The sequence below is a fragment of the Seriola dumerili genome, unplaced genomic scaffold (genome assembly GCF_002260705.1).
Source record: "Seriola dumerili isolate Sdu_G_001 unplaced genomic scaffold, Sdu_1.0 BDQW01000226.1, whole genome shotgun sequence".
NCBI classification, from domain to species: Eukaryota; Metazoa; Chordata; class Actinopteri; order Carangiformes; family Carangidae; genus Seriola; species Seriola dumerili.
The window spans coordinates 4,455,376-4,527,464 of NW_019174481.1; the positions used below are offsets into that span (position 1 = coordinate 4,455,376).

The window sequence follows — 72,089 nt, forward strand, 5'->3', positions numbered from 1 at the left end:
ATGGACGGTTGATCCACAATTGAAGCTTTGTGTGGAGGGGTCAATAGCAAAGAGATTGATACCGGGGCAGGAGGTCAGTTTCATTTCAACTCCACCGGTTTCAGGAAATGAATTGGGAATGACTTAGTTAATTGGAATATTAATTGAAAAGCAAATGACATTTCTCAACTCCGAGTGGGATTTCTGGTCATCTCCTGGTATTGAACAGAAATATAAGACCCTACATATAGAGGCCCAGGGGAATATGACAGAGGCCCTCATTTGTTGAGGATCAACCTCTCTCCAGTTTCATTTAGGCATTTATATAGGCCTATTTTTTCATAAGTTTTCACAAGCACTATGTGTGTGTGTGTGTGTGTGTGTGTGTGAAGACCACAGAGACAGAAAACTAAAATGAAAGAAAGCATAAAACAATACAAGTCCTGGGGTAAAATAAAAGTGAACTGGCCATACTTTGCTTGCTGGAACAGAGAATAATAATGGTTGATGGTTGATGGACCTCTGATGGGTGCTTGGGCCGGGGGCAAAGCAGAACATCATGCAATCAGTCTGAGAAAGGTCGGTGTATTGATCGGTGTGCATGGCTCCACTCTTACATATCAAAAACATCTCTGCTCTTCCCAACACTTCCCTAGCTCTAAAAATGACCTGAAGTGCACTGCTCTTTACAACAGTCCATCTCAAGACAGCCATTGGGCCTGTCACGCTGAGGCACCAGCGTCTCTCAGACTCAAAGCCAGACACATAGCTCTTTGTTACAGCATACCTGGCCTTTATAGAAGTTTTCTGACTGCTTTTCTTACTGGAGATGAACTTATCAGAATGTGCACACAAACAGAAAGGAGTGAGTTAATCACACTGTCTGATCATTACTAGTCTACGAAAAGAAAAAAGAAGAAGACAGAATCACGTATCTTTATCTTCTGAAATGAATCAATAAGAATTCTCAGTGTTGGATAAAGGATAAAATTAAACCTTGATCTGTCTGGAGCTGATTCTTTATTAAACAGAGACGGCAGACACAGCCAAATATATCCATCTGATGAGACATTCCTTTAATTACTGGTCTCATTTGAGACACGCCACTCACTTTGTGTCTGTGCCTGTGTGTGTGTGTGTGTGTGTGTGTTTGCTTTGAGCTGCCCACCCACCACCGATGTGTTTCATATCAGGAAACACTCTTCTCTGCCGCAGCCTGTCCCAAAAGTCTGTCCCCATTTCTACTGTAATAGAGTAGACAGAGGGCACAGATGTGATGTAGGCTGTGTGAATCATGCATGAGTGGGTGAGTGGGTGTGTGAAAGCATTCAGTGTGGTCAGAAAGTTGTGGTTTGAGGCAGAGGAGTTTGTTTTTCCTTATTCATTTACTCACCGATATGCTCTGGTTGTGAGGTGGGCTTGTGTAAAACCCCGGTCCCATTTACTGCAGCCTCTGTGTTCGATTGTGTGGCCATATGTAAATATGTTCTTAAGGATGCCCTCATGTCCCTGTATAGGGGCTCGACAATGTGCTTCTCATTCCCATTTGTGGTCGATATCGGATGAGGATATGAGAGTCAGTATTGATTGTAATTTCCTGCGACGCTACGTTCCACTCTCTTGCTTTATCAGGAGACTAATTCCTATCAGCTACGCTGTCGGCCAACCAACAGCCCTGGCCGCCGGCCAGCACAACAACTAATGAATAAGAGAGGAGCGAATAATCCAGCGAGGCATTTCTGCTCTGACAAACAGGTTGCCACAGGGATGATAATGATGAGACTGGGATATTGGGTGTGGAGAAATGTGTACGTTTGTGTGTATACGCGTGCCGAGTACATCATTGCAGGCAGGTCATTATGTTGCTTGCATGTGTTCCTCCATGCCTTTGTGGGTTTGTGTATGTTCTCCAGTTTGTGCATTGTGCTTGCTGAAGACAAACACCAGCCAAGTTTTCAATGATTTTAATGACTGGACATTTGGGACGACGGGCATTTGTGTGCTTCGGGATTTGCTGTTGTTGACTGAGGGAGTCAAGGGCATGAAGACAATGTTTGCCTTCCATCCTGACAGCAGGTGGATGGCCAATCAGCTGTTTTTTTTGCTGTCATTGTAGAGCTGGTGTAATGATGTGATGGCTGCGACCTATCAAAGGGCCTAGATACACACTGAAGGTTTCACTTCTCTTCTATCTTTCTCTCTCAATCACACCTGTTGTGTTTCAGTTTTTCTTGTGTTCTTTGTGTTGCTGTTTATCCGTCTGGCTCTTTGCCTGTCCGTTGCCCTCACCTCCTCTATATATCCTTTTCACTCTCTCATTTTCAGTTTCTCATTTAATCCATCCTCTTTCTTTCGTTCTCACTCATTTTAAGCTTTAAATTGAGTCCATTATAATGGCAGTCTGCCTGGCTTTACAGTTGGCTAAATGCTGTGTTAAAACTTGAGGATTAACGTATGCGTCCTTCTGAATACACTATTCACAGCCCCTCTTTCCTAAATGTGTGCCCTTTAACTATTATATAAATGTACTTTTCAATACTATTTCCTCCCTCGTCCACATTACATTTTTTATTCCTTTTCTCCTTGGAAATAGAACTAAGAACTATAGAACTAAAACTGTCTTGTCACCATGAAAAGCCACCATATCTTTAATCAAAGGTCATTCACACACCCACAAGTGTTTTCACTTATTCCGACTGATTAGACCTCTGCTAATGCTGTGTATATGCAGACAAAGGAAAAATATCCCACATTTTGCCCCAGTGTTATTACACCAGATACAGTATATTACCTAGATTTGTTGTGTTACGTATTTGTAGCAGTTTCACCAAGTGAAACCAGATATGAACGGTATATAACTTCTAGAAAAATAAGCTAAATGGATAGTGTTAGTGCTAGTAATGGATTTTATTTTGATGTAACAGTCAGTGGTGGTACATTTGCTGCTATTCTGCCAAAAATTTGTGGACACTTCTGTAGGTCTTTTCACAAAGTGTGAGATATCATCAGTGCCAGAAATTCGCAACGTCGCTGACTCAGAATTATACTCAGAGTTCAAAGTTTAACAACATTGAAAGCATCAAGATGGTGGCCGGAGGGATGCTCAATTAGAGGCCGAGGTCACAGGAGGTCACAATTAGAGGCTAACCAATACTGGATTACTCAGGCTGATACCGATATGATATGATTTCATTGTAGAGATAACTGATGCGAAAATACACAGCAATATTTTGCATTTGAAAAAACTTGTTAGTGTTCTCTGGAGGACAAACTCTGTTACTATGACATTGCTCGTCTCAAGCATATCTTTGTCAGTTTTGCCATTTTGTGATATTTATTTGCTAACTAAGTCAAAGTAAATACACATTAATTGTAGGGGCTTGGTTTGGACTGGACGAAGGCTGTGGGGGTGGGCAGGTGAAAAATGGTGGAGCAGAGGTTCAAGAATGGAGGCTGCTGGGCTGAAGAGGTGGCAGAGAGGCCGACAGGTGATGAGTGACTCAGCTGGATCCGTTGAGGAAGGACAGGTTGTAACAAGACCTAAGGCAGGCAAACTCGATATGAATAATCCTTAAGTACAGGAGAGAATGATGTTAGACTGATGTTCAAAACAAACCACAAGGAAGCTGTTAGGAAAATTATCAAATAAAACTCAGGAACACCATCTGAAAATTATAAGAGATAGGATAGATAGAAAGGATATTTATTCTTGCAGCAAGGGAACAAGTTACACACCAGAGCTCACAGTGCAAATGTTCAACAGATGCAAGATTCCCACAGAATCTTATACACAGAATACGTGAGAGTGACCTGAATTGTTGCTGAAATGAGACAGACATAATAGAGCCTTATCATAGTTAATGTTTTGGTGTAGTGGTCAGGAGGATCAGCAAAAGGTCACTGCGCTCCTCTCAGACAACACTTGTCTTAAAAGTAAACACAATGCACACAATAATGGAAAGTTCTATTCAGGATAATACAGTTTCCCTTTAAGATGGTTATGTTAATCATAAAGTATCACAATTTTTCCAACAGAAGCGAACAAGCATTAACAAAGAGGCCTAGACGTATACCACTAAGGTAGACTGAAAAATCTGGTGAAGAGTGACTGGGAAACCAGGGTTGAAATACTGCTGTTGAGAATCAGGTGTCCTGGCTGTAGCAGTCAGGAGGAGTGGATTGGAGCCAGGGAGGAGCTAAAGGGAATGCCATGCCCCGAGACACACAAGCACACACAAATGGAGTGAGAGAGAGAAACAGACAACACAGGAATCACAGGAAACACATGGAGAAGTGGAATAACAGTGGAGACTCAAGGAGAAAGGGGAACACACCTGGAGCCTAGACCATGGCAAAAATACATTTTGAGAACTACTATGGATAAAGCTGGATAGTGCAACACAGCTAATATGGTAACTTCCTCCATTTTGGACCTGCTGTCAATACTTAGAGGTCTCAAACAAACTGAATTTGCATGTCAACCTTCACCAAAGTTGAGCTCTGCGGAGCAAAGATTTACTTTGCCTCTAAGAATGCTAATTACAGCAATTCCGGTGAAACAAATTTGTTTTGGCTGAAAATGTCACACTACTGATATGAAACAGGAAGAACAAGGCTAACAGTCAAGAAGGTGTCTGTCAAACCGTCTTCACACACACATGCAATCTTGAGAACCAGCCAACAATAATTTCAACCTCCTGTGTGGGCGTGCCATGGATGTACAGTGCTGTTCAACAAAGCGTGACTGAGAACGTAACTGTCATTATTGTGTATGTGGTTGACACCAAAGTGAACATTACTTTGAGTTAAATATGGAACACAGATTTTTGATAAGAATAAATCATTTATGTATAATTTTTAGATAATGGGCTGCAAGAAATTTCCCCTGACCTTATTTAACATTTAATAAAAAAATCAATTCTTCTATTAGCTTCTAATACTGCATACTATCAGGGACTCTAGACAGAACTTGTGGGTTTCAGAGTGAGTGTAGAGGAAACTGACAAGTATTTCTATTTGTATGTTTAGACTTTTCTCGGTGGATTTGTACTTTTGAGTGATGCTACATTTGTATGTGTTGCACTGTGGGTAGGACTGTGGTTGAATGATATATTTCTCATCTCTGACTGATGAAAGGTGAGCTCATTGTTTCCTCTCCCCACTGTGTGGCCACAGTGACTATCCTCCATGGTGACGGGTTTGAAGAGAGGTGTGAGAGAGAGGCGGAAGGGCTTGTATTTTATAAGAGTGGAGATGACAACTTGAATGATCAGAAAGACTACTCAGCCAAGCAACGAGATTATTTTCTGTGAGTGTTTCAGATTGTAAACATTTGTGTTGACAGATTTTCACGCTCAGCCACCAAAGGTCAAAGCCACAGTGTTATTTTGAGGATGAAATTCTTCCTGGCGACTCTTCTCTGCTTCATGATGTGGATGAGCGTGGCCCATGCAGGTGAGTACTGAAAAAAAAAGTACATAATTGTCATTGAGTGTATGGTCTGAATGTTTTGCCAGCATAAATTGAAGGGTACTTAATCTTTCTTTCTCTATGTTTGTCTTGTTTAGCCCATGGACCTGTAATGAGCTGCCTGTGTCCGAGAAGGTCCACCACCAAACCCCGCATTCACCTAATTAAGAATTACACCATTCAGCCTGAAGGCATCTGTCACACAGCTGTAGTGTAAGTGCAACTATCAACTAAGTTTATTCACAAATAAATAACATTACATTTTGGGTGGGTTCAACCAAATTTGGAAAAAAAAAACAAACAAAAAAAAAACATTTCAGCGTTTTACTTGTCCAGGTTTTCAGGTACAGCTAATCAGCTACATCTTTTTCCAGGGATTGTTTTTGTCATTTTGGATAATCCAGAAAGCTGTCATCAGTTTTCAATGGAACTACTTTCTCCTGGGAAACAGTCCCTTTGAAAACAGTTTACAGCGAGAACTGTGCATTATTCAGAGTAACGGGGAGCCGTCTGCAAAGAGATGCTGTTGTTGATTTTTTTTTTTTTTTGAATACCAATTTTCTGTGCATAGAACCTGGATATTTCAAAACCTGAACAAACTATCTATGTGGCTAGGTAACACTAGAGGGAAGTGAGAAAAAACACATTTTTGTTTAAATTCGAATGAACCCTTTTCAGAAATGATTAGCCAGTACTTAATCAAAAACATTAAAACTGCAGTATGATGCCATTAACAGCTCACAATCAATTGCAGGTTTCTGATGCAGGCAGGGAAAAGAATCTGCTCCGACCCTGAGAAAGACTGGGTACAAAAAGCCATGCTGAAGGTGGACCAGGAGACAAAAGCACTGCTAGAGATGGAAGAGACTGAACAGGGATCAACAACTGACATCACACCATCCACTACAGCGTCTACTACGGCGTCCACTACAGCGTCCACTACGGCGTCCACTACGGCGCCCAGTATGGCGTGCAGTGTGGCGCCCAGTACGGCGCCCAGTACGGCGTCCAGTACGGCGCCCAGTACGGCGCCCAGTACGGCGCCCAGTACGGCGCCCAGTACAATGTCCAGTACACTGTCCAGTACAGTGTCTACTACATCAAAAAAAACACCAAGGAAGAGACGCAGGACAACAAGGAAACGGATGAGGAAAGCGACCTGGAGAAGGATGAAGGGGAAGAGAAAACGTGGTTGAGGAACTGCAAGACAAGTCCAACTTACCACTGTCAGCAAACATTACTCTTTCCATTTGGGCTTGTCTTATATACGCTATATCACATTAACAGTAAACAAGCCTGAAGCAAAAATAAACTTTTATAGATCATTATGATGATGATTAAATACACAGTATATATTTAAATGTATGATGTCCATACCATGTTGTATATTTGTGTGTGTATGTCAAAGTATATATCTTGACCTTTCCTACTGTCAGCTGCCAATAAAGTATTCTCTGAGCAAATAATGTGCTGTTGTTATTAAACCAATGGAGCACAATCTGAATCAGAATTGATCCGCGTATGGAATCTGTCTCTCAATGTGCAGGAAGTAAACCAACAAAATACATCTTAACCGAGACAAGAAATGGACAAAGATGAACATCATAGATGAAGCGGTTACTGTATGTACAACGAGTGGGTATAAACATAGAAAATGGTGGGACAAACCAACATACAAGAAAATTGACACAGTTTTGTTCTGGTTAGTAGCTTTACTGTGCAAGGCGTGCTTGAAGATGCAAAGAAGGATGCTCCTTGTCTGTGTACTGACCTGATAGATGCACAAGTCCTACATCTGAGCAGGTCAACGCTGAAACGCTGAAGGTCCATTGAAAGCTGTTTTTGTTGTATTATTTTACTGTGATCATTTTTGTCATTTGCCATTGGAAAATGCAGCATGCTGTTATAATTACTTGTTCTCATTGTGCATTTACTAAATTGCCAGTATGTTATGCCGGCAAATCACATCATCTTTTCATTTACTGTGGTGTGCACAAAATGTCAAAGAAATCTTCCTGAATGTGGCAGAGTGACTGGATGGATAGATAATAATCAAAAGTCAACCTTTATTTCTGTTATCAGTCATTTGCTAAACACATTCTGTTTAAATGCAATAAAGCAGCATATTCACATCATACATTTCCTGTTTTTTTGTCTTTTAGGTTTAATTTTACGATAACACAGACTTTTGAGATTGTAAATCTGAAAGTCTAGCTATTATAGAGTAATGGTCACACTTCAATTCTTCTTATCAGTTGCTGATGTGTTGAAATACGATTTTCAGACCAAATTATCTACGATACATGTGGAGTTTGACAGTGATGTAGAAAATGAGCATGTGATATTTGCGTTATAGTAATGCCTTCCTGTTTCAGGTGCAGAGAGCTAGGTTTTATTTGAGACAGAATGGCTGCCATACCACCATAACCACCACATCCTGAGGGCGCCTAGAGCATCTCTGTGTGCGAGTGTGTTTGTGGTCACCTAATTCGGCAGAAAAGTATTAGAAGAACTGTGTCCGCTTTTCGCAGAAAATTAAACACAGTGTGACACAATATTTCAGCGGTTTTGCGTTAGTGAACATGTGTGACAGAACTGTCAAATACAACTGTAGGTGAAAACCAATAAGGGCATGTCGATTTACAATATAAGATTAAAAGCTGATAATAGATATTTTAAAATGAAGAATAGAAAGAAATGTTATGTGTGATGTGAAAGGTGGCACCGGAATCTGTTATCACTCGACTCTGCAGTTCGGCTCAATGTTTAAAAACCCTGAACTTCAATGTGGTTCACTCTCACTAAAACAGCTGATGGTGATCAGCTGTTTTCAGCACACACACCAAAAAAAAAAAAAGTTCAAACTGCCCAGCATCAAACAGCAAACGCCAGCTGGTGAACAATAGAGCCACGGGAGTTGTTGGTAGAGACCAAAACAGAGTCATAAGAGCATGAATATTGGACTTACATTCATCAAATGGTCAGACACATGGACCCAAATGAATGCTAATCTTGACCCGTTTCTTTTGGATATTTAAAGTATAATGTCTTTGCTAACCTGTTTGGCATGTAGACTTGGAGATAATGAACAAGCATTTCTGCATCTGTTCGTCTGATAAATAAAAGAAAAAGGGGATTAGGAAAATTGTCTGTCAAAAGACCCTTTAAAGGATTTCAAAGGAAGATAGTACAGTGTTGAAATTAATCTGAGGAGACACTGAGATACATTATGAAGGTATTCTGAACAGATAAACCCAGGCCTGAGGCGAGACCTAACCCTAACCCTAACCATAACCCACTTAGACCTGTATGTAGGCTTAGACAGCCTATTAGGAAGTGCCATAAAGGAGTTGGGGTCAATAGGGCACTCAAACACAGATGTATACAATAATATCTATATTGTCTTTTGCATATAAGAATGACTATGACTGATTCATCTGACATTACTTGTGAGTGCATGTACGTGCGTGCGTGCGTGTGTGTGTGTGTGTGTGTGTGTGTGTAATGTAGACAGTGTGTGCTGGAACGACGTTCTGTGGTTAACCCATCAGGAGAAGTCTCACAACGCTTCTCTAGACTCCACAAAACATCATCCTGAACTTGAGTCACTAGGGTATGGGCGCACACACACACACACACACACACACACACGCACACAACCAAGCACACACACGCAACCAAGCACACATCTAACACACACAACAAAAAAAGGTAAATATGCCATTTTCTATCCCACAGCATGAATATGACAAAAAATTCTGGCTGTTGATTGCAGTTATGTAAAGTACTTCCCACAGCCCTTTGCAAAAAGAGAATAGACTGAACAATGAACATAACTTTGTCAGGTTCATAACCTATATAGTGCTCTTTCTACACTATAATGACGCATATGCCAGTGGAAAATATATGCAGAAGCATAGCATTGTAAAGACCAGAACAAAAGTCTGGTCTAGTCTGGTAGTTTTATAACCATATGTTAATTTCACACTTTCACTATGTTCACATTATTTACTCTAAATCACATTTATATTCACACTTTTTCTCACTTTAATTACCTTCGATTCAGTGTAAGCATGTGTGCAACTCAGTCATACAAGTAGCACCAGTGGTGGGCTACTATGCAAGAGGTGGGGAAAACCCATAACACGTGGTTCGAGCAAACGTTGCATCGACCTCAAACACTCTCCTCTCCCAGCCCCTCACACCTCCTCCAGCTGCAACAGACTCAGCTGTACTTTCTCTTTCAGCCCACACATAGTAAACGGCACTTTACTTTTTTGTTTTTTTTAGCAGATACAAATGATGGAAACATGTGAACCGAAAGCCCCTGAAACTTCCACCTGGTCAGCCTGAAACCCACCACGTCACATCATCATAGTGAGGGGTGATGGAACATGGCAGCCATCAGGTTGGGTGAAAATGATTGAATGGTCTCCACCCTGAATGACTCAGAGAGTTTACAGTATACTTTTCTATTAAAGAGAAATCTGTGGTGGGGTTGACATTTTATTTTGTGGTTTAATATATGTTGAATGAGGGCGGCATAAAACGGTTGTGTGTGGTTGACCTCACACCATTTTTTTAAAATACATTTTTAAATGTTTCATCTCACGACATTCCTTAAAAATATAAAACTTGGGGCGTCGTGTGGTGTAGTGGTCTAAGCAGACGCCCCATGTGTAGAGGCTACAGTCCTTGCTGCAGTCGGCCCCGGTTTGAGTCCCGCATCAGACGGCCTTTGCTGCATGTCATTCCCCCTCTCTCTGCCTCCCCATTTCCTGTCTCTCTCTACTGCACTATCAATAAAGGCATAAAAAAGCCCAAAAAAATATACTATATAAAAAATATATAAAACTTTATACAATATATTGCATGTCATCTGTATGTAATGGGGATGGACAAAATCATGTAAACTCCCTGTGGTCAAACCCCATAAACGATACCCTCACATCATAGAGTTGAAAAAAACACTCTGATAGAATCTCATTACAAATTCAAAATTATAAGGGACATTAAGGATTATCTTACTGAAAATAAATACACTGTTACCCATAAAGTTGGAATAATTTTGTTTTCACACACAATCCTCTGTTTATTCCTATTTAAATGCATCAGTAATCACTTTTGACCGGGTGCATTGATTACATTATGTGTCCCAGTTACCCAGGTGAAATGAAATAAATCACATTGTCACAATCATTTCATGGAAAGAGGTAAAAAGTATTTTATTCCAACTTTATGATCAACAGTGTATTTAGGAACAAGAGGAATTTAGGAATAAGAACAACATTCTTATAATCATTATATCGTTATAACCTTATAATTTGTTGCAGGAAAGCTTACTTCCTTCTTTTAAAGCACGACTCTGGATTGTGTTTTGAAATGATCTGGCCAGTATAACTAAGTACCTTTATTCAAGTGTTGTAGTTAAGTACACACATGAGGTACTTGTAGTTTGCTTGAGTGTTGCCATGTCATGCTGGCACTACATGTAGCCTATTTGACAGAGCCATAGTTACAAGTTACCTAAATTGAGACTTTACATATAAAACAAATGATGCACTTTTAAAATACAGTGCATTGTTGTAATGGCATATAAAAATATTTAAAATGAGCTACACATTAAAAAATAGTGTTACACTCATCAATCTGCACTGAGTACTTTTACTTTTGATACTTTAAATACATTTCACCAATAGTACTCACACACTTGTACTTAAATAACCTTTTTAATGTAGGGAATTTTAGGAGTATTTTACAGTGTGGTATCCCCACTTAGCTAAAGCCTCTTAAAACTTCCTCCACCACTGGCTCTGGGCTCTCTGTCTCGTAATCCTACTGGAAACTTGTGGATCCTCTGTTACAAGAATCTCTACCATCTTTCATTCTGCTAAGAGTGACACTGATCTCAGACTCAACTATGTTACCATAGTGAATATCTTTGTTTTGGGATCTTTTTATGGAGATGGAGCACATAAACAGAAGAGCTAAGGAGATGAGCAGAATCAACTTTGAAATGCTGAGATACAAAACTTTTTGTATCTCAGCAGACAGTAAGCTGTTGTGCAACTCACAATCACCAAAACGCAGCCATTATATTGTAACTGTTTTATTAGCTAATGTTGCTCAGTATCATTACAATATGAAAGTAACAAGTTATTTACATATTTACATTCATACAAAAGGTCAGAATTTGAAAATTAAACAAAAAAACAAACAAATACAATAGATATTTAACTTAAATCTGTGGATCTCAAACAGTAGAGAAAAAAATGGGAGCTATGGACTGTTTATTTTAGATTCAAAAGTGTTGTATTTTATGTGTGAAGGTGGCCGTTGTGTCAGTGGTGCTGCTGTTGTGAGGTCGTATGTTGGTGGTGCCAGTTCTTTCCGTCTAGGAAAGCCATGCTTGTCTGGGTCCACAATTTGCTGGGCGCAGAGCAAATTCTCTTGTCTTTCAGCGTGGTGAATCTATTGAAAATAAACAACACAGAAAATACGCAGTCAGTAACATGTTGCAGGATTTCTGAAGAGAAACTGATTGTTTCAAATTTTACGAATTCTGAAATAATAACAATTATTTGGTTAATTCTGAAATAAAATGTATCGGGGTATGGAAATGTTCTACATTTTATTTTGTTAGTATCAGAACACCCAAGACCACGTGAAGACAAACTAACCAAATGAATAGTTTTGTTGACTTACACCACAACATGTAGATTGCATGATGGTTGATGTTGTACATAGTAACTCTTCAACAACTCTCGGTGCACCTGAGTGTTTGAAATGTGGCGACAGCAACTTCCAATCCCACCTTTGAATAAACATACAAGACTAATATTATTATCATCATCATCATCATCAACATCATCATCATTACCATAATCTAACATTAAAGAAAACTTTGCACCTTTTAGGAAATAATAGATAAATAAGCAAAATACACATGCATAAATATGTTCATATTACACTTACCTTGAGCTGTGGCTGTGGACACCAAGGAAGTCACAAGTAAAAGCGAGACAAAGGCGAGACTTGTCATTGCGTGTGTCTGGCTAAAACAGATATGATGGGGAGTCTGCACTGCTATCCTCTTTTAAGGCCACCAACACAGTGCTCACATTCATTTATGCCACTTGCAACTCGAGCGTGTTGCACCCACAGATACGCACACAACTGGAAAGTAGAGTGCATATTTCCTCCCACAGTAGCTCGCCGTGATCTTCGCCCCTCTACTCACTCATATCTGGTGGTCTGGGGTCAACACATTTTCCGCTGCAGGAGAATGTGGTCTTTGCATGTATCATAGTATTTGCAATTCAAATTATTATATGGAAAATGTCTGTAATATGCAGACCTGTAACACCAGCGTATCAAGCACTCGATGTAATCTTTGTGAAGATGATATCACTGCTTCACTACATTTGTTTTAAAGAGCTCAGTGCACATGTATTGACACTTTTTTTTACACAGATCGGTTTTTCAGATAACCGATTTACCTTTCTCATGATTATCATGTTGATGGCAAAGCACCCAGTGAAATTTGGTTTTGATAGTTAGTTAGTATAAACTATTCTGTCCTGTGATCATAATTTGTACACAACTCAGAAGACTCTTAAATGACACTCACACACAAGGAGAAAACTTTCACTTTCTAACACAGAAGCTTTCTACTGTTTTTGATGGTTGGTGTTTCTTTGTGCTACTGACACGTGTGTACTCATCTCTGCAACCACACTGCATAAAGGCAGTGTCCAAGGCATTTGCAGGCACATGTGAGGTTATACACACAAACACAAATACACTATGTACCCTTATACTCTAACAGAATGTTGTTGTATTCTACTGAAACCAACATGGTTTGTTGTAACCTCTGCAGTTTCATGCATAACAGGAAGAGTATGGCAACATTTCACCCTGTTAAACATTTGAGTTGGAGTGCCCTCAGTTCCTTATTCATGGATTGTGAGGAAGAATATACACAGTCTTCAGTGTAGACTTGCTGACACCTAGGAACAACTCTATAACAGCATTGAGTTGGCCCCTTGATCCTTTGATCAAGGAGATACTACTTACCTTATCAACCACCGTCTGTCCCTGTATAATACCCCTTCTTCCCTCTTACATAACCAGCGCTTCATTGTCATAACAACATCTTACCTGTAGATATGTTGATTCAGTCTAGGGGCCCTGCCTGCCCTACCTATGGATATGCTGATCCAGCCTAAGAGCCCCTCCTACCCCCCTGATCACTTGAACCTAGGTGTTACACTGCAAGACCTCTAGAGAACATTACTTTTGTTTCTAATTTCCTTTCCTGTCTGACCAAATGTCTGTAACCCCAGGTATATGCAAATACGGCTGTCCATCCCATTGTCTTCAACTGTATAACTGTCCCCCTCCCTACACTCTGGGTCAGTCTACTGCCTCAGGCCCGCTCTGTGTCAGTTGGCTCACCGTGTCCTGGGATACCAATAAACTTGCATCACTACAGCAAACTTGAAACTAAGGACTTGAGTGAATTTTCTTCAACAATTGCAATGCAATTGTGCCGTTAAGCTACTTGAGAGATGCAGGAACAATTAGATAAGAGTTACATTAACAAGTGCATGCTTGAATGTTAAATACCGTGAATGCTACAAGTGCTCAAGACCTACAAACAAAACTGGGTCACAAAGGAAACACAGAGACATCAGGCAGGAGTGAGGATCCTTGTGCCCAAAACATTTGTTAAAAGCAGTGCCTGAAGTGGGCTGGTACGCACTGGTACGCAGTACCTTACTCTTTAGCGTACCTTTACTTTTTCTTGCGTACCAGCACTTCTCACTAGCTATTCTTCTGCCCTCTCCATTTCAACTTCTGGGCGATTCCTATTGACCCCAGTGTTTGTTTATGTAAAAAACGGGCCATGAGATCTGACAGTGAACTCAACAAGTGTGCAGCGGTGCCCCGCCCACTGCGCCATCTGATTGGTTAGACGTCACGAGTAATAGCCTACCACGCTGAACACTACTGTGTACACAGACGGTCACAGACCAGAGCACCTCCGGTTAACCAGAGTCGTGTGTCGAAGGTAAGACAGCAGACATGACTGAAGTTGTAATAAACATCACAGTCCTCTACACTGAAGTTACAACAACACTGCACTCTGATGAACAAGTTCATCTGTTGATTCAAGATACACCGAGCGAGAGAGAGAGAGAAGCTAGCGCTAACTGCTAAGCTAAAGTTACTAGCTGATTTGAACAGCAGGTAAAAAAACAGCTGAATTTGTGAAAGTCACTAAAAGGACCAGAGAGCTCTGGGTGCTGGAGTAGAAGTAGTGTAAGTTTAAATGTACAGCAGATAGTTACTCACTGTAATGAAGAAAACTGTCCATCACAATTTCCCCAGATCAAATTTTCAGGCCCAGTGTGATGTCTTCAAATTGGGTTTTTTGTCAATTTTTGTCCAACATTTCCAGTTTACTATGATGTAAAAGAAACAAAGGCAGCAAATCTTGAAAATTGACCAAACAATGAATTGATTATTAAAGTAATTGCAGGTTAATATTCTGTTGATTGATCTATTGATGTAAATTGTCTATGTCTGCTCTAATTCATATTCATGGACAGTGGCTTTTCTTACTGTATGTTGTGGTAATGCAGTATTTTAATTTAAATTTAATTAATTAATTAATTTTATTAACAGTCTGAGTCTTGAGTGAGAGCCAGAGAGACGCTGTCGTCAGCAAGAGATCAGCAGACCAAGTCTACAGGGACCATCCCTGGATTCAGACATGGGCATATCTGATTTTGTCAGATTCCAGGTAAGCTTTAAAAACTGGCCCTGAAAATAATATATATCTATGTAGTTCATTGAAGTAAAAGAATTTGAACTTCCTGTGTAGTGGTAATTAGAGGGTGGACATGAACAAAGGCAGAGGTAGCATAATGTTGTTGTTGCACCTCAAAACCTCATCAGTAGGTGTTGTTTTCTTTCAACCATGAGTGTGATTATTTCCTAATCTTAAAGTGTCTATAAATTATATTTTTATAATAGCAATGTATTAAATGACAATGTGAAAACAGTAATCTGAATGTGGTCGCTCATAGTAATGAACCTACAGAGAATTGCAGCTCCCCTAGGTTTTACAGAGCTTTAAAGCAAGTTTCAGCTCATCGTTTAGCTGTGTGACCCGCAACTTAAAGCTTGGGTTTAGTGTAACTGCTTTTCTGCCACAGCAGGCAACTTTTTCAGTGATGAAGCTCTAAAAGCCCAGTATACACATGCCTTTAGACACTAAAGAGCCACATGTTTTCTTCAGGAGTTGGTAGAGACCAAAACAGTTCTAAATGGAGAATGAATATTGGACTTACATTAATCAGGTGTAATGTGTTACCATAGTGAATATGTTTGTTTTGTGATCTCTTAAAGCACATAAAGAGATGAGCTAAGGAGAGGAGCAGAATGAACTTCTAGATGCTTAGATACAACACTTTAGCTTTTTCTGTGATTCTCAAACAGTAGAAGAAAATTGGGAGCTATGGTGTTTTCATTTTAGTTTCAGGAGTGCTGTCTTTTTGTGTGAAAGTTCAAGTGTTAGTGGTTGTGGTTTAAACTGGTTAAACTGTTCACTATAATATTTGCCATGTTGTGTTCACAACTTCTTTTGGCTGCCCCCAAGTGGGCAAAAAAAAAAAAAAATCTGTTATTGCAGGTCTAACCCCTGTAGCTGTCGTGACTGAATAAGTAAAGCTCATGTATAGCAGTGGCAGATCAGAAAACAGTTATATTAATGATTTTTGTAATGGTCATATGTAAGTGTTTATGAAGGCAAGTACACAATGACTCATGTTCAGAAAAGGCTCTGTCTGTGATTTTTGGAAGGCGATGGCAAACAATGTGTTTTGTCATTTAATTTGGAGGAGGTGTTGTTTGTGACCTTTATTATTTTTTGTTGTGTTTAAAAGTATGTTGTTATGTAGCATAAATAAAGCAGTAATTTGTGTTTTACTCCCCATCATCTTTATAGAAAGTGTATGTATTACAATTTCAGTGGTCTCCAACACATTCCAAGTAGTTTGTCACCAGCTTGTACAAAGACAACACACACAGAGAGAGAGGCTGGCTGTGTGAATGAGTCTCTGTTAATTATTCAAATGTGACAAAGCTATGGGAATGACTAATAAGGCTATTTTCTGTTATAATGCTGAATTTGAGGTGGATTATCACTCATGAGAACCAATCCTGGATTATACTTATAAAGTCAGAAAAGTTCTGATGCTTTTAAAATTACAGTGTAGGTGGATTTTTTTTAGATGGGTCCATTATGTTTAATTGACTTTAACCTGTCCCCTCTCAATGACAGCCTATCAGTACGACTCAGGATTAATCACTGAGTTGTGCCACAGGTCTGCTGTGCAAAGAATCACTGTGAGGTTGTTCTAAAACGTCTTGTAGTATATTGTTCTGTCATTTGGTCTAAAGTTGGAGCCCATAAAGATAATGATATGAGAGAAGTCAGACGTAGTGGAGCAGTCTGTCTGGACTGACGAATTTGAAAAATCCTCATAATACAACCATGTGACTGAGGCACATGGAAAAAAAAAAAAAATCAATGTTCGGAAAGTGCAAACTGTATTTCCCAATTTTATCTTCATTTTAGTGAAGCTGATCACACTGCTCATGCTTCCTTCCTCATTTTGAGGAATCATTTCTGCATTTCGCTGACAAGGAATTTTTCAGTTTCATTAAAAAAAAAACAAAAAAAGGACCCATATCCCGTAAAGTCCTGTCTGTGTAAATCAGTGTCAGCTGACATGTCTGCCAATAGAGGCTGGTGGTTTCACAGTCTAGTCTAAAGCTGTATGTTTTGGGATACATTCATATAGATTCTTTTTACAATTAAATTTTTCAGATTATTAAATATTAGATAAATATGAGTCACTGATGATTTTGTGAATAGTGGAAGCACATTTTTAGCCATTTTAATACAGGTTGTATTCCAAATATCATCTAATACTAGGTTATCATCAAACTCATTTACTGCAAACAATTAACATCAACAAGTCTTTCTGTAACAAATGCAACATTTGAAATGACAGTTTGATGAAATATAAATCTAGGGAGACTACAGAGGTAAGGAACCTGCAGGCTTTTCTGAAGCCTTCTTGTTTAAAGATCAAAATACTGTATATTTGAGAGATTGATAAGGGTTATTGATTGATAATGATAGTGACTTCCTTACCAGATGCACAGATTTATAAGCGTTAAATCAATTTTTTCAGTGTAATATCTTATGCATTAACTCGGCTTCTTTTGTTACATTGACTCTCTGCTCTATGTAGCTAGCTTAGTCTCTGTTGTAACATGCATGAAATGATAAAATACACATGAAACCACATAAACTATGCAGTGATTTTCATCTCGTCTTTTTTCTTGGTTATCAGCGAATCCTTTCAACCTAATCTTTTGGCATAGGCGACATTCCTTTAACTTCTGCAGGCGTCTGTGAAATGAAGCAAATATACTTTATCCTTAGGATAAAAGGTCACAAATATAACTTTCTTGAGAAATTGAGCTTTGGGCATCTCCAAATCATTGTGAAAAAAGTGTGAGATCATAAGTTCTGCTTTTTTGACCTGTTTTTGACTTTACTGCGAAAAGACATGAAAACATCGACATTAAAACATAGCAACAGCAATACAATTGAAATCACCTTTTTAACTTGCAGTTGATTGACAGCAGTGACAGAAAATATGATGGGAACTATCAAAATAATCTTCATAGTTAATGCAATTCTCTGAAAATATAGAGAAGTGGACGGCTGTGATTTTTTTTTTTTGTGGTTCAAATGCAGTTTGTGTGGGAAAGTAAGCTGCATGTCACTGAGATGAACACTGTGCCAGAGACTTGAGATGAGTTATAGTAACAAAAATTCTAGTTATCATGAACAGAGGTCTACAAAGGTCACATTTGACTTGCTGACCTTTTTAAGACAAGTCATTTCAGTGTTATTTAAGAATAAAGAATTCTAATACATTTCTTAACCTTTCTAATTTGGCTAAGCCATAAAGGTCCCACTGGACAAGTTGAGGCTTGTAACTGCAGTGTCAGAACATGGCAGGACGAATGACCAAATTTGGGTGGAGGAATGCTCGGAAATCTGTGGTTTGTGGTGGGAAGCCTTGGGATCCTCTTCCTTCCCCTTTTCTTCCCAAAGCATTGACCATGATGGTCAGCACCAGAGAAAGATGAAGGATGATAATAGAGAAAGATGACACATTTGGCTAGCACATGATGCTGCCTTTACATTATTGCTGAAATCAGCAGGATTTTTAACCCAAATGCAATCATGTAACACTTATACAGAGATTATACTATTATTATATGGTTACCTTTTCAGGTTAATGAAGAACGCTGTTGTTAACATAATATGAACACCCATTCATTCAGTGTATTTATCTGTTCTCTATTCTTGGTTAACCTGCTAGGGTCACGGTGAGCTGGAGTATCTCCCAGCATGCATTGTGTGAGAGACCAGGTACAACATGGCCTTTTTGCCAGCCTATCAGAGAACTAACACATAATCAGATAGACACACTTCCGTTCACATTGTGTGTGTACGGGCATTTTAATTTCCCAAATCGCCTAAACCTGCATTTGTGTTGACTGCAGAAGAACTAAACACCCAGAGGAAACTCGCACAATGTACGAATATGCTAATCCGAACCCTAACCTTTACCCTAACTCCACACAAAATATTATATATAATATGAATGCAATCCTTGTAAACATACACTACCAAGTGGTCTACACCTGCTGGAATCTATTAACTTTACATTAGTGGATTACAGCAGGTTTATTGGTTTATTATTTGTATATTAATGTGTTTAGTTTAATTATTTTACCTGTTACTAACAATGATAAAAGTAAAAGTAGTAAAAGTGAGTTCTTAAGAAAGTCTGTGCTGTAGCCACAAGTTGTATACATGTCTTAGTCAGCTTTTCTTTAATGTCATCATTAAAATTGCAAAAAAGGAAATGATCAACTACCATGTCACCAAAGTGTGTCCTTACCCCCACCCTGATACACACACACACACACACACACACACACACACACACACACACACACACACACACACACACACACACACTGTAGAAAACCAGAAGAAACCATTCATCCGGTTAGCTCGCCATGGTTCCTCTTTTTTTTGGTATAAAACCTGGAGGTCTGGGCCAAGGAGGTCAGTCGTCTCCATCTGCCAGGTCCACCGTTCAGCCTCTCCACAGAACCTCTGGAACATCTCACACAGTAATCATGCAGCTGTGCATCAAAAGAGTGGCGTGCCTGGCTTTCCTCATTGGGGTTCTGGCAGTGGTCACAATGGCTTCTGGTAAGTTGATTTCTAGTGATCCTGTACCATATTACACTGCTAGTCTGCTCCTTGACACTCACATTTAAAATAGTTGAATTCTGACAAAAATGTAACTGTACACTCATAACAGCAAATCTTTGTCTTTTTTCTTTAAAAGGACCAATTAAGGTAAACAACTGCTGCACTGAGGTCAGTACTGTGCCCATCACTGCTCCCATCATCGGCTACAGGATCCAGAGGAAGAATTTGCCTTGTGTCCGCGCTGTTGTGTAAGAACTACCTTTTTAGTTTATTAAACAGAGAAGCGTGATTAAAACTTTCATATAGTTGATCATGCAGTTGCTTGGATAAAAACTGGATTAGAAATTGTGACTAAACCTGCCTTGTTTTTGACGCAGATTTGAGACCACAGAGGGAGAAGTCTGCAGCCACTGGAAACAGGACTGGGTGTTCGATAAGGTCAAGGAGCTAGAGTAAGTAGGCCTTCATCATTTCAATCAGTCTCCAGTATTAACTATTCATGCTAGTTTGTTACTCCAGACATGAGGTATCATGTTGAGCAACATTTTCATGTGCTGCTTAGGGACATCTTGAACATTTTTTTTAACTGTTATCTCTTGTTTGTGTGTTTTACAGGAAGGCCCGCAGAGCCAATAAGACCACTCCTGCCCCTACAACCTCCAGCACATAGAAAGCACGTTTATAACCATTATAAATATCTATAGCCAATTGTCTTGAATTAATTTTAAATATTTAAAAGGCTTCCTAATGTTATTCTGTGATATTTAATATTTATTATTGGCAGTATTTATTTGTTCTACCTACTTTATAATTTGTGTCTGTGCTATTTGTTCAGTTAACATAAAGCTTCACAAATGTACAAGTAACAAAATATGTCTATGATGTATAGTATAAAGTAATGTAGCTGAGAGTTGTCTGCTGTTGGCTATAAAAAAAATAAATAAATGTTTGTTTTCACCATCCACACTTGTTATTGTTGTTGGTTACTGGAAATGAAAGGTAGCTGTGCTTGTCAAACAGCCATGGAGCTCCCAGAATGTAGCTGACAGAGACTCTGACAGATCAATTCTGCCATCTCGTGGGGACTTGAGACTACTGCAATGCAGCTTCTTTGAAAGGAATCTGTCATTGAGGGAGTCACCTTGTCTGACTGGAGCACCAAACCCTCGGGGGTGCTGATCTGAAATAGCACAAGAGACTGCCTCCCTGTCAGTCATGTCCTGCATTTGCATGAGCTCACAGGGCAGGACAGCTCACTGAAAAGTTTTCAGACACCTTCCAGCAGATGTGCTGGCAGCATCCTTTTTCTAAGTGCATCAGGCACACATGTCACGCCACTGAAACATGCACCATGCAGAGCAGCAGTCTCTACTGTCATCGTTTGCTCGGAAACTTTTTAAAGTAGGGTTACTACATGCTACTTGAAAAAACGTGTGGTTGAAATAACTAACTGGTATTTAATCACTGTTAATCATTCATTTTAACAGCATGTCAGCCATGGTTATGGGGCGGCTGTGGCAAAGTGGGTCATCCACTAATCGGAAGATCAGTGGTTTGATTCCCAGCTCCTCCAGTCCGCATGTCCAAGTTGGCAAGTTACCCCCAAATTGCACCCAATGTATCATCAGTGTGTGTGTGTGTGTGTGTGTGTGTGTGTGTGTGTGTGTGTGTGTGTAGAAAAGTGCCCTATGTGTAGGAAAAGTCCTGCATGAATGTGTGCGTGAATGGGTGAGCTTTGAGTGATCAATAAGGTTACACTGATTAAAAAAATGTGGACAACAGTGTTGGAGTAATGTCAAGAACATTTATTTGTTTATGAGAATTTCTATATTAGCTGATTAATATGATTAAGCAGATTCACAGTCGGGAAGAAAAAGTGTCGTCAGAAAAGCATGATTAAAAAACGAATGCTCACTAAAACATTGTTAAATGGCTAAGCACTTAATCTACAGCAGTTGTCTCAAAGCTGTTCCTCCTCCGCTTCCCTTTAAGTCCTGATAGTGTTGTATTAGAGCTGGTCCTGCATATGTTTACGCAACTAAAAGCATTTCTTTACTTTTTCAGGGATAATATCACCAACCTGATTTGATTACAGTAGGTTCAACTTCTCTCAAATTGGCACTTTTATAGCATAAATTTCTAAGCTGCAATTCTCTAAGGCCACAACCTGGTTTAGCTAATAGAAACTTTGAGTGTTGTTTAGGAACATTTCTGTGGTATTGACGAAAGATCCACTTCCATTATTTAATGAAAGATTTCCACTTTTCTTCTTAGCTTCCGCTGCAGCTGAGCCGGCCTTGGACATCCTCCGCAGTTTGGAGCTATAACGGAGACAAAAATAGTTTTTACTCACAATGCTGCAAAAGCAAAAGCAAATTCAAATTCGCAAAGCTTGTCCTCATTTTAAGGTCCACGTCTAAACTGAAACTAGATGGTATTTACAAGTGAGTAGGAGTCTCATACCTGAGTAATGCCAGAGCTCTCCTCACCCACGCATCCTCCTGAGTTGCACATACCTCAATCTTATCTGGCATGTAGAAACTGCAATAGTCAGATACATCATCAGACAAATGGAGAGATCTCTACGTTACTGTATAGTTCAGCGTGTGAGTGTGTGGTACAAGTTTAATTTATTTTTCACAATGGTCTTTATTTAATACTTCAGTGCTGTACTTAAATGTAATGTACTTTCAATTCAGATGCACAAACATTTGTTTGATAATTTATGAGGAGTTCAAAAAGTTTTTGCCACAAAAACACTTTTTTGTTCGTCTAAGTCGAGTTTCTCAAATGCATCAAAGAATTATTTTGTGTTTACATAATGCAGCCTTACAGGAACTTTAAATAAAATGTCTAAAATGATGTGATTTGAATCATGGAACATCTGATTATGACGATACTTGGTAATATTGACACATTTTGGTCAGTTCTCACGAAGTATTGAGGTTTGATGCCCAGAGCTATTTGTGTAACTGTGTGATTGGATTTTGTCAGTCTTAGGCAGACTGGGCAGATTTAGCTCAAATAATGTATAAACATAATTTATTGAGATGCGGAGCAGACCAAAGAAATGCCTGTTTAGACTTATGACATTCAAACAGTTTTGACAGCAGAATATTGTGGTTGACAGGACAAAGTGCAAACACGACATTGGTACTGCATCCCACAACACCTTTAACGTTTTTAATGAAAAAGTAATTATCAGTGTCTTTGGAATGTTTTGGAATACATCCAATCAATGCAGTTTCTTAGTTGTCACCAACCTTTCTTAAAGGTTTGACATGCTATGACCGTCATATTCAAATTTCAAAGATTCAGATGGCTGTTCTCAGGGTCGGAGTTGTGATGCTTTAGTAGGAGAGAGTCTTACATGATCGCCTCGATGCGGCAGTTTTCTGTGACAGGTTGTTCTCTGTAGCCCTTTATCCGCTGGATGGGCACTGGGCTCCTTCTGTATCTTGTACAACAGATTTTGCTATTTTGGGAACCTACATCACAAAAACACACCCCGCATTATTCATGATTGATCAGTTCAGTTTAGAGTCCTAATGTAATATCTACTGTCTTAATCTGATTGACGAGCAGTTAAATGTGATGAAATAAACTTACAGGTAGCTGGAGCTGAAATGAGTAGGCCCAGTATGATGCAGAAGAGAGCGGTTGTCACGGTGATCATACCTCTGGGAGCCATATAGTCAGTGCGGAGAAAACAGCAGAGGACTTACTGAACACATAAGCTCCACATATATATACTTAGGGCACAACTGTTTTTTTTAATTTGTGGCTCCTAAATTGAGGACAGGAAGCCCACTATTACATCATGGCAGCCAAAGTTGCAGACTTTGCGCTTTGATTACAAATTAAGGTCCTACTGTGCCTTTGTGCAACACCGAGATTTGTTTATGTGGGCCCGTGAGAGCGTTTCTGTGGAACTGGTGCACTGATGCATTAAGTTCATACAATCTCCTTGGGCTCTCATCTATATTTATGCTTTCTGGGTTAATAATCACGCTGTGAAGTTCTTCACATACAGCACAGCAGATTCTAATCGCCACACATTCCTCGCTTCATTTAGATTTCTCCAAAGCTAAAGTAGATTGCTGCATATTTAGCTCTCTGCGCTGGTATAACTTTGCTTAAATGAAATTTGCGACACAAAATATTATCTCGCGTCGTATATTTTCTAGTGGTGACAAAAATGACTGTAATATCCACTGTCATAATTTGACATTGTAGCTTAAAGCTGTAGTCAGGGTGTTTTACATAATCAGCAGTCTTGAGATTGTTTTGTGGTGAGAACTGATGGAGTATGAGAGGCTTGTCAAAACCCCCTCTCCTCGTTAGCATGACCTATTTAGGCTGCAGAAAGCTGACAACCCCAAATGTTGCTCAGCTGACCTAGATAGGTGCAAAATCTTAAGTTGTAAATGCTCTATAGTGTATTGTATGTCTGAAAAACTACATTTACAAGCTGTAAATGACTAGTTGTAAAAATCAACACAGCTTCTGCCACATTCATGAATGAATTCATGACTGCTGTACAGTCACCGTGGATTTTCTATTTCCACACTTACAGTACATACAGTACGTGATTGAGTCCTGATGTTTTGCCAGACGGCATATAAACACTAAACTGTTGCAGATTATTCTTTTATGAGATAAGAGGAGAAAATTGGAAAATTCTGCTCCTTCTTTGCAGACTGCTCAGAGTGGTACTCAACTGATCCCTGAAAGATAAATCTATTTTTTGGTTGGCCTTTTCACACGGAAATTGAGAGCGTGAAGGCCAGCAACAGATTAGGGCAACTGCTATAGCTGAAAGGGGTTCAGCGTCTTGCTCAAGGATACTCAAGAAGCGCAGATGCATGTCATCGTAGCGTGGAGACAGCCGGAGACACGGCTGCCAGTTGAATGAGTCTCCAAAGTCTCACCACATAAACAGTAGCTATGATTAATAGGTGTGTACATGCCAGAAATTAGCTGAATTTTCATCTCCTGCGCCCCCAGATATTTAACTGACATGACTCAACTTCATAGTAACTTCTTTCTTCCAATTAAGTATACAGGAATTCATAGAATTAATTAGACAGGAAGGGAATGAGCTGAACTGACAATTTACTGCTGCTGTTGTGTTTATAATGTTCATATTGTGTGTCTATGGGAATAACTGTCAGAAGGAAAAAAACCCTGTTATAATTGTTAATGTTGTTTCTGTGCTGATTGATTTGGCAGATTTTAACATCTACATATATCTACATATAGTGTCTGCATTGATATTAAATTTGATGTAGTTACACTTCATCATTGTTTTTGTCTTTTACAGCCGAAACATCACCTTGTCTGATCCAGTGAGCCTAAATTAGTTTTGACTGTTCAGAGCTTTGTCATTTTGTGAGAGTTTGAGCTCATGGCTGATTATGCTCTCGTTATGACTTGCCCAAGTTGTGGCCTCCTTGAAACCTCCTCTGTCCTCCCACTTGGCAGTCAGGCCCACACATCTCAGTCCAGCACCTCACACAAACTCATGTCGCATCTGATGATGTCCAACAGTAGTTTTTGCTATCGTCACCCATAGGGGGGCAGTGTTGGTTTGGGGCGGTGAGAGACGTCAAGGAAATGTCCCACAGCAGTCTGAGTATTTGTCATATCGACAATAGGGATTGTTAATCATGTGTGCAATGCAAATCAGGCTTTTTATTTCTCACACTGTAGAATAAGTGTGTGTTTTCAGCACATTGTCAGCAACAGAGAAACATTAAATTCAACATAATAACAGATAACAAATGTCAGACACAGTGTGGGACGATGTCTTCACAAGATTAGAGGCAGCTGTTAATATCTTGGCTTCTATTTCACCCTCTCTTTCTGTGTGTTTGTGCTTATGTTTGTGTAACTTATTGCATGTACTGATAGGGTCAGGTAATGTGATAAACTGGACAGTCATCTGGTTTGATAGCTTACTCCCAGCTAATCCTCTGTAAAACACAGTCTTATCGTTGTCCGGTCTTCCTTTATGAAAGGCACCCACAGACACAGACCTTCCTGTGAGGTTGCAGCCCTACTTCCAAATTTCAAACTACTTTTCCAATCAATTAACCTTTATAGAACTGAAACGATTAGTCGATTGATCAGTGAGCCCACCAACAGAAAATTAATTGGAAATCATTTTGATAATCAATTTGTTGATGTCATTATTTAAGAACAATGCCAACAACTCAGTTTCAGCCTGTCAAATCTGAAGATTTTCTCCCGTTTTATAACAGAAAGTTAAATATTTTTTTGAACTGTTGGTCTAAATAATTGAAACTATCAATTTAAAAATATGACCTTGGACTGTAGAAAATGGTGATGGTCTTTTTCTCCCCTTTTTTATTACATTTTATAGATCAGATTAACTGATTGAGGAAATAAATAACTAATAAATAGCCCAAAATTGTTCAGTTTGAAAAATGTCAGTGTACAATGATTTGAAATAGAGAACATATGAGAAGCCATACTCTGGAAATATTTGTTATTTTGACTTCATCATTGCCTTAAAGCAATTTTTTTTTCTTTTTATTTAATTTACAAATTTATCGACTTGATTGGCTGATATGTTAGCAATCATTTGCCTATTACACATCCAGCAGACGTGTAGCCTTATTAAATTTAAGTCCAATATTCACTTCCCTTTTAGCTGCTAAATGCTCCACTACATTTACAACTTTGTCGATCTGCTGTCTGGTGCTAGGTGCTAGTTAATCAGAGGTTCCTTGTTTAGAACAGCCTTCTGCTGCCTCAGAACAGTCAAGTTTTGGGCTGTAAAACCAAAACAATGAGCTGAAAGAGGCTAAAATGCTCCTTAAAGATGAGAGGAACTGTAGTGTTGTGTGATAACTCTTTGTGGGTTTGTCAATAGTGACTGCTTTTAAATTATGCATAGACATTTGACCTTTTGTTAATATAAAAATTTTGATTAGTGCAGCTTTAACAGTTGCTACAATTAATACTAATTGCTTAATGTTCTGTTTACTGATTAATCCAAGTAATTATTTCAGCACTACTTCACAAGAAACTCCTTGCAAGCACCTCTCATGCTTTGTCTCTAATCTTTACAGAAGCTACTTCCTCATGATCAGAGGACATACTGTACATGTATTCTAATAACTGTTTTAGCTGTCATACTGGCAGTTGCAACATTTTGGCCAGTGCGTTTGCCTGAGAGTGGGTGTTTTCCTCCCCCTGGGCCCCCCTCCCTCTTTTTGGACTCATAGTGGTGGACGGAGGGCAAGAAAAGAGGGAAGGGGAGGGGAGAGGAGGGAGAGTGAGGGTAAAGAGAGGGGGTCACCATTGAGTTGTCCACCCACACAAGGCCCCCCTCTGGTCACCTGCGTGGGTTTGGGCCAAAGGAAAGGCGAGGATGCACGCACACACAAAGAAAGAACAAAAACGACGGCTTTCTAACCCCAAATGTCAAATGTGGCAGAGGAGTTTAGAATAAAAGGTTTTTAAATTAGCAAGAAACTTCCTCAAAACTACAGAAAGGGGTATTGTAAGTGTCCTTAAAAGCACTTCACAGCAGAGGAGAGTTTAGGCAGCGAGGGAGACAGCAGAGAGATGAAAAAGCTCTTAGAGCACTTGGCTGTAGCATGATCTTCAAAATAATGCCTAGTTTATCATAATTAGCATCGTTCCAGACTGTCAAACCCGTGAGGCACAGAAAACAATGCACTCTTCAATATTTTATTAAGGAGTTGTGGTAAATTGCTTGATGCATAATTATGTGAGCCCAGCAGATTCTGTCCTCACTGTCTCCTCCTACATCCCATCTGCCCTGTGTGTCCAGAGTGTGGGTGACTGAAGTAGCTGTGGGGGGGATGAGGAATTATTGTGGAAAATTATAAGAAAACTTGTGATGTAACAGTCCGAGTTGCACTTCTGCTGTTCAAGCCAACGCTGTAACATCCGTGGCCACCAACAGAATGAGTAGTAAAAGACGAAAACACGGGAAAATATAAAATTAAAAGACCTCTGTGACATTAGGAAGTGCCCAGAGGTATTTCAGTCTGGCAGAGCTAACTCCTGGCCAGGGAGACTCAGGAGGATACAGTCAGCCAGGAGAGGTGAGGAGAACAGAGGGGAAGAGAGTAGAGTGGTAGAAAGAGGAGTATTTTTAGGGTGGTCTGTTATCTGCGGAGAGGAGGGCTTGCTGTATCACAGCCGGGTCACATCGCTGAGGGGGGAAACAGCATGGGCTCTCTGCCGAGACAGTAGATAAGGAGGAACAGAACAATGAAATATCTCTCTCTCTCTCTCTCTCTCTCTCTCTCTCTCTCTCTCTCTGTGCCTCTCAAACACACTCTCCTACATCCACAAAGGCTTAAAAAAAAACACTCAGAAACTCGTAACCACATCCACAGGAAGACGCGCAGCAGCTTCACTTGCACACATCCTCTCGCAGATACTTAGAAACCCTCACACATGTTAAAAGATCACATGAGAATGGAGCCTCGGAGCTCCTTGAGTGACCTGACGAGAGTTCTGTTGCTGCGGCGACTGACAGACAAAACCAACGATATCATGAAATTTCTTCACTGAACGGATTATCTCCGTCTTTCTCGTGCTCTCACTATCCCTCTCTCCTCTATTGTAGCCCTCTGAAGATATAAATGCCAGCAGAACAGATGGATGGAGAGAACATCTCATCACTCTGACACCATGTTTATGCAGTCACACACAAACACAAACACACACCACACAAACACACACAGATATACACGCTGAAGCAAGATGCTGATTGAGATTTCTTCAGTCGTAAAAGTGACACATGAAGCACGGCACACAGACACACAAACATACACTTTTGGTGTTTTGGTGTTTTTGATGTAACCTTCTGTTCGCTTCCTCCCTTTGTTTATACTGAACACGCGCGCAGACGAGTACGCACATCCACACACGCGCGCACACATGTATTGAATAACTCGCCAGACTAGCAGCTGTTATGGAGAGAACTGGGTACAAGCGAAACGCCTGTGACAAGCTAATGACGCTTTTGTCGACCCCAGCACTTCAAGCACACACGCTCACACCGCACAGATTTAGAAAACATGACTATTATCTGTCACATAACCTGGACAATATCAGTCTAGTCGTGTGAATATTAAGTGGTTTGAGCTCCCAGTACGATGTAAGCACTCTGTGTGGGACTGCAAGCCAAATGAAACCCTAACTCGCTCCAGGAATATCTTAGTGGAGGCTTTGAGGGAAGATCCTTTTTCAACACCCAACCCCCCCCCCCCCTCCTCCCTCCCTCCCTACACAACCACCACCACCCACCCAATCAAATCCTCACTGGCAATGCGCTGCTCCTCATCTCTCTTCTCTGCTTCTTTTGTTCATCTTTCTCAACCGCCCACACACCTACCGTCCCTCGGGCTTTTCTCCTTACACTCTCACACACACGCACGCATTTACATTTGGCCACTTTGTATGTACTTTGCTGTATTTCTTCCTAGCTTCTCCATTTTCCTCCTCACTATTAGACTCTTGGAGATACTGTACGTGTATGAATGCGGGTTCACACTTGCACATATACTGACAAAAACACACACACAGGGCCTATATTTAGTGCTTTACAATACAGATGTGTGGGCAGCAGCCATCTGGGGCCCCCAAAGGGAACAAAAAGCGAGTGTGTGTGTATGTGTGTTTCTGTGGGTGTAGATGTGTGTTTGTGTGGCGTAGGGCTAAGGGCCAAACTTAAAGTAGGGGTTTGAGGTTGGGGGGCCTGTTGTGGAAACCCCCTCCAGAGAGCTGGGAATCTCAGGGGAGAGTGGGAAAAACATCCCGACGGTCATCAATCAAAACTTCGGTGACACAAATGACCAGAAACAACGGACCGTTCTCCAACCATGTCACTGTGTCACCTCCGCCCAACAGCCATGTCCCACCCACCTGCGCCGCTGCCCCATAGGCCCTCGCTGTACGCCGAACGATGCGATTGGCCCTCGGTCCCATGAGCGAAATCGTGATCCCCTCTTGGCTAATTGGCTCTTTGTGATTGCGCAGTCTGTCGTGGCGGTGGGGGAGAATGAAACGTGAAAACGGTATTATGGTGGATGGGGGAAGAGTGGCAGGTTGAAGCAGGGAGATCGTTTTTGGCGACTCAAAGCGCCAGATGCTCTTCCTGGGTCCATTATGATGCCTTACAGGGGATCGAGATGGTTTCGGCATAGCAACTGTGAAGACACAAAGCGAGATGGAGACTGGCCCGAGATGGAGAATCACACAGACACTACATACAAATGCAGACACACACGTACTTACACATGCACATACACATGCACATGCACATGCACATGCACATACACATACTGCTTAAAACAGTCTACTTTGAAACCAGACTGAAACACTTGTTATTTCGCTCTTTGTTGGTCTTTTTCAACTGGGATCATCAGGGCCTGCCTTCATCTATTAAACAAGACCTAAAAGTGGCGCACGTGTCTGTTTCACCTTTTGTGGACGTCAGACAGGGAAAAACCTACAGGCTCAATGAAAATGAAAGTAGTTGCTTCTTCAAGCTGTGCCTCCATCGAGAGCGATTGTTCACCAGAGTCTTTGAGAGAGGGAGAGTGTAGGAGGACGGGTCATGAGCCTGCTCTTTGTTTGCTCCACCGCACTTCTACTCAAGGCCACAGTCCTGCGTCCTCTTGTGTTCTTCTGGGGTTCGTAGATAAAAATATTAAAGAACTGTCGTTGACTTATGGTGGGGGAATATTGATGCTCCTTATTCTTATCTTATTAGGCTTAAAATATAAAACACCCTGTGACGACATATCCCTGATCAATCATTGGGTTTCTCCTTCTTCCCTCAACAGCCATCAACAGGTGGCGCTGTAGTCACACTCTTCAGTGTTGACGCTCCTCAGGACAAAGAGCTTCCAACCACCTCAGTTGCTATGAAGGCACATTCGAGCAGTCCAGCCCTTTATTGGGAAATAGTGACACATTCAGGTTTTGAGATTCATGTCACAGCCTTTTTTTTTTTCTTTTTCTTTTTTTTTTTTTAACGTGATGGTGTGACATCTGTGACCCCATGCCTCCTGGCCTCCTTTAGGTTATCACTGCTAAATGTCACTTCCGACTATCTAATGCACTACTGCGTTTTTTTTTTTAAACCCTATCCTTATCCCTATTATGTACCTTAGATCAGTGGTTTCAAAGTGTGTTGTTGTTCATGAGTTCATGGAGAACAACCTCACCATCATTTTATTCATTTAAAGTGACTACAGTCAGTTATATACAGGAACTTGTTGTGATGCTTTCCAATGTCCCATGTTTAATCCCTCGAACCCACAAATAAGTCAATAATATTATATCCAGTAGCTCCTCCACTTGCCTTTTTTTTTTTTTTTTTATAGACAATACTATCACAAATCTGACTGTGGAGATGACACATTGACGCTGACATGGACCACAGCACTGTATGTTATTTGGCTCATGCCGTTTGAATTACCATTAAGGGACGCATCTGAGTGGAAGAGACCGCCCCAGTATCCGCTGCTGCATCCAACTCGCTTTCACACTTGGGTTCATTCACACACACTTTTCCCACCGGGATGGAGCCGCTTCAGCCAGCGCGCAGAGCCAACGGGGAGCACGCACGCTTCCACACGTCGGCACACATGGCTGCAAATTTATGGCGAACATTTTGCACGTTTATCTGGATAATAACACTAGTTTCAAGTTCGAGGACGAGGATTTATCCACCAAACGAAGGTAAGTAAAGAGGGAATGGTGCTGGAGCTGTGCGACGCATTCGGGTTTTCCGCTGGTGGACGGTGGGAGAAACACGGGTGCGTGCGCTCCGTGCGCGTCCTGTTGGATGGGAAAGAGCAGGGAGAATATGTATGAAACTTAAACAGCCCAAAAGTTGGATTTTTGGGAAATTTTCACAGTCGTTGGTATTTCTCCTGGTTTCTGGCAGAGATGTGACCCCAGGGAGTTCAGATGCATGTTCTCTCTTTCTAGCGCTGTCACGAAAATCTTTTGTTTCTTGGATATTTTCACATGATGTGGCCACTGTAGCGCACACTGTTCTGAACAGTCTAGTGTGAAAGACTTATCTTTTTTTCATGTGCAGTTAAAGCTCAAACTCATACTTTTTGGTTGTTTCTTTATACATGAATCAGATTTGACACGTTCAAATCATGTGGGATTTTTGAAATTTTATTGATATTTTATAGATCTATCTGATGATATATATGGAAATAACAATATTTATTACAAATAATGATGGATCATAGCAAATAAACAGAGGCACACCTCCTGCTGTTTTCATTTGTCCCAGTCTTAGTGGTCATTCTGCTTATGGTGTGGCCAAGCCCTCTGAGTGCAAAAATACTTTCACTGTTAAAGAATTACATTAATTTTTTTATTGAAACATTGAAGGCTGTTTTCCCTTAAACCACCTGTCCGTGTGTGTGTATGTGCATTTTAGTGACCCTGCTGGATACCAGGACAGTGCCAGGAGAGCTGAAATGGGCAGCCAGTCCTTCAGAGGGAGGGGTGAGTGGGAGCCTGTTTTTATTATTATTATTTTACAGATATGGTCTCTCTTTGGAAAACACGCTCTCTCTCTCTCTCACATACACACAGACGCACACACACACACTTGCACACACTTGGTCTGGAAACTGTAAATAATCATCCCACAGATTTTGAAATGTGCTGTTGTTCACCAAGCCTAAGTGCTAATATGAGAGTGCTGGCGTTGCGTTTGGCACAAGAAAAGGCATAAACCAGCTTGGTGGTGGGTGTCATTTTTTAGGAATTTTTACTACCATGCAGTTGCCAAAATGAATCCTGGAAATATCTACTTCATGTCATCTCCTCTCATCTATTTGTACTTTTTATTGTTGGTACATTGTGATCTGCCATCTATACGTCCTCTCTCTCCTTCTCTCTCCCTCCCATTTGCTCAGTGTCTCTCTCACCTCTTTGTTGGTTTAAGAGTTATTGGTGAACTTGACTCTTATTTTCTTCAGTCACCATGCTCTCATTCTCTCACAAGCTGCTTGATTGACAGGGTCCTGGTCTGCACGCACTGAGCTTTTGATTACAGGCACCCCCCACCTTCCGCATCCTTTAGTTACACACACACACACATACACACAAAAACACCATTTCTGTATGATTGGGGCAAGTGCAAAGCGTTTTTTTCCTCTGACAGCTGTGATTTCTGTCTGCTGACAAAGACTCCAAAGGAGATCAGACAAGGAGGCATCATACCCCATGACAGCTTTTTTACAGCTCTCTTCCCCACAAAGACACACACATATAATAAACAACACACAGCACACAAAGACGTAACCATGTGCTCATGCTCATGCTCTTGCTCATGCGTGGACGCTCTTATATTCACATATTGTACATGGAAGACACGGTTACATTAAAGAGCCGGACGAATGCTGGATTTTCGAGGGCTATACCGATGTTGGTGTTTCAAGATAATAAAAATGCGATAATGATTTATCAAGCCAAAGTGTAAATATTAAATGTTATTATCAAAGATGGCTTTAAGACAGTAGATGTTCTGCAGTAAACCTGATTGGAAATTAAAATACATTTGAAAAAAAAAAGATTTAATACAAAAAACATAAATGCATTTGAATTAAGAGAAATTAAGGTCAAGTATGCAGGAAAATGAAGACATTAGATTGTACTTTTGCATATCTGCCAACATGCACACCAGTCTTTGTGTCAAAATATCTGTGAGAAACCAATATCAGCCAATAAGATTGGCCCTGATGACATATCGATCAGGGCCAATTAGACACACAGTAACACACAGACCCCCCTCAACACACACACACACACACACACACACACACTTCTGTCATCCTCCCTCCCTTTTGCCCTCTTTCGACATGGTGCATTTAGTGTGTATACAGCTCTCGCTGGTAGGGAGAGAGCAGATTATTATTCAGTGGCAATAAAAAGCCAATTTGGAGTTGGGAGGCTCAGCGGTCATTTGAAGGGTCACAGTACAAGGCAAATAGTCAGCTCTATTGAGATGGATGGTGCAGTGAGGGATGAGTCTCTTTCACTCGTATGAAAATGCGCCTGTAAAAACCTTGGAGTCGCAACAAATCTGAACCACTGTCCAGTGCAGAATATTGATGTGAGAACGACTGGGCTGTGAGGTTTCAAATGACAGCAGTGAATTAGAGCATGCTCCTCAGCATCTGAAATGTATGTGAACTTGTTTTTCTGTATTTATGAGGAATACGTATTTTTTTCCTTTCACCACTTCTGTAAGAGTGTTTCCGTGTTAAAGCTTGTTCCTTCTAGGGCTAAAGAGCGGGTGATGAAGTTTAGGTTGGGTCAGACTTTATGTTACGTCATCGTCTCCACTAGGTCTTGCCACCACATGACAGCTGTGTGTGCATGTGTGTGCTTTTTCAAATGTGTGCCATGCAGCTTTTGCCACATCCCCTCCAAATTTATCATTAATACTGCTTCAACATTTGCTCTTTGCACTAAATATTTAAAATAGGTATGACAAGAAATTCAAGGTAAATCAGGGACAGCAGCAGCAAAAGCAATAAAAAGGGCCAAAGCACAGGTTAAAAATTCTTACCACCCTGGTAGAGTGAGAGATGCACATTGCGAGACCCAAAGAGAGCTTTGTTCACTCTCCTCGCTTGCCTATCATCTGCAGCTGCCTCCGAGGACCCGTCTTTTTTGCTATATTTAAGTACATTTCAGGAACTCTGACATACGCGTCCATAGTCACATTTACCTTCTCGCAATATATTTGTGTACAGTGTTTCATTTTCTGACAGCATCACTTTAATGCATTACTATTTGGCAGCTGATTATGGAAAAAGTTTTAAACCTGTTCTCGAAGGCTCGACCACATGACAATTTCAGGACTTTGGCAATTAATGATCACTGATTAATGATCAGTTTGATGGAGCATCTGTTTTGATGAAGTCGGCAACTGTCGGCACGAACTGAAACCAGTGGAAGCCTGAAAACTGGGAATTTAATATTTATGGAACGTATTGTAAAGTGGTGGCCTGAAATCTTAAGTGTGCACAAACGAGCCAAAACATGCATAAACGTAGTCAACATACATGTATGCCATCCCAAGTGTAGCAATACAATTTAGTGTGTTTTCATTTTCAGTGGGAGGAGGTGAGTATTATGGATGAGAAGAACATCCCCATCAGAACGTACCAGGTGTGTAACGTCCTAGAACCCAATCAAAACAACTGGCTGAGGACAGACTGGATCCCTCGGTCCGGCGCTCAGCGGGTCTACGTCGAAGTCAAGTTCACACTGAGAGACTGTAACAGCCTACCAGGGGTCACCGGCACCTGCAAGGTACAGGAAAAACTTAACAAGGATTTCTTTTAAAGGCTTGACTTTTTTTAACATGTTAACTTTTATGCTAATTAGTCAATGGACAGACTGCTGCTAATGGGGCTTTATTATATATTACAGCTGCTGATTACTCAAGCACACCCCCCCCCCCCCCCTTAACTCATTATCATATTAAGAGAAAAGATGAGCCCTGATGATGATAAATAGACATTTTACTCTCTTTTTTTTCCTTTCTCCTTTGTCTTGTAGGAGACATTCAATCTGTACTACCACGAGTCAAACGAAGACAGGGAGAGTTACATCAAAGAGAGCAGCTTCATTAAGGTGGACACTGTGGCAGCAGACGAGAGCTTCACCCAGGTAACACTAATCAACTGAGTCAGGCTTCGAGTTCTTTATCCCTCCTCCACTCACTTTAATTTGCTCTTATCTCGAAAATACACCCCCCTGGCACTTAGCTGTAATTTCTTTATTTGTTTTACAAGCATTTCTATCTCAGATGGCTATTTCACCATCCCAGAAATTTTGGCAAGGAGATTTTGCTTAGTCCACACTAACATTCCTTCTGATTTTAGCATTGTATGCATTAAAGCTTATTTTACCTTTGTAATCAATAGAAGTAAGTCTGGATGAGAGCCAAATGCTGAAAGTGTGAAGATCAGCCATGGTTCAATAGCAACTCCCACTTAAGGTTAAACAAGCAAATTGAATTAATAAGAGCTGACACACTTTACTGCACATTTCATTAATCTAGCTCCTATCTCTTTCCATCCAGGTGGACGTTGGAGACCGCATCATGAAACTGAACACTGAGGTGCGAGACGTAAAGGTCACGACCCGCAAAGGCTTCTACTTGGCCTTTCAGGATGTTGGCGCGTGCATCGCGCTAGTTTCCGTCAGGGTGTTCTACAAAACCTGCCCGCTCACCATCCGTAACCTGGCAACTTTTCCCGACACCGTCACCGGAGCTGATACGTCCTCCTTAGTGGAGGTCAGGGGGTCTTGTGTCAACCAATCAGAAGAGAGAGAGGAGCCTAAAATGTACTGCGGTGCAGATGGAGAGTGGTTAGTTCCTATTGGTGGATGTCTCTGCAACCCAGGAAATGAAGATAAGGGCGGAGCATGTAAAGGTGAGTGACGCAACAGAAATACTTTACCGAGATTTGGTGTTTGTTTTTGTAATAGTCTGCCTCATCTTGCTGTGAGCTCTCCACCCCCCTTGGGTTGCCACTTCTAAGTCCCATGTCTCTATGAGTAACAATCACAAATGCTCGACTTAACAAGCTACTCGCTAATGATGGCAAACATTGACCGAGATTTGGTTTGTGTACTAATTAACACCTGCTTGGTTATTCTGTGGATTGTTTTCATTATTTTCAAGCAGTATGTTTAGAAATTCTGTCTTAAAGGGGCACAACTGACATGTTTGCCAGCTGGTAATGGTTTCAGTCATGCAGTATGTTCCACAACACCACAGCAAAATACTTTATTTTCATGTGCATGTTTTTCCACCTATTACTGTGATAGTGAATTGTATCAGAACTGCAGTGCAGATGTTGTTTAGAGATAGTTAATAAAATAATGTATTGCAGAATGTAATCCATTACAGCAGGATTGAATTGTTTAAACATACGCAGGGAATAGGTGTTTGGATTTTTGATGGCAGCTGTGAGATTTTGACAAGCTCAGACTCTGTTTAGGAATATTTTTGTGTAATGCGCTGTGATTCACTTTCTTGCCGAGAGTTAGATTAGTTTTGGAGCCAGGAGATGGTTAGCTTAGCTTAGCACAGAGACTGGAAACAGAGGGATCTGTCCAAAGGTAACAAAATCCACTTACCAGGACCTTTAAAGGATATCTCACATTATATCTTAAGGACGCTCTACTGGTTGCCTTGCAAAGGTCACGATGACATCAAGCCTCCAGAAAATTCCTGCACCCAGTCAAGAAACAGTCAAACACACCCCCATGAAACCACAACTTGTCGTCTTTACACTACTATTTTTTCTGGAATGTGGTCATTAGTGAGCTTTAGAGTGCAGTTTACAGAGTACAGATTTTGTTACCTTCTGACAGAGGAGGATAGCTGTTTCCCACTCTTTTCAGTCTTTATGCTAAAATAACTGTCTCTTGATGGCTGCCTCATTTTAATGGACTGTCATGAGAATGGTATGAGCGAAAATGTTGAGCTATTACTTTAAAATATTCAGCTGTACGGGTTTTTTTTTTTAACAATTGTTAAGTTTTTAGTCAAATAGCTGGAAGTCATTTTGCTGTAGAGTCACTAAGTGACAGTAGTCACTCTATATCACTCAGTATGGGTACAATATCATGTCATGTATCCTTTAAATATTCAATATCCTTCACCTCTTGAGTTATCTTCAAGCTGTAAACAGATTTTAAGTCCTAATACAGTGTTTTTAGTATTAGTAGAGGATCTCAGGTCTCGGTGTGAGGTGTGCTGTCATAACAACAGCCATCTGGACAAAAATGCCTTTCTATCACTTACAAATCTGGTCTGAACTTTACAGTAACAAATATGCAAGCTGTTCACACCTCTCATCAAACATACATGTGGCATGGATGACGTGTAATGTTTGGAAGTGACTGTTGTGATAGTGAAGACTACTAAATGTGTGTGCCTGTGGGAGAAAGTGGGGTCTCTGGGGGACAACAGACTAAGTGGAGACACTTTTACAACACGGCTTCACTCCCCCTATTCAGTTGCATACGCGAGAGACGCACAACATGTTCGCTCGCACGCTCACACATACATACGCAGATGGACAGAGACCAATAGAGAGACGGGGGGAGGCGACTCACTGATCTGCTCCCTCAGTTTTATTTATGAAGCCTATCCCAGCAGGCTAATTGTATAACAAACAGACCCATAATTCAAAGAGAAAAGAGGAGATGCTGGGAGAGAGAAAGAGAGATGGACATAAAGAGAGGGATGCAGTTGGTGCCAGTTGGCGATAAATTGAGAAAAAAAAAAAACTTGACTTTTTTTTTTTCTTCGCAATAGAAGAAGCAGGAGCCAAAATTCTCAACGTTACAAACGTTCTCTAAAATCTTCACCCCACTTGCCCCGTTTGTTCCTTCTGAAAAGAGGAGGAGGTTTGCGGGGTGGTCCCAGAGGCCTGAAAGATGTTCCTCCTCAACTAGATTTAGGAGAGACCCTTGACTCTGTTGAACCTCCAGCAGATGTGAAGTGCCATCTATCTATCTGCTGCTCTCTTCTCCGTCTCCCTGCTCTCACTGCCTGTCAGGTTGTTGGCTGGGCTCAGCTGCCTCAGTGGAAATCCATCAAAGTCTGGATGAATACCGAATGCTGCTCAGCGAAAACTCTGACCCTGCAGTATTGGATAGACGCCTTAACGCTTCTCCCATTTTAAGTTTGAAATTCGCAGAGAGAAAGGGAGGGGGAGGGCAGAGCGGGATGGAGGGAAAAAGCAGATAGATTTGAGGGGAGATTTAGATGATCTGTCTCTCCTCCCGTCACTGAGGTCAAAAGGCTCCTGGATCTTCTAGGCTCACATGTCTTCACTCAGTCAGTACAACAGACTTATGCAGACAGACAGACTGAGAGAACATAGCATGGACAGAGACACCGGTCATTACAGGCTGCCTTGATTCTGAACAGTGAATGCCGACAAAAGGGGAATCATGTCCCTTCACCAAATATCTTAAAGGGATAGTGCAACATTTCGGGAAACGCGTACATTCTCTTTGTTGTTGAGAGTTAGATTAAGAGTCGAGGAAGTGACTGCTTGCACCCAAGAAACAGTAACGTCCCTCATAGCAACACAGCCACAGTTTTTCCTGCTCAGAGAATTACTCACATTTCGTGCCCCCTTTAGCCCTCGTCAAACTCTGACAGGTTATTTTCCAACAATAACCTGTTTTTGCGCTGTATTGTAATCAGCATAGCGCACCGGGAAAGGTGCTGCCAAAACTGCAGAAGAAGAAAAGAGTCACAACCTTCCTCAAGGAATTTCATCTGTTTATTCCCTACAGCAGGAGTGTGAGAGTTGGCGGTGCTCTGATATTTCGTGGCTGTTCAAACAGGCCAATATTGTCTCGTCTGCATCCAAGCACATCCATTTTCTGAAAAAAGTTTTGATGAATTAACGTTGAATCCCAATCAGCGATAACTCTAAGACTCTTAAGTTTGCACAGTGCAGACATTCTCCAAAATGTCAAATAGCTCAAATTATAGCAAACACTCACCAACAAATCCAGACTGTCTGCTCCTTGGTTGGATCGATTGCTATTTGCAGCTTATTTTGGCATTTATCTATTTAGCAGTTTTTCATTTTTCTAAGAGCTCAGGTGCAATAACCACCGTTTGCTTCTTCAGAAATACTTTTTGCATTGCTAAAGAGCGTTTTAATAATTCAAAAACTCCTGTTGAATTGAACTGAAACAAGGGTGGAATTACCTAATGCGGTGAGATGTGAAAAGTTCATTTTCAGTGTTGACACAAAGTAATGAGGATGGAGAGGATGAGAGGAGAAGCTCTGGAGAGGAAGAAGGGATTAGTTGTTGAATAGGGGTAGAGGAGGATTGAAAGAAGGCCACTGACAGCAGAAGGCATCAATGGAGAGCCGCCCCTCCCCTGCTGGGGGTTCGTCATCGGGGTGCAAAGGGGACGAGTAGAGAAACACAAGAGAGAGGGAACTCCCCCTCTTTTCTAAACCCCTGGTTAAGACCGAGGTCATGACTGAGCCCGATGAAGACGTCAAAAACTCTGACTGACAGCCACACACACATATAGAGAGAGAGTTTAGCTGCAGAGTGCAGGGTCATGACCGAGGTAGATGAAGACGTCAAAAGTTTGACAGCTGCGATCCGTCTGGGAGGATCGGAAACGAAGGAGGAGAGACAAGAGGCGAGCAGAGGAGAAAGAACAGAGAGAATTTGAAATAATGTGAACGGCTGGAGAGGCGGAATGACAGAGGAGCCTTCCACTTTTTGTTTCACTGTCTCTCCACTGGCCTCTTTCTTCTGTCGTCTGATTCTGCTCACTGCCTGGAGGGTTGGAATGTTTTTCTCTGTGTGTGTGTGTGTGTGTGTGTGTGTGTGTGTGTGTGTGTGTGTGTGTGTGTGTGTGTGTGTGTGTGTGTGTGTGTGTGTGAATGTGTGTGTGTTTGCTTGCATGTGTGTGATCCTGTGTTCCCTCCGTCCAGAGAGATTTCATGGTTATGCTTCTTTCCAACGCACCTGCAGTGTCTCGTCAGCAGCAGAAAGCGTTTGGACGAGAGGGATGAAAAGAGGGAGAAGAGGGAAAGACAGCCACACTGAAAGAGGGATGACAGAGAAAAAGAGTGAGCGGATGATAGAAAGAGTGTGTAATCGTTGCATTCAGTCCCACTAATTATTGCATTGCATTTCTGGACTCCGGACATCTTGGACTGCTGATTTAGTGCGCGTGCGTGTGTGTGTGTGTGTGTGTGTGTGTGTGTGTGTGTGTGTGTGTGTGTGTGTGTGTGTGTGTGTGTGCGCACCAGTGTACATGTGTGTGTACTGTATCTCCAAATTTCTTCCCTAACAAAGCCCTCCCTCCCATATACTCACAGTTTGGAGGAGTGCCCGGGAATGCCTAGAAAAGAGTGTGGTGGGGCAAACAGAGAAGGGAGGAGGAGTGTGTGTGTTTGTGTGTGTGCGTATGTGTGTGTACACATGTGCGCGTATGACAGGTGACAAAGCAGGCAAAGACAGTGGAAAGGCCCGAGTGATTGTCTGACGCAAGCCAAACCCAGGTAGGGGGAATGGTCTGCATTCCGCCATCACAATCAAAGTGTGTGTGTGCTAGTGTGTGTGTGTGAGCTATTGTGTCCCTCTCCCAGGTTGTTTTAACATGGAGGAGGTCTGCCAGCTCCACCGGGCCGTCTGTAGCTGTCTGGCATCGGAACAAGCTCTGCTCTCCCTCTCGGTCTCTCTGTCTTGCTCTCATTATCCCTCCTTTCTCTTCTCCAACTCTTCTCCCTGATCCCCGGTCAGGGGTGGGGGTGCTGCTGGGTGCTCTGAGTGTGATGGGGGGGGGGGGGTATTGTTGTGTAGCCCCTTTCACATGCTAATGTTTGCACTGTTGGCTTTGGGCAGGCACACACACGCGTGCACACACACACACATTTCTCTTCAAACCACCAGTTTTTGTGAGTATTTAAATTTAGACAAACTTAAAGCTGCGGCTTCCACTGAGCACACTGAGGTTTTAAATGCAAACTGACTCTGAAGAGATGTAAGATATGAGATGAATTTGGCACCAGACTTCACAGGACTGTCAGCTTGATTTTTTTTTTTTTTTTTGGGGGGAGGCAAGCAATCCTTTCAATGAAGACATACAGCAGGAGAAGATAAGAATCACTGCTTCTCTCCAGCATTTCTGTGGGCTTTAATTAACAGGGCATGACCCCTGTGATTAATAGTGTCCCGCCTTCTCGCGTGACAGTCTATCAATCCGTCCATCCATCCGTCAATCCGTCCCTCCCTCCTTCCATCCATCACAGAGACAGGTGTCAGACTGGAGCGGTCAGGGGTACTTCCTTCCATCTACACCCCTCTGCTGGGAAGGAACAAGGGATGATGACAGATAACACGGGGTCAAGGAGAATACATACACACACACACACACCCACACACATGCACGCATACAGTATGCCGACTAGGCTCTTAGCTGGATTCGCAATGAGCTGCATTTGCATTTTAGGTAGCAGAAGAATGCATATGCAAATGCCGACAATGCTGATAGTAATCAAAGGGCACCTTCCCCTCCGTGTCTCTGCCTCCTCCTCACTGTCGTTTTTCTCTTCACCTCTTTATCTCGCACTCCTTGTCAGTCTCTCTCTCTCTCTCAGAACCTTCCCCATCCGTTACTTTCTCCAACTTGTCTCCAGCAGCTGATTATAGTGTATTTATTGTCCTCCTAACAGGCAGAATGTGAACGTGTCCATAGACACCCACACACATCTATCCAAGGTTTCACCTTATCTTATCAGCATGTGTGTATGTTTGCCTACATATCCCTCCCAGTTTACTGGTGGAGTTCAGGCTCTTGCGCGGCTCTTGGTAGCGTGGGGTTAATGTCGGGTTAATGACACCCTCATGAGCTCTTATTCCAGGTCAGCAGCACTCACCCCCCTGGTGGAAACCAGCGCTAAAAAAGACACAAAAGGCTACAGACAACAGAGAGAACAGAGACATGAGAGGGCACGGACGGAAGTTTATGGCTTCAAATACTTGCTCCTTTCTTTCTCTTTCTTTCTCTTCCCTCTCCATTCTGTCCTCTGTGTTGGAGACAAGGTTAGAGGACTGGGTGGGACAGAGACAAAGGCAGAGTTCTACCCCCAAGCAGAGTCTTGTTGAGCCCTATAATCAACCTCTGAATCCTTAGCAGGTCAAATACTTTTTCTGTGTTTTTAATTCCCCCTCTTTCCCGTCCATGGCTGACTTACCTACTTTGATGATTAAAAACAAAGGAATGTGCAGAACAGCAGGAGAATGATAATAATACTGCCTTTTATGTTGCATTTGATGATATCAGCTGACACAACACGATGATCATTCAGCGGATGAAAGTCGCTCTTATCAGCTGTAAATGTGTTTATGAATTTACAGGTTTCGACTACAGGCTTCAGCCGTGTTTGTGTGTGTGTGTTTTTGTGCGGTCTTGTTTGAATCGGTGTCAGTATCGAGCTATCAGCACCGCTAGCCAGCTTCAAAGCTTTCTCACAGTTTGACACTTGGAGACTAGAGGGCTATATGGAGATAGAGCAAGAGTGAGCTGAGACACAAAGCCATATAAGTGGAGGTCGAGGAGGAAGTGCAATGGGAGCGAATGAGGGAGGTTGTGAAAAATGTGAAAGGGCGGGCGAGAGAGTGTGTGAAAGAGCAAATCTATGGAGGCTCACACAGATGGGGCAGGATGGTCGGTGTGAGTAGATTACAGAGGAGACTTCCTCTCTCTCTCTCTCATCTACTGATGAGTGTGTCATAAAGCATACTGACACACTTGTATACACACACACACACACACACACACACACACACACACACACACACACACACACACACACACACACACACACATCTACGCATACACATTATTCCCACATTCCAATCCACTCTCCCTGGGATGTCTTCATCTGCCTTGGAAACGTGAAAGGGTTGGAAAAGAGGAGAGAGTGGGGAAAGACGGTGGGATTGAGGAAGGAGAATGAATAGGGGGTGATGATGAAAAAGAAGGTGTTGAAAAAATGATTGCAGTTGAAACAAATGAAGGATTTCCTTCTGAAATTAAAGAGAGAAAAAAATTGGTTCTAACCAGCCACGCTTTGCCATCTCTTTTGCTTCACCAGTGGATGTCAAGCAGTATAATTATGCACTCATTTATTGTATTGTTACTCTGTCAATGCATGAACTCCTTGGTATACAGAGAGATTTCTCTGCCTCCACTCCCCCTGTCTCTCCCTCACCCTCTCTCTTTCTCTGTTTCTCCTCTTTCATATATTTAAATGTCAATTATATTTGTGTGGGCTGCCGGCACTGTGGAGTTTTGATGTATTCAGCTCTAGTGTTTCTGGTTTCTGTGTGTGTGAGTGGGAGCTGATCAGTAAGTGTTCTTTAGGTGTTTCTTTCTTCACTCATCAAAATCAAAGATAAAAGAAGTCAAAGTGCCCCTCCTACTCAAGTTATATCTATTTCTCTCTCGAGATTTGTCTTTTCACTTGTTTGTCTTTGGATGCAGAAAAAAACTCCATATGTTGATTAACTTGTTGTCTGAGCTTTCCAAGCAGTCAATACAGGAGACAACAAAGATTGTATCCAGGGTCAGAGGTCAGCTGACCTAAAGTCAATGTTGACTACATTGCTTGCAACCAACATAAGGGTGGACTTTAACTGATACACTCACTAATCATTTGGACTTTTTAAAGGTAACCTGTGGAGTGTTTCTCACTAATAAATGTGTTTCCCTCCTCATAAGATATTAACAAAACTGAAATTTTGCATCATGTCACCTTATATACTCTTCATTTTCCTGATTCATTGAATGTTTGCTCAGTAAGAAGTCAGGAAACATTTTAAAAAAGCGGATCACAATTTCCCGAATCCGAGACATTCCACATCCCAAAGATAATCAGTTTTCGTTTCGTTTCAGAACCAACAAATGTTTTAATTTTATAAGCTGTAACCAGCAAATATTTTGGCAAGTAGATCTGGATCTGCATGCTCCCAGTTTGGAGAAGTAGACGTGAGTACTGGTACAGAAGCGATATCCTGTAAGGTGGTGGTTTTTAATCAGTCTTGCACTTTGTGTCTCTGCCTCTCTGCAGCCTGTTCTGTTGGTTTCTACAAAGCCCGGTCATCAGATGCAGGATGCTCCAAGTGCCCCCCACATAGCCACTCGCTCAGAGACGGGGCAACTGTCTGTGACTGCCACTCTGGATTCTTCCGCGCCGACAGCGACCCTCCCTCTATGGCCTGTACCCGTAAGAACACACTCTCTCTCTCACACACACACACACACACACACACACACACACACACACACACACACACACACACACACACATTCACACATACTAGGAAGACAATGCATCAGTGAAAACACAGACAATATGTGTGTGCATTGCTCGCAAATAAAAGCAAAAAGCGCACTCATTGTTTCCCAACCTCTCTATCTCTACCAAACAGAGGGAGACACAAACTTGTCTGAATGCCACCCCTGTTTCATGATCCCGTTACTTATGACTAAGCCACCATCTACATCCTGTCTGGGAGTGATAACTAAAGAAATTGAGAAGTGAATGAATGTCCCCCTCTCTCTCTCTTTCTCCCTCTCTCTCTCTCTCTCTCTCGCTCTCGCTCTCACTCTCTCACTCTCTCTATCTGTCTTACTCTCCAAATCTGTGAGTAGGTTCTGTGTGACAGAGTTGGAGAACTCGGTCTGTGTGTCGTAAACTTAATTATGCCTATATACAGCACATGGTTTCCTCGGCCTGGGAAAAATGAAAACACACACACACATACACACACACACACACACACACACACGCACACACACACACATACACACACACTCAAAGAAATGCCACAGAGGAAAACATCCAACCCATCAAAACCATCTCTCAACATTATGGTTTTCAGTCTGATGCCAGATGTCTATATTTCAACCCACCCACCCATCTACTTCTACTTTCCTTATGTCTAGGTCCAGTATAGAATACACAGTATATGTGGTTGGTTTTTCTTCACTCTCAATTTATCCTTCTCTCCTCCTCAGAGCCACCCTCAGCGCCGCAACAGCTCATCTCAGTTGTGAATGAGACCTCGGTGGTCTTGGAGTGGGCCCCTCCTCGCCGCCTGGGAGGCCGAAGTGACACCAGCTACAGTCTGGAGTGTCTCATCTGTCAAACAGGCAGCCACAGTCATACTGGCGGCAAAGCCCTCCCCAGGAATCGCAGCGTCACCCAGCCTGAAGCTCAGCACAGTGGCTTGGGCATGCAGTCAGACCAGGGGATTGTAGGATCTGAGGTCCATTCAGGGAGAGGTGTCTTCCAGAGCAGACCAGTACCTGAAGATGACCCGAGACTTGGCTCTGGCTCCGGCTCCCAGCTCTGCCTGCCCTGTGGCTCCGATGTGCTCTTCTCTCCCGGCCAGACCGGCCTGAAGACCACAAGGGTGGTGGTGAGCGAGCTGAGGGCCCACACGCACTACACCTTCATTGTCCACTCGCGCAATGGGGTCTCCCAGTCCAGCGGTGCAGGGGCAGCGCAGAGTGTGTCCGTCACCGTTACAACCAACCAAGCTGGTGAGAAGGAGAAGTGTGCGTTACAGTGAATGCGTTTGCCAGATTGTTGACTGTTGCAGTAACACAAAGTCTGCTTATAGATGTTGTCTGTAAGTGGGTCAGCACAATGCAAACTGCTGCTCAGTGCATGTGGGTCCACAGGGAGGGAAGGCCCCATGAGTATTGTTCACAACTGTGGAAGCATGAAATGAACAAGCTCTGTATGTAGTTATATATGTGCATGATAAAGGTAGTATCCAATCTAAATCACTTCAATGCTGCAAAACAGTAAATGTATTTGGAACACATATATTTTACTATAATGCCTCAGAGTGTGAAGTATCTGTGTCCAGAATATAGTCCAGGAAAGCTTGTGAAAGGCGAAGTTTCTAATACATTTATTAAGAAGAATGAATTGAATTAGCTCTAAGAAGCAGTCCTGCATTTAAATATATTCTCCATGGATTTGCTTTCAATTTGCCCTGATTATATAAAACTACAATGGATCATAATAGAAGAAGACTAATGTTGAACAAACACGGGGACACATCCTTCCTCAAATAGGCAGAGAGACCAGTTTCTCTATTAACAACAGCTACAAGACACTTTTCCTCTCCTTTCTCTCAACTGGAAACTCTTGCTCTTACTATCACTGTCATAGTTGCCATAGTTATTCATCTGTCCTCCTACACCTAACAACAGCTGAATTAATTATAGGGGCGTTCTCGGGAGGATGTCAGAAAGCATTCTTGGAAATGTAAATCACTGACTTAAATACAAACAGACAGAGCTGGTTGACGAGAGAGTAGATACAATGAAAAAGTCAGTTACAACACTACAGAGAAAAATTGTTGACACGTAACAGCCTTAAGTGTATCTAAGTGTGGGATTTTTTTTTTTCTTGTGTCAGCTCTTGACCACGGAAATGTTTAAAAAATCACTCGGATTTTATGGTGTGTTTCATTTTAGTTGTGAAGGCGTCTGCTGGTGTCTGGCGTTTCCTCACACATGCTCTCCATTAGCTTTTCGGCATGTACTTTTCTTTTTTCGGTGCTGCTGTTACATCTCAACTGTCATTGCTTTAAGACTTTATGGTGGCATTTAGAAACAGACACACCTGCATAGTTCCAGCAGCCCCGGGGAAATAACTTCGCCGTGTGTGCACAGCATGAGAGCGTGTCAGGGGATGTGTCACGTCCAACCTGCACCACCATATGGCCCGATATCATATGAACAGCCACAAAGGAGGACAAACACCATAAAGGGCTGGAAAATGGAAGGGTGTAAGCGGAGAGAGAGTGTGGAGAATGGGTCTTGTTTCTGTGGAAAAGGCAGGAATGGGATTTGGGTCAGTTCTCAGGTGCACCGGGTCAATGGGATTGTTGACAAACAGACACCAAACATGCCTTTGGAACACTATGCAGGGGACATTGTCTTATCAGCAGCATTACAGGAGATACAGTATGTCATCCTACAAAGGTAAACTATTGTGGCTGAATTATCTCTTTCCACCCCCCCCACCCCATCCCCGCCCCCACCCCTCTCAGCTCCCTCTCCGGTGTCGTCCATCCAGGCCACCGATGTCACCAGGCACAGTTTGTCGTTGTCCTGGCAACAGCCAGATCGACCCAACGGGGTCATCCTGGAATACGAGGTCAAGTTCTATGAAAAGGTGAGCCGCCGGCAGGTTAACGCAGCACAGACAGCTGTCTGGAATGTCAATATGTGGGCATGCTGTTTGTATTTCACTGATGGTGAAGATGGATTTGCAGTCAGGCACTGAAAAGGGACCCCTCTTTTTGTCCTTTCTAATCAGGATCAGAAAGAGAGGTCCTACCGCATAATGAGGACCTTTTCTCGCAGCGTGGATGTCACGGGTCTCAACCCCCTCACTGTGTACGTGTTTCATGTGCGCGCTCGCACAGCTGCTGGATATGGAGAGTTCAGTGCTCCATTTGAATTCTCCACCAACTCAGGTATTCTGACAATAACGTTCAATAGTTTCAGAGGAAGCTTTAAAGTTTATATGAAGAAGTTATAACTTTCTGGTCGGTGACTTTTGTGCCCTTTCCTGTTAGATCCCTTCCCCTTGATTGGTGAAGGCGTTAACTCAGCCTTCCTGCTGCTGTCTGTCAGCGGGGTTGGAATTTTACTGCTGATATCTGCAGCTGTCTTCATCATTAGCCGCAGGTATACACACACACACACACACACACACACATACATAAAAGCATCCATACAGGCAGGTGTGCCCTCCTGTAGGCTTGTTGGGTCGGCTTGAAGTTTCCCATCAGTGCATCACTTACGTCAACCTGTGTGCTGCCTCTGCCTTAACTACTGCTTTTGACCAAACTGCCACAATGCACACAAACAACAGTTCCCCTGCTATTGTGTGGCTAAATAATGTGTGTGTGTTACCTGGAGCTTTTAAAGGGGATTAGAGTGGAGACAGTGATAATCCCTTTGTCCCTGACTTGTCATTACTGTCTCTTCACCAGCACAGCTTGTGTGTCAGCTTCCGCTGGCGTGCACACACACACACACAAGCTTGCACGAGTGCCCACAGATACACACATAACCACACACACACACACACACACACACACACACACACCTGCTCAGCCACAAAGGTGTTTTTGACAGTTTCTTTGTTTAATGGAAAACACCTTTTATCTCGCGCTACCTGAGGCGTCGCCCCTCCTCCCTCTCTCCCTTAAATGCTTTCATCTGCTCGCAGCCCGTTGCGCTCTGTTCTCATTGTCGTCGCTCTCATTGAGGCAAATCCTGAAAAACCCAATGAATGTACAGCGCTGCTGGAAGAGGAAGACACCGAGTTAAAAACAATGTGACACATATGTGTTTTTGTCAGTTCCCCTTAACCGTAAAAACCAAAATAAAAACATGTGAGAAGGGAAAAGAAATAGTCACAGGAACGCTCTGACACACCGTGTCTTCTGTGTCTGTGTGTTAAATGTCCATCATTTCTTATGTTTCATCAGGAGGAGCAAGTACAGTAAAACAAAGCAGGACTCAGAGGAGGAGAAACATCTTAACCCAGGTAGACTGCACACACACACACATACACAGTAAAAAAAGACAGACAGATGGATGCTCTTTTTCTCCTTCTTCTCTCCGATCCACCTGCACACATCTTATACACAATCTGCCAAAGACATTTACATAACATACGCAGCAGTTACACAACTCATATTTGTCACCCTCCTCTGCATCCCTCCTTCTCCTCCCTCGCTTCCTCTTATATCCCGCGTCTCCTCCATGGCAGGGGTCAAAATCTACGTGGACCCGTTCACCTATGAAGACCCTGATCAGGCTATCCACGAGTTTGCCAAGGAGATTGATGTTAGCAGTATTCACATTGAGAGAGTTATTGGCATGGGTAAGCCTGGCATTAGTGCTTATACATACACACACTCACACACACACACACACACACACACACACACACACACACACACACACACACACACACACACACACACACACACACACGCTTACTTGGCGCTGACTTTGCTGTTCGCTCTATGGTGTAGGAGAGTTCGGGGAGGTGTGCAGTGGTCGGCTGCGTGTGCAGGGAAAGAGGGAGATCTACGTGGCCATCAAGAGTCTGAAGGCGGGATACTCAGACAAACAGAGGAGGGACTTCCTGTCTGAGGCCTCCATCATGGGACAGTTTGACCATCCGAACATCATCAGGCTGGAGGGTGTCGTCACGAGATGTGAGTAGTGGCAGTATTTGGATTATAACTTAACGTCCAGGTTGTAATTTAGTCTAATGTCTATAACTCTTTACCTGTTTTAGGCAAGCCGCTGATGATCATCACAGAATACATGGAAAATGGATCCCTGGATGCTTTTCTTCGTGTATGTGCAGTTTACTATTCTGTCAGTCTCTGTTATGAAACAAAATTTAAAAGAAATTTACAAAAATCCCGGACAGAATGCAGCTCACCAGTGGCTGCAAGGATTCTGTAGATGTAGGTGTCCCTGTTGACCTGCTCTCCTGTCTGTGTAATTAAAACATTTCAGAAACACGATGGCCAGTTCACGGTGATCCAGCTGGTCGGCATGCTGCGTGGCATCGCCTCAGGTATGAAGTACCTGTCAGACATGAGCTACGTTCACAGAGACCTGGCAGCGCGGAACATCCTGGTCAACAGCAACCTGGTGTGTAAGGTGTCGGACTTTGGCCTGAGTCGGGTTCTGGAGGATGACCCAGAGGCTGCCTACACTACAAGGGTAAGACATACACAGAATCTGCTCACACATCACTGAAATCAAATATTTCCATTTTGTTTATGTCTTTAGTTCATACATTTTTTTGTTAAATGCTGGATGCAACAAATTTCTGTTGTTGACTAGATCTGTATGACTTTTATTGCTGTTGTAGGAGGCCACTGGGACTTACCTTTCTCCTGGAGGGAAGATCCCCATCAGATGGACGGCCCCAGAGGCCATAGCCTACAGGAAGTTCACCACAGCCAGTGATGTGTGGAGTTATGGCATCGTTATGTGGGAGGTGGTTTCATACGGAGAGAGACCCTACTGGGACATGAACAACCAGGATGTGAGTAATTTTTATGTTGCCTAACTTGTGAAATGACTCGCAGTCAAAAGAGTGAGGTTCCTGAAATTCCAAGCGTATTTAAAGACAAATCAAGTCAAATCAAACTACTGGATCACCTCCATTATTATTATTATTTAAAGAAATCAAAGACGTGAAAACCCAAGTGAATGCACTCAAAATGCTTCATAAAACTGTGAGTGCACAAGTATGATACTGTAAATGTGGTAAGTCAAAGTTGGAGCAGGAAGTGGCCGTTTAAGATCTAAGGAACATTTACACTGACCTTTCACCTTCATTTTCACTTCCAAATATGTTTTTATACAAAAAGACTGCAGTGGGGTTTTGTTTAAAAGTTGTCCATATGATTACTCATGTGGACGCCCCTGTGCTCTCTGTTGTGAAGAAATGTCTGTGAAATATTAGCAGTGACACTAATGAATAAAATATTATCAGAACTGAAAGAGAATCAGGTTAGAAAAAGTTTCTAACAAACAAGTTTCTTGTCCAAGTTCCCTGTCCCTGTCTACACTTAACAGCACAGACATACTGACAGCCGGCAACATTAACATCAATTACAGTTTTCATTAAACATAATTTGTGTGCTCTGACTTTCTTGATAAGTCAAATTAAACTTTTACTTCTGTACAGTCCACAAATTGGATTTAAATGAACCCCATTTAAACAGATGAATAAATGAAACAGGGAGCACGTCTTTAGGATATTTTGACAGAGGAGAAAAATAAACTGTCCTCTGTGTGACGTACTTCATTCTGACCCGGAGGCTTTGACCTCAGCACTCCCTTTAAAAAAAATAATACATTTTGCCTTAAAATCAGAAAGGGCAGACAGCAAAGATTTTTTTTTTCAACCCGTCACAGGACATTTTTATTGAAGATAAATATTTAGACTTTATAAAAAATGACAAGAAATTGCTGCTTAGTGTTATCCTTCAGCCAAGCACACAAATTTTATGCATTTAGGGGTGATTTAGTTCTGAAGAGTTTCTGAGATCTGAGCAAATTCTCAATCCCTTTGCTATCAAAGCTTGTTAAGTTTGAATGGGTCAAAGAGCGAGTCTGGCATATGGAAATTTTCAAATATGATTGATTTCATCTTCCACACTTGTGTGGTCTAAGAAAACTTTCCTGATGAGACGCTCTCTAGACATTTTATCCATCTTATTGATGTTTTTTGCCAGAGCAAATTAGTAGCTGCTTTTTCTCTTCTTTTTTTAATCTAATTTGTTTTAGTGAAACTCTGTGGTATTAACTTATCTCATGTCTAACTACAAGTAAAGCATGTGATCTAGTTACATACTAAGGCATGTTTCAAATATGTAGTATTTTCATATTAGATACATTTTAATATGCTTTATTTCTGAGTTTCTTATTGATGTATAGTATAGCTGCAAAAAATTGAAATAATTTGCAGATGGTGGTGAGACAGCTCGGGAAAGATCCTGGAAAAAGACAAGAAAGTAATAAATCTTTGGAAAAAGAATTTGCTTCTCTTTTGTTTAAGTGGCAGATCATTTTCGTTATTTCATGCACTAAAAAGTACACAAAGTACTTATTAAGATTTATTAATGTACTAACTGCAAATACAGTATTCTGTGACATTAAGTATGTAGTAGGGAGTATGGAATTGGGAAAAACTGCCATGTCAGCTGGATGAGTAACTAAGATGCTAAGATGCTAAACTAATACAGTGAGCACAGTAAACATTAAACCTGCTAAACATCAGCATGTTAGCATTGTCATCGTGAGTGTGATAGCATGCTGATATTAGCATGTAGCTCAAAGCATCACGTGGCCAGAGTACAGCCTCATAGAGCTGCTGATGTGACTCTGTTCAGAACTGTCTAGTAATTTACTGCCCACTACAAACTCAATGAGGATGCACTGCAGACTACCTACTAAATGAGGGATTAAGTATGCCGTCACCAAGCTGACTGTTCACACTGAAATATACAGCCAGTAACCCAGAATGCACTTTGCACCAACCAGCAGTGACAGCGATGACTGGTGTGGATTTTAAAGCAGGCTAAAAGCTGTTGTAATCTTCGCTGTTAATATGTAGCTTGATTAAGTTTGAATATTTTTTCAGGCGAGACTGTAACCATGTAGATTTCTAATGTGTGGTCAGTTTGTCTAACTAATGCCTGTTTGTACATCTGCTGCAATGTTTCTCGGAGATTTGAGGAGAGCAGCTGGCCGGGTTTACTGTACCTCTGAAGAGATACAATGCATTATGGGGCAGTTGATTATATATAATCTAGTATATGCTTATCTAGTGTACATCTGGGCATAAAAAAGGACACAAAATCCACATACTTGTGGCTGGAACACAATACATACTTATCTTGACGTGATACCTAGTATGAGTAGTACGTTAGTAGGTTGTTCCAAACCCAGCCTTAATCTTGCTTCTTGTTTTGTAATACTTATGTAAACTCTTAGCTTTGGATGCACCCTGATAAAAATAAAAAAAACCTCCACCTCCACCTCACCTCATCCTGTAGGTGATTAAAGCGATAGAAGAGGGCTACCGCCTGCCTGCTCCGATGGACTGTCCCGTGGTTTTGCACCAGCTCATGTTGGATTGTTGGGAGAGGGAGCGAGCGGAGAGACCCACCTTCAGCCAGATACTCAACATGCTGGATAAACTAATCCGTAACCCTGGGACCCTGCGCCGGACAGGAGGGGACAGGTACATACTGTACACATAAGCACAGGCTTAAATTAAATATCAACATACAGGGACAAACACATGTATAACCACATAAAGCCACAGTCATATTGTGCTCACACACACACCTACATGTTTCAACCCTATTGGTAGGCGAACATACCCGTCATTCGTTTATGATTTCACACTTCTATTTATGAACATTGCAACCACCAACCTGCTTTCTCTCCTTGGCTGTGTTTGCAGACCCACACCCACCATGCTGGAGTCAGGGGTGGGTTCAGAGGTGTGTGTGTCAGTCGTACCGGAGGTGTGTGTGCCTGAGTGGTCGGTGTGCGAGTGGCTGCAGTCCATCGGGTTGGAGAGGTACAGAGACACTCTGGCGGCAGCAGGATACACCAGCCTTGACAGCCTACTGGCTCTCACACACCAGTAAGTGCACCCTCGAAAATGGATTAAAGTGAGAGTCAGTTTTAGCATTTACTCATCACATTTCTTCGAGCAAAACCAGCAGCAGCATGAAAACAGAATCTAATTTCCATGTCTGGCAATAGAAATTCATTGCCATTGTGATCATGACAATCTGACACAGAAAGGAAGAAATCTTACTTCTTACTTGTATTCATAATATTAACACTGCCTGCATTTTGTAGCATTACACACAAGCTGTTTTTGGGTAAAAGAGTAAGAGATATTTTAAGTTTGGGATGTGTTATTGACAGCAGCATGAGGCACTCTAAAGGCTTAAAATGAACTCGGTTTTAGTTTATAAGTGTCAATTAAAGGCAAAGTGTTAGTATTGTGTTCTGAATGCCAAAACATGAAGGCAAGGTGATAAGTCTGCTGACATAGAGATGAGTGATAAATGATACTTATGAGGATAAAATGGTGCACACAGACTCACCTTGAAGGAAATTCATGGTCTTGCTCTCGGTTGTTCACACAAAGAGTGACAGTTGTAATTGTATCAGGACAGAAAAAACGAAGATTGAAGAGAACCTCTTGAGAAAGTCTGCACACTTATCTTAACTCCTCACACGCAATGTGAGCAGGCCCCTATTTTGTCAATTTTTGTTTAACTCTATTTTTACTTAACATAAAGAAACCAACAGTGAATTTTTCCAGCTCTCTGGTGTTGTCTGATGTAGCTTATTCATGTGTCACTTCATCTCCACTATGATTCAGAAACACTTAAAACATATAAAAGAGCCATAGCATGGGCGACATATTCCTCTGCTGCAATGAATACTGCTCTTAAAGTTTCCTGTGAAACTGCAGCGTAACTGCATTTTCATGTCACTGAGCAGGGATGTGGTTTCCTGTTAATGCTGCTTTCCTTTGTTGCTATATTCTTTGATGTGTTTGAATAGTTCTGAATGACAAGAGTGGTCTGCAGTACAAAGGCATAAACTATATCAGGCTGTGGATACAAACAACTTGATATTATGGTTATAGCTTAATTGGTAGACAGGGTTGGTAGTTAAATGGCTCAGATGTGTCACTGAGCAGAAACTGAACGCCAAAAAGATCCTGATGTGTGTGTATGGGGAAAAAAATTGAAGTGGCTTTGGATGAAAGTGTCTGCTAAATAAATGTAACATTGGTTGTGGTTGTTGTTTTCATGAAATTGGCGAATAAGAAAGATCCCGCCCTGCCTTATCCTTCAAATACTGCATGTTGTAGCTTTGTGTGTCTGAACATGTATCTTTGTTTCTGCACCCACAGGGAGATGGACAGACTCGGAATAATCACACCGTCACACCAGGACATACTGCTTGCTAGTGTGCAGCAAGAAATGTTGTCTCAAATGCAGCACATGCAACACACAATGGTTCCAGTCTGAACCGCAGAACGGATACAAACCTGTTTTGAGAAGAATTTCATTTACCTCATTCATGCACTTTAAGAGGGACTTTTCACCAGACGAAATACAAGGCGTGGATTTAAGTGAAAATACGAAGTGAGAAGAAGAGAAAGAGAGAAAAGCAGCACTTTTGTGAACTTCCATCCTGTGGAGTTTTCTAAAAAAAAAAAGACTAAAAAAAAGAAAAACAATGATCAGGACATGGCCACAGATAGCATTAAGCTACTGAGAGCTTAGACTGAAGGCTCATCCTCTCAGCCATTTTTCATTATTTTATTAGTTTTGTGAAGGCTGACATGTGATGCTGTGCATAAGCAGAATGGCTTCCAACTTTTTTTCTTTCGCTGCTTTGGGCTTGACTTGAATAAAATGTGTTTTATGTTTGCTTGTATGTCTGTGTGAGTGTGTGCAGGTATGTGTGTTTGTGTTTGGGTGTGTGTGTGTGTGTGTGTGTGTGTGTGTGTGTGTGTGTGTGTGTGTGTGTGTGTCTGTGTCTGTGGTGCGTAGTTTGAATCCACACAACGTGGAAACTCCCTTGTCAAGGCATCAGCTATCTTTGAATATTCTGAATATGCAAAGTTACCAGAGTGAGTGGGAAGAGCCGGACAGAATGTACCATTACAATCTCTTAATAGTTTCATACTGGAAGATCATACTAACAAACTATGTGATTTACTTGTGTTTTTTTATTCATTTTCTTTTTCTTTTTTTTTTTACTTGTTTGAATTATTGTTTCTGTTGAATTAGACATTTAGATTAGTATGTTGTCTATCTGTGTCTGTGAATATGTCCCTTGTTTGATGCTAAACATTAGCTACATGAAGAATTTTGTTTATTTATGTTTGTTTTTTTTTTATCTAGTTTGTACATTGTAAAATAGAAACACTGAGGAGATATTGTAATGATTGCCATATTGCATTGCAATAAATGCCAAAACCCATCTATTTATGTAGGGTTTAATCTTGTTTGAACAGAATATTTGCATTGTAATGTGTTTAATGGACACTATATATTATAATTAGAGTGTCAAGTGGAGCCTGGAGCGCTTTATGTTTATCATTTCTGAGTTTGGCAGAAGAAATTGTCCTCTGTGAAAGTTGAGACTTAGTCAGAGGTGTCTGTAACAACGAAAACAACTCCTGAAGAACACCCAGCTGAAATACTGCTGGTGTAATCACACAGTGTTGGGTGTGTGTGTGTGTGTGTGTGTTTGTGTGTGGAAGAGAGGACAGACACAGGGAGAAGAAAGTAAAAGAAAAAAGCTATAGGGAGAAAGAGAGCTTGAATTAAAAGGAGAGAAAATTAAGAGTGGGCTGTCACTGTGAGCGTCAGTGTGGCATCATGTTTTTTGTCAGATAAATTGGGCTGAGTTTGCAGCGTAAACTTGTCGAATCAGCAAACATCTGTCTCCCACTACACTACCACATTTACACTTTCATTCACACACACACACACACACACACACACACACACACACACACACACACACACACACTAGGGAGTTGATTGGAGGAAGCCTTTGATACATAAAGGAAGAGAAGATGTGATCTGATTTTCTGGCAAAAATGTCAATGTTTTTCTAGCCTAATGAGAGATGCCTGCATACACACAAGTGAATGCACAAACACACACATACACACACACACACACACACATAGACACACTCACATACCACCCCCCTGCCTCACTCCCAATACATCCAAATCACACACAGCAAACAAAATGCTGATGGTGGTTAATGAGGCAGATGCCTCTGAGTAAGAGACAGAGGGGGGGAAGAGAGACAGAGGGAGAGAGTTGGCTTGGCCCGGGGCAATGAAACAGACAGCTTCTGTCAAATAATGAGACACTGACACCACATTTAGCAGGTAACCTTTTGTGATGATGCATCACACACTGAACTCTGAATGACATCTGTTCCTGTAGAAAATAACTTTGGGCGAACAGTGGATAAACTAAATATTGACTGTTTCAGACTTACCTGTGTGGTTTCTAGTCCTGCCAGCAGCATGACGCTATGGATGAGAATGTTGGTCAGTCCACCACTGCTGTCCAGACTGAAATATTTTAACAGCAATTGGATGAATTGACATTGGTCCCAAGAGGATGACTCCTACTGACTTTGGTGATCCACTGACTTGGCATGTAGCACCACCATGGGGTAACCTGTTTATTTTATTGTAATGTCTCAACAGCAATCGAATGCGATGACAAGCAATGCTATATATATTCCATATACTAATTAGCAAATGTTAGCATGCAAAACTAAGATGATGTATATTGTAAACACTGCTCTTGCTAAACATGTTAGCCTTGCCATCGTGACAGTTGGCATGACAACGTCACCACTTCCTATAGCCTCAAAGGGCCGCTAGTACGTAGACTCTTGAAAAGGTCCACATAAATACAAACAGACACAAATACACACCCTGTATTGTATCAGAGGAGTGTTTACTGAAGCTATGCCGTGCCAGGATTCAATAAATGGAAAAGTGCTCCTCTCTTTGATGCCCCTCCTTTTACAATTCTCTCAGCAGACAGCAACACATTTTTACATTCGGAAACTTGTGCTATAAACCTCGACTTAGTGTCAGAAATGGACAAGTTTTCTATTTGCATTCACTGCCACAGAGCGAGGCCTGTAGATGTTCCCAGTTGTGACAAAGGGGATCGATCATAGGGATAAAAAGGACACAGTTTAGGGCTGAATCCACATTGACTGATGGTAGACTGAGCAGTAGTAATTTTAACCCTAAAAGACACTCTTGTTATATTGAGGAGGGCAGATCAAATCAAATCTTTCTGTCTCCATGTCTCAGTGGGAGGCGATTGTGGGTTTTTGTCCCCAGATAAGGGCGGGTATAGAGCCGGCTAATCCTGCCCGCTCTTCCATGTGGGAGTGGCAGTGGGGTGTCTTTGCTGCGCGGCCAGCCGTAATCTAATGGGTGTGAGATTGGGCTTTATGCACGGGTGCGCTCACTCACACACAGCCGTAGACACACAACACAAAGTCTAGATTTGTTTCAGGATTAAAGGCATCACCTCAGTGACTGACATAATGCCACAGGCATTCCCACGGCAACCCCGATGAGCTTGTCTGTATGTGTGTGCGTGTGTGTATGTGTGTGTGTTGCTGTATTTCTAGATGCTGCTGACGAGAAATACATGGAGAAAAGGAAGCAGAAAAAGCACAGGAAAATGAGAAGAGACAAATCCATGCACATACACACACACTCCACTCAGTCCCACTAGAGAAGCAGCTGCCCAAGTTGGCAGGCCATGTCCCTCTCATTATGCTGGCCAGTCACTCGTGTCTCGGCTCTCTCTCCCCTGCTGCTGCTGCTGGACAGGTAGCATCTGACACACATTAGCCTGCTATTAATGACTTCTGCTGCAGCCATTATCACACACTTAGGGAGAAACATTCCCAGGGTGCCATTTTTGCAGTGACATGCATTATATACTCAAAACCATCCAATTTTCTCAAAGTTTTGCAAGCAAAGCAATGTTTTTATAAAACAGCACTTTGGTGTCATTTCATTGACAACTCTTTCAGGTCTGCACTCCTTCGGTTGATCATCATCCTGTTTCTCTTCTTCTTTGTCAGTTGTGGGTGATGGTACCTCAAGATAAGTCCAGGATTTCCGTGAGTTGCTCCCAGAGGTGACTCTTAAGGAATGTGGGCGGGTGGGGCCCATGGACCTCCCACATCAAATTGATTGTTTACCCATGATCCCCAAGGGAATACCGCTGTGGTTAACATTAATCCTACAAGTCTGTGCACAAATAACATGCATACCAATATCAATATCTCCAACATCAACAGCAGGTGTTCAAAAGCCTTTCTTTGCTCCTTGCAATCTAGTTCAGTGTTTGACAATGTGTCTGTCCAGACTTAGGCATGAGTAGATCCATAGAATAGTATTGCTTACAAAGGTCATGGTCAGTTGACATTTCCCCCTCATTTTTTGTCTTTGCTGAAATCATGCTGTGGTCACAGCATCAGACACAGCATACAAACGATCCCAGGGTTCACAGCAGTTTCATGAAAAATTTGTGAGTGCATAGGAATCTCTTAGTGTATTTCATGCCATAAGTGAAATCAGTCTTAGAGTGTTGTTATCTTACTTAACAGATTATTCTAATCAGTAACTTGTCTTCATTAGACACCACGCAGGCACAGACTCACTAAGAAGATTAGAACAAAAACTAGTCTTCCAGAGCTGTGTAAACAAGTCTAATAGGGAAATACAACAATATGAGGATTCAAATTAGATAGAAACTCTACCTGTCAGATTTAAGTAAAAATGCCAGATTTGGTCTATTCTAGGTAGTAAAGACTCAGATCTCTGTGCCAGAGAGTGTGTGCTGTCAAGGTGTCCTTGACCAACCCGCTGAATCTCAAACTGCTAATTAATAGCTGAAAATGTTACATTTTGCTAAATGCTACAGTATCGAGTAGAAAAAACAAGTTCATTATAGAGGTGGCAAAACAATGCCGCTCTGCAAGACTGAAGAGGCATAAATTATTTAAATGTAAAACAGATGCGACTTATTACATACAACTTTTGGCTTATCTGAAATAGAATTAACTTGAAGAAATATTCACAGATTTTTCCCCCAGATTTAAGGCAGCAGAACAAGCTGTAAACAGCTTATAAAATTGATATGGTGAACGTGTTAGCAGACAGTTGTCTGTAGAGAGTAGCATTAGCATGCATTTAGAGTCGTGTTATGTCCATCTGGTTTTATCTCCACCAACTCCTGAGGGATATCTGACTCTTTTAGCTGCTAAATACTCCACATTGTTCACCAGCAAGTTGCTAACTTTGTCTGTCTACTGTTTGGTGGGGGGAAGGTTTACAGTTGGTTTATCAAAGCTTTTATGAAGCGTGAGAGAGAACCACAACAATAAATTTGCAAGCTGTAGACAATGTACTCAAAGATGACAAACATTTGATGGTAACTACAGACCTGGGTGATAATTCTCTGTGGGTTTGTCACTACAGGAGACAACATTCATATTATAGGAAGTAATATTTACCTGCTCTCAATATAAAAACATTGATTCGTGCAGCTTTAAACATGAAGATGAAATCTAAATATTCCAGACTCTCTTTCTTCATTACTGGACCTTTATAGCTTCCATTTACTTTTGGGATTATGGTATTGATAACCCTAGAAATACAAATAGATTGTCTGCAGTTGTGTTTTAATGAAATATTTCTAATTAAATTCTGTTTAAACTGGACAGAAAGACAACCTAAAGTGAAGCCCATTATGCCTCTCCTGTATAAACTGATCATTCAACCTCTGCTCAGTGGTTAGTTTCTGATAATGTCATATGAGCCAAAGATAAAATAAACCACAGACATCTATTTAACCTGTAAAACCTACATTCCAGTAATATATACTTATTAAGACAATAATAGTCATTGATAAGCAGAGCAGCGGGAAAATGGGCCATTATCAGAGTACATCAGTGACTCAGAGACATGGCACCACACAGACAGAAATGCCATTACTGGTGTTCGGAGTGAAGCTCCATCCACCCTCACTGTGTATGCATGCATGTGCCTCTGTGTGTTTAGTGCATTCATCCATGTCATCCAATTTCAATATTTAGGCGAACCTCCAGCTCTGTGAGCCCCCAGGTTTGATAAACCTCTACAAAAGCACCAGGATGCATTTATTTTCCATTCCACCAAAATGTCATGTTAGTGAAAGCCTCACGAGAGAAAGAGAGACAGATTGTAATGAGTCATGGGAAAAGGGAAAGTTTTGTCCTTCATCAGCCCTCCGTTCCTCTATCCCTCCATCTCATTAAGGATGGATAGATGATCAATAGGAGAGAAGCAGTAGAGGGGGATTAGGATTAGAAATCGATGGCTTTGTTTTCTTCAGCCTGCCAAAGATAAACACTGCCTTAAGACACTGACAACGCAACACAGAGACTTTCACAGCTTTTCATCTGTGTGTGAGAGGGCATGACATTCCCTGTGTGTGGACAGACAGACATCTGTTTGCAGCTTCTCATGCTGAGTTAAAAAGAGACGCTTCGATCCCTTCACGAGATCGAGAGAAAGGGGGTTGGGCTCGGATCCAACTTTGTAGTATTCTTCTACATAGAGATGCAACCAAGACTCTGTTGATATTTTGCAGACTTTTTGGTCAGTACACTGCAATGCCAGGACTGTTGAAACACACATGCTGAACTGCGTGTGGGAGGTGCAGGTTGTGAATGACAGATCAGAGACTGACTGTGAGTTCACACCAAGTCACCGTTTCAAGACTCTCTGAGAATAGCTGAGCCGGAGATGACTGATGAAGAGGTAGTAGGCTATCGTAATAGGCGCACTGCAAAGAGGAGTGATGCTCCTGAAAACCTGAGTGGGCTGTAAGGAGTGAGGCAAGGCATTCTGGGTAGGTGAGGCTTCACCTCCCACACAGAGATTCAAAAACATACCCCCCTCTTTGATCTCTCTACTTTCTCTCTCTCTCTCTCTCTCTCGTTCCTCTTCTGTCTCTCTCCTTTTCACGTGCTCAGGCTGGCACACACACACACACACACACACACACACACACACACACACACACACACACACACACCACACACTCGCCCTGTTTGTTGTGGCTTTCGCCCCACTCTCCTTTGAAAGAACAAAGACATTTGTTTGTGTTTCCTGCAGATGAAAGCGCAGCTTTGTGATGGCCCATTTCACCTCAGGTACAGACAATTTATAATTTTTCTTGAAATTCATCAAATCTTTTTCAAATGAGAACTTCAGAACTTGGTCTTTATGGTAATTTTTTCAGCTTCCTTTATTTTGATTGAGCTTTTTTGTGTGTGTTTTTTATGAGAATCATGATGATATTGTTCCTATTCAGAGTCACAGGTGTCTGATGTGTCCCCAACCTGCACTTGGCAGAAAGCAGGGGTGAGCAGAAGCAGACAGAGAAAGACACTCATATCTATCATAGTTATAGCAATCCATTCAGATATGCATGAGTTTGGACTGTGGAAGACAACCAGAGCAACCTCATATGTGCTGACTGGTCTTCCCATGACACACTTATTTCCCATCGGAGCTTAAAGAATAAGTCTACTGATATTTTACATTTTGGTTATTGTCCACAAATCCCATGAAAAGGCAAAACCCAACAATGTGTTAGTCTCTCAGTACATTTTATTAGTAAATTTTCCAGTCTATAACTCAGCCCCAAGTCTTTTGTACCTATACGTAAATCATTAAAAGTGAGTGAAGAACACTTGCTTTTGGTTTAAGAATGACAAAATATTTTTTTCAAAAAGCTGGGCACTGGGCATTTTTAGTAAACGTCATTCTAAGAGGAGTAAATGGTGTATCTGTTGGGGACTATTTTTACTAGCAGATTAATACATATTTGGTGCTCTTGAGTAATGGCAGCAGGACAGTGTATGTGGGATCAGTTCAATATAATCTACAGTTGTAATAAAGGAACATGTCAGCCAGTGTAATTGTGTGGCTCATTAATGTAATTTTAATAGTTCTGGACAATACTAGAGGAACAAGTTTAAAGAAGCTTGTTCCTAATAATTCTTTACCTTAGTCAGTCAGTTGCTGACACTGTACTGGTGAAGGAAACCCCTCCAGGCAAAAAATCAGGGAGAAGGAATTGAGGAGGGAGGAGAAGGAGCAAAAGGATTATGTGGATGTGTGTGTGTGTGTGTGTGTGTGTGTGTGTGTGTGTGTTCAGATATAGAAGGACAAAAAGAAAGGGGAAAATCAAGGAGAGGGACAATTTCATTTCAGGACAATTGGGCAGATGGCTGCTGATCCTTGTCCATCACACATTCCATCATGGCCTGACATGGCTGACTTGCAACCCTGAGTGACATTCACAACTCTGGCTTACGCATAAAGAACACACATGCAGAACCAGCCCAAAACTTTAATTTTGGCCAAATTTGATTTGGCCAAAGGTATATGTTTGGTCTCAACAAACCAACCCTGACACCTCTCCAAAACAAAGAGACTGACCTTTTAATACTGTCAACCAAACATCTATTATTAACATATAAGATCTGTATGAATGTACATTACGAAATCCCCATACGTAAATGTATTGTATGAATTTCCATATATGAAATATATGTACATATTAAGTAAGATCATATATGTATATAAAAAACAGCCTATATATGTATAAATTACATGTGAAACCTGTTACAAATTGTAATATCATCCATTATGTCATGTTATAATGAGGCTTAAAATGTCATTGTATAGCAAGTCATACCTACATCATAGTATAGTGAGTCATAAAAAAAGTCATACTGTAGTAAGGCAGAAAAAGTCATAGTGTGATAGAGATATTATCTTTGGGATGCTGGCTTGATAGCTCCTTTGAGGACAGGGACTCTGATCAGAGAATAGGGCAGAGCGAGTTCAATTCCCAATAAACGTTAATGACCACTGGTAGAACACATATAGGTTATGAGACACTTGTTAGTGGGTATATGTGGGGGTATATATGTGTGTGATCATTTGTGCAAGAATGCGCGCACAAGGTACACAATACCGCCGACCCAATGAAAATGCATCGGGTGACAAGAGACTGGACTCGAGGAAGTATGACATCATCAGCTATGGCAAGTAGGTACGGACCAAACTCCCAAAAAATTATGATAATGAAAACGAAAACCAAGAGACGCTCTGACATAGTATAGTAAAGCATAAAATGTCATAGTATAGTAAGTCATGAAGTCATAGTATAGTAAGGCATAAAAATGTAATGAAATATGATAGTATAGGACAGGATAAAAATGTAAGAGGTGAGGTATTAAAATCTGAGGCATAAAAATAAAAAAAAAACGTAATATTATAGTAAGGCATGAAAGTCTCATAAAACTTTATGACACAGAAAGGCATAAAAATGTCAACAAACGTCATAAAAGAGTAATGTATAAAGAAGTCATAATATATTGAGGCCTAAAAAGTGAAAAAACAACATAGTATAGTATGGCAAAAAAGTGAAAAAATGGCATAGTGTATTAATGCATAAAAACGTCAAAAAAACGTCATAATATAGTAAGTTATAGAGAAAACAAAGTATATTGAGGCCTAGAAAGTGAGAAAAAGGACACAGTATAGTATGGCAAAAAAGTGAAAAAACTACATAATATAGTAGGGCAAAAAAGTGAAGAATAGCATAGCGTATTAATGCATAAAAACATCATAATATGGTAAAGTATACAGAAGTCATAGTATATTAAGGCCTAAAAAGTTGGAAAAAGGACATAGTATAGTATAGCAAAAAAAGTGAAAAAACGACATAGTATAGTATGGCAAAAAAAATGAAAAGATGGCATAGTGTACTAATGCATAAAAACATCAAAAAACGTCATAATATGGTAACACATGCAGAAGTAATAGTATATTGAGGCCTAAAAAGTGAGAAAAAGGACATAGTATAGTATGGCAAAAACAATGAAAAAACGACATAGTATAGTATTGAAAAAAAGTGAAAAAATGGCATAGTGTATTAATGCATAAAAACGTCAAAAAACGTCATAATATAGTAGGTTAAACAGAAGTCATAGTATATTAAGGCCTAAAAAGTGAGAAAAAGGACACAGTATAGTATGGCAAAAAATTTGAAAAACGACATAGTATAGTATGGCAAAAAAGTGAAAAAATGGCATAGTGTATTAATGCATAAAAACGTCAAAAAACGTCATAATATAGTAAGTTATACAGAAGTCATAGTATATTAAGGCCTAAAAAGTGAGAAAAAGGACACAGTATAGTATGGCAAAAAATGTGAAAAAACGACATAGTATAGTATGGCAAAAAAGTGAAAAATAGCATAGTGTATTAATGCATAAAAACGTCATAACATGGTAAAGTACATAGAAATCATAGTATATTAAGGTCTAAAAAGTGAGAAAGAGGACATAGTATAGTATGGCAAAAAAGTGAAAAAAAAGAAATAGTATAGTATGGCAAAAAGGTGAAAAATAGCATAGTTTATTAATGCATAAAAACGCCATAATATGGTAAAGTATATAGAAGTAATACGATATTAAGGCCTAAAAAGTGAGAAAAAGGACGTAGTATAGTATGGCAAAAAGAAGTGAAAAAATTACATAGTATATTATGGCAAAAAAGTGAAAAATAGCATAGTGTATTAATGCATAAAAACGTCATAATATGGTAAAGTATATAGAAGTAATACGATATTAAGGCCTAGAAAGTGAGAAAAAGGACGTAGTATAGTATGGCAAAAAGAAGGGAAAAAATTACATAGTATATTATGGCAAAAAAGAGAAAAATAGCATAGTGTATTAATGCATAAAAACGTCATAATATGGTAAAGTATATAGAAGTAATACGATATTAAGGCCTAGAAAGTGAGAAAAAGGACGTAGTATAGTATGGCAAAAAGAAGGGAAAAAATTACATAGTATATTATGGCAAAAAAGAGAAAAATAGCATAGTGTATTAATGCATAAAAACGTCATAATATGGTAAAGTATATAGAAGTAATACGATATTAAGGCCTAGAAAGTGAGAAAAAGGACGTAGTATAGTATGGCAAAAAGAAGGGAAAAAATTACATAGTATATTATGGCAAAAAAGAGAAAAATAGCATAGTGTATTAATGCATAAAAACGTCATAATATGGTAAAGTATATAGAAGTAATACGATATTAAGGCCTAGAAAGTGAGAAAAAGGACGTAGTATAGTATGGCAAAAAGAAGGGAAAAAATTACATAGTATATTATGGCAAAAAAGAGAAAAATAGCATAGTGTATTAATGCATAAAAACGTCATAATATGGTAAAGTATATAGAAGTAATACGATATTAAGGCCTAGAAAGTGAGAAAAAGGACGTAGTATAGTATGGCAAAAAGAAGGGAAAAAATTACATAGTATATTATGGCAAAAAAGAGAAAAATAGCATAGTGTATTAATGCATAAAAACGTCATAATATGGTAAAGTATATAGAAGTAATACGATATTAAGGCCTAGAAAGTGAGAAAAAGGACGTAGTATAGTATGGCAAAAAGAAGGGAAAAAATTACATAGTATATTATGGCAAAAAAGAGAAAAATAGCATAGTGTATTAATGCATAAAAACGTCATAATATGGTAAAGTATATAGAAGTAATACGATATTAAGGCCTAGAAAGTGAGAAAAAGGACGTAGTATAGTATGGCAAAAAGAAGGGAAAAAATTACATAGTATATTATGGCAAAAAAGAGAAAAATAGCATAGTGTATTAATGCATAAAAACGTCATAATATGGTAAAGTATATAGAAGTAATACGATATTAAGGCCTAGAAAGTGAGAAAAAGGACGTAGTATAGTATGGCAAAAAGAAGGGAAAAAATTACATAGTATATTATGGCAAAAAAGAGAAAAATAGCATAGTGTATTAATGCATAAAAACGTCATAATATGGTAAAGTATATAGAAGTAATACGATATTAAGGCCTAGAAAGTGAGAAAAAGGACGTAGTATAGTATGGCAAAAAGAAGGGAAAAAATTACATAGTATATTATGGCAAAAAAGAGAAAAATAGCATAGTGTATTAATGCATAAAAACGTCATAATATGGTAAAGTATATAGAAGTAATACGATATTAAGGCCTAGAAAGTGAGAAAAAGGACGTAGTATAGTATGGCAAAAAGAAGGGAAAAAATTACATAGTATATTATGGCAAAAAAGAGAAAAATAGCATAGTGTATTAATGCATAAAAACGTCATAATATGGTAAAGTATATAGAAGTAATACGATATTAAGGCCTAGAAAGTGAGAAAAAGGACGTAGTATAGTATGGCAAAAAGAAGGGAAAAAATTACATAGTATATTATGGCAAAAAAGAGAAAAATAGCATAGTGTATTAATGCATAAAAACGTCATAATATGGTAAAGTATATAGAAGTAATACGATATTAAGGCCTAGAAAGTGAGAAAAAGGACGTAGTATAGTATGGCAAAAAGAAGGGAAAAAATTACATAGTATATTATGGCAAAAAAGAGAAAAATAGCATAGTGTATTAATGCATAAAAACGTCATAATATGGTAAAGTATATAGAAGTAATACGATATTAAGGCCTAGAAAGTGAGAAAAAGGACGTAGTATAGTATGGCAAAAAGAAGGGAAAAAATTACATAGTATATTATGGCAAAAAAGAGAAAAATAGCATAGTGTATTAATGCATAAAAACGTCATAATATGGTAAAGTATATAGAAGTAATACGATATTAAGGCCTAGAAAGTGAGAAAAAGGACGTAGTATAGTATGGCAAAAAGAAGGGAAAAAATTACATAGTATATTATGGCAAAAAAGAGAAAAATAGCATAGTGTATTAATGCATAAAAACGTCATAATATGGTAAAGTATATAGAAGTAATACGATATTAAGGCCTAGAAAGTGAGAAAAAGGACGTAGTATAGTATGGCAAAAAGAAGGGAAAAAATTACATAGTATATTATGGCAAAAAAGAGAAAAATAGCATAGTGTATTAATGCATAAAAACGTCATAATATGGTAAAGTATATAGAAGTAATACGATATTAAGGCCTAGAAAGTGAGAAAAAGGACGTAGTATAGTATGGCAAAAAGAAGGGAAAAAATTACATAGTATATTATGGCAAAAAAGAGAAAAATAGCATAGTGTATTAATGCATAAAAACGTCATAATATGGTAAAGTATATAGAAGTAATACGATATTAAGGCCTAGAAAGTGAGAAAAAGGACGTAGTATAGTATGGCAAAAAGAAGGGAAAAAATTACATAGTATATTATGGCAAAAAAGAGAAAAATAGCATAGTGTATTAATGCATAAAAACGTCATAATATGGTAAAGTATATAGAAGTAATACGATATTAAGGCCTAGAAAGTGAGAAAAAGGACGTAGTATAGTATGGCAAAAAGAAGGGAAAAAATTACATAGTATATTATGGCAAAAAAGTGAAAAATAGCATAGTGTATTAATGCATAAAAACGTCAAAATATGGTAAAGTATATAGAAATCATAGTATATATTAAGGCCTAAAAAGTGAGAAAAAGGACACAGTATAGTATGGCAAAAAATGTGAAAAAACGACATAGTATAGTATGGCAAAAAAGTGAAAAAATGGCATAGTGTATTAATGCATAAAAATGTCAAAAAAACGTGATAATATAGTAAGTTATAAAGAAGTCATAGTATATTAAGGCCTAAAAAGTGAGAAAAAGGACATAGTATAGTATGACAAAAAATGTGAAAAAACGACATAGTATAGTATGGCAAAAAATGTGAAAAAACGACATAGTATAGTATGGCAAAAAAGTGAAAAAATGGCATAGTGTATTAATGCATAAAAACGTCGAAAAACGTCATAATATAGTAGGTTAAACAGAAGTCATAGTATATTAAGGCCTAAAAAGTGAGAAAAAGGACACAGTATGGTATGGCAAAAAAAGTGAAAAAACGACGTAGTATAGTATGGCAAAAAAGTGAAAAAATGGCATAGTGTATTAATGCATAAAAACGTCATAATATGGTAAAGTATATAGAAATCATAGTATATTAAGGCCTAAAAAGTGAGAAAGAGTAAGTAGTATAGTATGGCAAAAAATGTGAAAAAACGAAATAGTATAGTATGGCAAAAAAGTGAAAAATAGCATAGTGTATTAATACATTAAAATGACAAAAAACGTCATTATATAGTAAGTTATACAGACGTCATAGTATATTAAGGCCTAAAAAGTGAGAAAGAGTAAGTAGTATCGTATGGCAAAAAATGTGAAAAAACGACATAGTATAGTATGGCAAAAAAGTGAAAAATAGCATAGTGTATTAATACATTAAAATGACAAAAAACGTCATTATATAGTAAGTTATACAGACGTCATAGTATATTAAGGCCTAAAAAGTGAGAAAGAGTAAGTAGTATCGTATGGCAAAAAATGTGAAAAAACGACATAGTATAGTATGGCAAAAAAGTGAAAAATAGCATAGTGTATTAATACATTAAAATGACAAAAAACGTCATTATATAGTAAGTTATACAGACGTCATAGTATATTAAGGCCTAAAAAGTGAGAAAGAGTAAGTAGTATCGTATGGCAAAAAATGTGAAAAAACGACATAGTATAGTATGGCAAAAAAGTGAAAAATAGCATAGTGTATTAATACATTAAAATGACAAAAAACGTCATTATATAGTAAGTTATACAGACGTCATAGTATATTAAGGCCTAAAAAGTGAGAAAGAGTAAGTAGTATCGTATGGCAAAAAATGTGAAAAAACGACATAGTATAGTATGGCAAAAAAGTGAAAAATAGCATAGTGTATTAATACATTAAAATGACAAAAAACGTCATTATATAGTAAGTTATACAGACGTCATAGTATATTAAGGCCTAAAAAGTGAGAAAGAGTAAGTAGTATCGTATGGCAAAAAATGTGAAAAAACGACATAGTATAGTATGGCAAAAAAGTGAAAAATAGCATAGTGTATTAATACATTAAAATGACAAAAAACGTCATTATATAGTAAGTTATACAGACGTCATAGTATATTAAGGCCTAAAAAGTGAGAAAGAGTAAGTAGTATCGTATGGCAAAAAATGTGAAAAAACGACATAGTATAGTATGGCAAAAAAGTGAAAAATAGCATAGTGTATTAATACATTAAAATGACAAAAAACGTCATTATATAGTAAGTTATACAGACGTCATAGTATATTAAGGCCTAAAAAGTGAGAAAGAGTAAGTAGTATCGTATGGCAAAAAATGTGAAAAAACGACATAGTATAGTATGGCAAAAAAGTGAAAAATAGCATAGTGTATTAATACATTAAAATGACAAAAAACGTCATTATATAGTAAGTTATACAGACGTCATAGTATATTAAGGCCTAAAAAGTGAGAAAGAGTAAGTAGTATCGTATGGCAAAAAATGTGAAAAAACGACATAGTATAGTATGGCAAAAAAGTGAAAAATAGCATAGTGTATTAATACATTAAAATGACAAAAAACGTCATTATATAGTAAGTTATACAGACGTCATAGTATATTAAGGCCTAAAAAGTGAGAAAGAGTAAGTAGTATCGTATGGCAAAAAATGTGAAAAAACGACATAGTATAGTATGGCAAAAAAGTGAAAAATAGCATAGTGTATTAATACATTAAAATGACAAAAAACGTCATTATATAGTAAGTTATACAGACGTCATAGTATATTAAGGCCTAAAAAGTGAGAAAGAGTAAGTAGTATCGTATGGCAAAAAATGTGAAAAAACGACATAGTATAGTATGGCAAAAAAGTGAAAAATAGCATAGTGTATTAATACATTAAAATGACAAAAAACGTCATTATATAGTAAGTTATACAGACGTCATAGTATATTAAGGCCTAAAAAGTGAGAAAGAGTAAGTAGTATCGTATGGCAAAAAATGTGAAAAAACGACATAGTATAGTATGGCAAAAAAGTGAAAAATAGCATAGTGTATTAATACATTAAAATGACAAAAAACGTCATTATATAGTAAGTTATACAGACGTCATAGTATATTAAGGCCTAAAAAGTGAGAAAGAGTAAGTAGTATCGTATGGCAAAAAATGTGAAAAAACGACATAGTATAGTATGGCAAAAAAGTGAAAAATAGCATAGTGTATTAATACATTAAAATGACAAAAAACGTCATTATATAGTAAGTTATACAGACGTCATAGTATATTAAGGCCTAAAAAGTGAGAAAGAGTAAGTAGTATCGTATGGCAAAAAATGTGAAAAAACGACATAGTATAGTATGGCAAAAAAGTGAAAAATAGCATAGTGTATTAATACATTAAAATGACAAAAAACGTCATTATATAGTAAGTTATACAGACGTCATAGTATATTAAGGCCTAAAAAGTGAGAAAGAGTAAGTAGTATCGTATGGCAAAAAATGTGAAAAAACGACATAGTATAGTATGGCAAAAAAGTGAAAAATAGCATAGTGTATTAATACATTAAAATGACAAAAAACGTCATTATATAGTAAGTTATACAGACGTCATAGTATATTAAGGCCTAAAAAGTGAGAAAGAGTAAGTAGTATCGTATGGCAAAAAATGTGAAAAAACGACATAGTATAGTATGGCAAAAAAGTGAAAAATAGCATAGTGTATTAATACATTAAAATGACAAAAAACGTCATTATATAGTAAGTTATACAGACGTCATAGTATATTAAGGCCTAAAAAGTGAGAAAGAGTAAGTAGTATCGTATGGCAAAAAATGTGAAAAAACGACATAGTATAGTATGGCAAAAAAGTGAAAAATAGCATAGTGTATTAATACATTAAAATGACAAAAAACGTCATTATATAGTAAGTTATACAGACGTCATAGTATATTAAGGCCTAAAAAGTGAGAAAGAGTAAGTAGTATCGTATGGCAAAAAATGTGAAAAAACGACATAGTATAGTATGGCAAAAAAGTGAAAAATAGCATAGTGTATTAATACATTAAAATGACAAAAAACGTCATTATATAGTAAGTTATACAGACGTCATAGTATATTAAGGCCTAAAAAGTGAGAAAGAGTAAGTAGTATCGTATGGCAAAAAATGTGAAAAAACGACATAGTATAGTATGGCAAAAAAGTGAAAAATAGCATAGTGTATTAATACATTAAAATGACAAAAAACGTCATTATATAGTAAGTTATACAGACGTCATAGTATATTAAGGCCTAAAAAGTGAGAAAGAGTAAGTAGTATCGTATGGCAAAAAATGTGAAAAAACGACATAGTATAGTATGGCAAAAAAGTGAAAAATAGCATAGTGTATTAATACATTAAAATGACAAAAAACGTCATTATATAGTAAGTTATACAGACGTCATAGTATATTAAGGCCTAAAAAGTGAGAAAGAGTAAGTAGTATCGTATGGCAAAAAATGTGAAAAAACGAC

The 72,089-nt window shown here is 40.0% G+C and overlaps 4 protein-coding genes across 4 annotated transcripts; 2 read left to right on the forward strand and 2 right to left on the reverse strand.

Moving 5' to 3' along the window:
- Positions 1-5,198: 5,198 nt before the first annotated feature.
- LOC111229075 (C-C motif chemokine 2-like) lies at positions 5,199-7,529 on the forward strand. The gene is made up of 3 exons (XM_022755242.1): positions 5,199-5,433; positions 5,547-5,661; positions 6,203-7,529. Exons 1-3 carry the CDS (start codon positions 5,373-5,375, stop codon positions 6,642-6,644), a joined length of 618 nt encoding a protein of 205 aa, XP_022610963.1. The 5' UTR covers positions 5,199-5,372; the 3' UTR covers positions 6,645-7,529.
- Positions 7,530-11,578: 4,049 nt separating this feature from the next.
- On the reverse strand, positions 11,579-12,618 carry LOC111229124 (eotaxin-like). Its single transcript, XM_022755312.1, has 3 exons — positions 12,424-12,618; positions 12,154-12,262; positions 11,579-11,919 (listed from the first exon to the last, which is right to left on the reverse strand). The coding sequence occupies exons 1-3, from the start codon at positions 12,488-12,490 to the stop codon at positions 11,790-11,792; spliced, it is 306 nt and encodes a 101-aa protein (XP_022611033.1). The 5' UTR covers positions 12,491-12,618; the 3' UTR covers positions 11,579-11,789.
- A 9,003-nt stretch (positions 12,619-21,621) lies between these two features.
- Positions 21,622-23,538, reverse strand: LOC111229094 (C-C motif chemokine 20-like). Its single transcript, XM_022755268.1, has 4 exons — positions 23,441-23,538; positions 23,202-23,319; positions 22,295-22,372; positions 21,622-22,152 (listed from the first exon to the last, which is right to left on the reverse strand). Exons 1-4 carry the CDS (start codon positions 23,520-23,522, stop codon positions 22,008-22,010), a joined length of 423 nt encoding a protein of 140 aa, XP_022610989.1. The 5' UTR covers positions 23,523-23,538; the 3' UTR covers positions 21,622-22,007.
- A 7,956-nt stretch (positions 23,539-31,494) lies between these two features.
- On the forward strand, positions 31,495-55,441 carry LOC111229142 (ephrin type-A receptor 4-A-like). Its single transcript, XM_022755337.1, has 20 exons — positions 31,495-31,588; positions 32,310-32,377; positions 35,003-35,200; positions 35,450-35,560; positions 35,976-36,330; positions 44,536-44,691; positions 45,486-45,612; positions 45,802-46,013; positions 47,540-47,664; positions 47,809-47,968; positions 48,071-48,182; positions 48,992-49,050; positions 49,276-49,389; positions 49,544-49,729; positions 49,813-49,874; positions 50,040-50,249; positions 50,404-50,577; positions 53,099-53,295; positions 53,512-53,697; positions 54,991-55,441. Exons 1-20 carry the CDS (start codon positions 31,495-31,497, stop codon positions 55,106-55,108), a joined length of 3,024 nt encoding a protein of 1,007 aa, XP_022611058.1. The 3' UTR covers positions 55,109-55,441.
- Positions 55,442-72,089: the final 16,648 nt, after the last annotated feature.

What these genes read in the sequence shown, in the direction of transcription:
- LOC111229075 (XM_022755242.1), top strand. Translation starts at nt 5,373, where the DNA reads ATGAAATTCTTCCTGGCGACTCTTCTCTGCTTCATGATGTGGATGAGC. An exon ending in GATGAGCGTGGCCCATGCAG is followed by an intron (nt 5,434 to 5,546) that starts GTGAGTACTGAA and finishes TGTCTTGTTTAG; the next exon opens with CCCATGGACCTGTAATGAGC. An exon ending in ATCTGTCACACAGCTGTAGT is followed by an intron (nt 5,662 to 6,202) that starts GTAAGTGCAACT and finishes AATCAATTGCAG; the next exon opens with GTTTCTGATGCAGGCAGGGA.
- LOC111229142 (XM_022755337.1), top strand. Translation starts at nt 31,495, where the DNA reads ATGGCTGCAAATTTATGGCGAACATTTTGCACGTTTATCTGGATAATA. An exon ending in AGTCTGGAGTGTCTCATCTG is followed by an intron (nt 45,613 to 45,801) that starts TCAAACAGGCAG and finishes GAGACTTGGCTC; the next exon opens with TGGCTCCGGCTCCCAGCTCT. An exon ending in CTACTGGCTCTCACACACCA is followed by an intron (nt 53,698 to 54,990) that starts GTAAGTGCACCC and finishes CTGCACCCACAG; the next exon opens with GGAGATGGACAGACTCGGAA.
- LOC111229124 (XM_022755312.1), bottom strand. Translation starts at nt 12,490, where the DNA reads ATGACAAGTCTCGCCTTTGTCTCGCTTTTACTTGTGACTTCCTTGGTG. An exon ending in GTCCACAGCCACAGCTCAAG is followed by an intron (nt 12,263 to 12,423) that starts GTAAGTGTAATA and finishes GTTTATTCAAAG; the next exon opens with GTGGGATTGGAAGTTGCTGT. An exon ending in TGCAATCTACATGTTGTGGT is followed by an intron (nt 11,920 to 12,153) that starts GTAAGTCAACAA and finishes TATTTTCAATAG; the next exon opens with ATTCACCACGCTGAAAGACA.
- LOC111229094 (XM_022755268.1), bottom strand. Translation starts at nt 23,522, where the DNA reads ATGGCTCCCAGAGGTATGATCACCGTGACAACCGCTCTCTTCTGCATC. An exon ending in CATTTCAGCTCCAGCTACCT is followed by an intron (nt 23,320 to 23,440) that starts GTAAGTTTATTT and finishes TTTGTGATGTAG; the next exon opens with GTTCCCAAAATAGCAAAATC. An exon ending in TGCCGCATCGAGGCGATCAT is followed by an intron (nt 22,373 to 23,201) that starts GTAAGACTCTCT and finishes TGACTATTGCAG; the next exon opens with TTTCTACATGCCAGATAAGA.